At 44.0% G+C, this 72,089-nt stretch overlaps 1 protein-coding gene across 2 annotated transcripts; it reads left to right on the plus strand.

The window, feature by feature from the left end:
* Positions 1–34,363: 34,363 nt before the first annotated feature.
* Positions 34,364–36,069, plus strand: LOC123065984 (NAC domain-containing protein 90). 2 transcript variants are annotated; one of them, XM_044489161.1, is made up of 3 exons: positions 34,364–34,865; positions 34,948–35,294; positions 35,595–36,069. In XM_044489161.1, exons 1-3 carry the CDS (start codon positions 34,709–34,711, stop codon positions 35,853–35,855), a joined length of 765 nt encoding a protein of 254 aa, XP_044345096.1. In that variant the 5' UTR covers positions 34,364–34,708; the 3' UTR covers positions 35,856–36,069. The 2 variants fall into 2 exon arrangements, with proteins under 2 accessions (XP_044345096.1, XP_044345095.1); XM_044489160.1 differs by having other exon boundaries at positions 34,364–35,294.
* The last annotated feature ends 36,020 nt before the right edge of the window (positions 36,070–72,089 follow it).

Below are 72,089 nucleotides of genomic sequence, written 5' to 3' on the forward strand. Positions count from 1 at the left end.
ATGTTGTTCTAAAAGACTCTCAAAATAATATAAGTTAAGCATGAGAGATCAACAATTTCTTCAAAATTAAGCCACCGCCGTGCTCTAAAAGATATAAGTGAAGCACTAGAGCAAAAACTATCTAGCTCAATAGATATAAGTGAAGCACATAGAGTATTCTAATAAATTTTAATCAAGTGGGATTCTCCCAAAAGGTGTGTACAGCAAGGATGATTGTGGTAAACTAAAAGGCAAAGACAAATATCATACAAGACGCTCCAAGCAAAACACATATCATGTGGCGAATAAAAATATAGCTCCAAGTAAAGTTACTGATAAACGTAGACGAAAGAGGGGATGCCTTCAGGGGCATCCCCAAGCTTAGGCTTTTGGCTATTCTTGAATATCTTGGGGTGCCATGGGCATCCCCAATCTTAGGCTCTTGCCACTCCTTATTCCATAGTCCATCAAATCTTTACCCAAAACATGAAAACTTCACAACACAAAACTCAATAGGAAATCTCATAAGCTCCGTTAGTGAAAGAAAGAAAAACCACCACATAAGGTACTCTAATGAACTCATTCTTTTTTATATTTGTGTTAAACCTACTGTATTCCAAGTTCTTTATGGTTCATACCCTTACATACTAGCCATAGATGCATCAAAATAAGCAAACAACACACGAAAAGCAGAATCTGTCAAAAACAGAACAGTCTGTAGCAATCTGTAACTTTAGAATACTTATGGAACTCTAAAAATCCTACAAAAATAGGACGTCTTAGGAAATTTGTCTATTGATCTACAGCAAAAAGAATCAACGCAAAATCACGTTTCTGTGATTTATTGAATTGTTTCTCGTGAGCGCAAAGTTTCGGTTTTTCAGCAGAATCAAATTAACTATCACCATTGGTTATCCTATAGATTCTACTTGGCACAAACACTAAATAAAACATGGAGACACGTCTAAACAGAAGGTAGATGCAAAATTTATTACTGAACAGAAACAAAAACAAAAAACACAAGGAAAATTGGGTTTCCTCCCAACTAGCGCTATCATTTCACGCCCCTAGCTAGGCATAAAAGCGAGGATGGATCTAAGTTGTGCAATATTTGGCACTTGATTCTTCAATAGAGCACCCATAATTTTTAGGAGTTTCTTTCTTTTTAGTAATGATTAGGCTCCTAGGCAAGAAATCAAGACATTCATTTGAAGCAAAATGTTCCTTTATGATAGTGGAAAAATTAGGATGAACACTTATGGATTTGAGATCCGCATTTTACTTACTAGAAGATTCACCCTTATTTTTAGGGACATACATTAATTTGCCAAATTTAATAGGAGGAGTTGAACTATTTTTCATAGATGAAAAGGTAGACCCTAAGTTAGTAATTATATCCTCAAGTTTACCAATTCTTGTAGAATCTTGTTCTATTATTTCATTAACTATAGGTTCCTTTTCTTTAAGAATTTTCAGAGTAGTCCCAACCTTAGATCCATATTGGGTAATTTGGTTGTGGATCTTTTTATCCAAATTTTCAATTAACTCAACAGTGGCAATTTTATTTTCAATAATTTCAAGCCTTTGCATCGAATGTTCTAAAGTTAAAATAGTTCCATTAACCAAAATAGGAGGTGGACCAAACAAATCTAACATAGCATTATAAGCATCAAAAGTATGACTATCCAAGAAATTCCCTCCGGTAATGGTATCAAGGATGCATCTATTCCAAGGGGTAATGCCCACATAAAAATTGCGAAGAAGAACGGAAGTAGAAGGCTTCCTAGTAGATCTATTTTGGGCGTTGCAAATTCTATGCCAAGCATCTTTTAGATTTTCTCCCTCCCTTTGCTTAAAATTAAGAATTTCATGGTCGGGAGTAATAACAGAGATAGGAGGACTAGCCATAGCAACAAGCACAAGCAAACAGATAGGCAAGCAAAAGAGAGAGGAGATTGGGAAAGATAGGGCGAATAAAACGGCAAGGGTGAAGTGGGGGAGAGGAAAACAAGAGGCAAATGGCAAATAATGTAAATGCGAGGGAGATGAGTTTGTGATGGGTACTTGGTTGTCTTGACTTGAGCGAAGACCTACCCGACAACGGCACCAGAAATCCTTCTTGCTACATCTTGAGCTTGCGTTGGTTTTCCTTGAAGAGGAAAGGGTGATGCAGCAATAGTAGCATAAGTATTTCCCTCGGTTTTTGAGAACCAAGGTATCAATCCAGTAGGAGACTCCTCACAAGTCCCATGCACCTACATAAACAAACAAGAACTCGCAACCAACGCAATAAAGGGGTTGTCAATCCCTTCACGGCCACTTGCGAAAGTGAGATCTGATAGAGATAATATGATAAGATAAATATATTTTTGGTATTTTATAATATAGATTGGAAAAGTAAAGATGCAAATAAAAGTAAATAGCAAGCTTATATGATAAGAGATAGACCCGGGGGCCATAGGTTTCACTAGTGCTTTCTCTCAAGATAGCATAATTATTACGGTGGGTGAACAAATTACTGTCGAGAAATTGATAGAAAAGCGAATAATTATGAGATTATCTAGGCATGATCATGTATATAGGCATCACGTCCGTGACAAGTAGACCGACTCCTACCTGCATCTACTACTATTACTCCACACATCGACCGCTATCCAGCATGCATTTAGAGTATTAAGTTCATAAAGAACAGAGTAACGCATTAAGAAAGATGACATGATATAGAGGGATAAACTCATGCAATATGATATAAACTCCATCTTTTTATCCTCGATGGCAACAATACAATACGTGCCTTGCTGCCCCTGCTGTCACTGGGAAAGGACACCGCAAGATTGAACCCAAAGCTAAGCACTTCTCCCATTGCAAGAAAGATCAATCTAGTAGGCCAAACCAAACTGATAGTTCGAAGAGACTTGAAAAGATAACTTAATCACATATAAAAGAATTCAGAGGAGATTCAAATATTTCTCATAGATAAACTTAATCATAAACCCACAATTCATCGGATCTCGACAAACACACCGCAAAAAGAGTTACGTCAAATAGATCTCCAAGAAGATCAAGGAGAACATGGTATTGAGATCCAAAGAGAGAGAAGAAGACATCTAGCTAATAACTATGGACCCGAAGGTGTGTGGTAAACTACTCACAACTCATCGGAGAGGCTATGGTGTTGATGTAGAAGCCCTCCATGGTCGATCCCCCCTCCGGCGGAGCACTGACGAAGGCTCCAAGATGGGATCTCATGGATACAGAAGGTTACGGTGGTGGAAATAGTTTTTCGTGGTCGCCTCTGATGTTTTTGGGGTACGTGGGTATATATAGGAGGAAGAAGTTCGTCGGTGGACGCCCGAGGGGCCACAAGACAAAGGGGCGCGCCCTCCACCATCGTGGCCTCCTTGATTGCTTCTTGACTTACACTCCAAGTCCTCTGGATTGCGTTTGTTCCAAAAAGATCGCTCCCGAAGGTTTCATTCCGTTTGGACTCCGTTTGATATTCCTTTTCTTTGAAATACTGAAATAGGCAAAAAAAACAGCAATACAGGCTGGGCCTCCGGTTAGTAGGTTGGTCCCAAAAATGATATAAAAGTGTAAAGTAAAGCCCATAAATATCCAAAACAGGTAATATAATAGCATGGAACAATAAAAAATTATAGATACGTTGGAGGCGTATCACTCTCTACGGCGACAACGGTGGAGGAGAATCCATTGACGGCGGCGGAGACCAACGGCATGGGGTTGCTGGCGACGGAGGTAACGATCTAGAGACCTCGAGTCGGCAGAGCTGGACAACGCGGACGAAGTGTTTCGGAGAAATTTCCAATATTTCGACCCATCGGTATATATATCCAGACCCTGTCGGTGTGACCGAGTGGAACAACTCGGTGGCACCGAGATGCAGAATCGCAAGCGGTTACTGCAACTCGGTGAGACCAAAGTGTTCAAATCGGTTGCGCCGAGATTGAAACCTAGATCAACTTTAAGAACTCGGTATGACAGAAACTAATGAATCGATCAGACCAAAATACATCAAGAGGTTTTGGAAGTTTAAGTCTAGGACAAACAGGTGGCTCCGAGTGCTCCACACCCAAAGGGTTTGAATCTGACTTGATCAAACTTTATGATGTAGCATGAATAGAGTTTGAGATGAGAAAAGCATAGATAGCAAGAGGGAGTACTTAGGCATTCTTGTCCATCCATTTGGCAAAAGAAAAAGACCAAACTATCAAAGCATCAAATGGAGGTCCTTGAATGGAGAAAATTATGCAACCAACATGCTCACACAATAAGATAGCAAATGAAATATGTGGCAAAGCTTGCACAAACTCACTAGCATCTATCAAGCAATTGGCGATGACTAGATCATCTATATATGAGTAGATCGACTTAGGAGTCAAACGAGAACATTTCATCATAGGTCATACTAATCATTTAAGCACAAGTGGGGTTACCTCTTTTACATAAAGCATTGTTGTATTCACATCATTCGAGTTGCTTTAGTTCAATTCTTAGAGCAAAGCTCCCCCTAGATGTGATATCCCCTTTTAGAGGGATGAACTAACCTTGGGTTTTGTCGATGATGACTTCATGTAGATGTTGAAGATGTGGATGCTCAATGTTGATGTAGATCATTTGGAGCCATCCATTGGAGTGATTTGCACTTTCAATACCTCCATGGGTTAGTCCCACAAGGAACGCACAAGGATATCCATAAACATAGAGTGAAGTACACACAAGATGATGTCTATGACAACAATAGGTTACCTTGTCCCTTGACTTACTATCAAGAGGGTTTGTGACTCCTTGAACTAGTGCAAGATGTGGAAGTTGCTTGCACTTGTTCTTGCCAATATGAATATGAGTGAAGTATGTTGGCGGAGTCACCCTCAAGAACTCTCTAGTTCTTATTCTTAGGGATCCACATCATCTTGATGGGAATCCTTGGGATTGTAGATGTACTTGATGAAGTAGAACTGGAGGTAGACTTGGCAACCCACTTGACCAAGGCCTTTGGAGCTTCTTTAAATGCATCAATATCTTGTTGAATCTTGTCCTTGCCTTTTAGCTTGTGGTCTAGTGGTGGAAGATAATCTTGAGCTTGTGTCCCCTTGAAGGAAGTAGGATCATACTTCTCTTGTTGAGGAACAAACTTTGTCTTGGGGTATTGATCTTCTTCCCCCTCAACTCCATTGGCATTGAACATTCGTTCATAACCAACACCTTGATTCTTCCGGTGCCTTCCTTACTTGCGTACAATTTCCTCAAATTTCTTACTTCCGGCAAGGCTCTTGTAAACACCTTTCTCTATAATTACCTTCAATAAGCTATTTTCTTGCTCAAGTGTAACTTGGCTAAGAGAATCATTAATGGAATCAAGAGAACTACTAGAAGTAATAGTATTGGATTTAGCATGATTATTGTTACTACTAGAAGAAGAATCTTTCTTACTCTTGTTGCTAGATTTTACTTGTGGCATGTAAGTAGACAAGAGTAAACGCTTGTCAATGTAAAAAAAACAAGTAACTCTTCATCACCTAGCAAATCATCTTCATCACTATTGAAATCAATATACTCAGGGTGTGATACCTTGGGGCCTTTATCCATGAAGCATCTTACAATTCCTTCATTTGGTGAGTCAAATATGTCATTGGAGTTGGTTGACACAAGTGCAATACCGGCAGCACCTTCATCTTGAGTATATTCGGAGTCGGAGTGATAACTTCTCTTGGAGTAGTGGTCGGAGTCAGAACCGGATACCCATTCGCCAACATGAGCTTGATGTCTTCGTTTTGTGTATCTCTTTGATGACTTGTCCTTCCTTTCTGAATCATTGCTTTTGCGAGAGGTTCTTCGTTCGTAACGATCATCTCTACTCCTTCTCTCTCTTGGAGGTGATTCTTCTCTTCTACTTCTTCTTTTAGGTGAGTCTTCTCTTCTTTTGTAGGGAGCCGTACACTCATTGGAGTAGTGCTTGGGTCTTCCACAATTGTAGCAATTTCTCTCACACTAGAAGATCTTTTGTCATGGTAGGATCTTGACTTGGAGCTTCTCTCTTTGTTTCTACTCTTGTAGAATTTGTTGAAGTTCTTCACCATTAAGCTCAATTCCTCATTGAAGACTTTTTTTTCACTTGATATGGCAGGAGCATCACATGAGGCTTTATAAGCACCACTAGACTGGCCATGAAGCTCTTCTTTATCCTTGAGTGACATCTCATGAGCAACAATTCTTCCAATGACTTCTGTTGGCTTGAGATCTTTGTAATTGGACATCATTGGGATCAATGTGCACACGGTATCATATTTTACATCCAAGGCTCTTAGGATCTTCTTGATGATGAATCTGTCAGTCATCTCTTCACTTCCTAAGCCGGCAATCTCATTTGTGATGAGAGCAAGCCTAGAGTATATTTCAGCGACACCTTCACCATCCTTCATTTTTAACTTGTCAAGTTGACTTTGAAGCACATCCAACTTGGACTCCTTGACAGACTCGGTACCTTTGTGCATATCAATCAAAGTATCCCAAATTTCCTTTGCATTCTCATGACGGCTGATTTTGTTGAATTCTTTGGGGCACAATCCATTGAAGAGGATATCGCAAGCTTGTATTGCAACATCTTCAACTCTTCCGCAGTTGCTTCACGATTTGGTTCTCTCCTATCGAAGAATTCACCTTGCAAGCCAATATACACAATAGCCCAAACGGCGGGGTTATGTCCAAGAATATGCATTTTCATCTTATGCTTCCAACTAGCAAAATTAGTACCATCAAAGTAAGGACCTCTACGGTGGTAATTTCCCTCGCTAGACGCCATACTCTTCTAGGTTGTGAAACCAAGGCTATGATCACCAAAGCTATGGAAATCAAGGCAAATGGAGACGGAAGCTCTCATACCACTTGTAGGATCAAAAGTATGTATAGAGGGGGGTGATTAGACTACTTGACCACATAAAAATCTAGCATTTTCCCATTTTTATATCTTGGTAGATTTTAGCAACTTAGCACTAGTCAAGCAATCAACCTACACATGCAATTCTAAGAGTATAGCAGCGGAAAGTAAATCATCGCATATGAAGGTAAAGGGGAGGAGTTTGGAGGGAGCAAACGCAATGTGCACATGGAGATTTTGGCATGGTTCCGATAGGTGGTTCTATCGTACATCCACGAAGGGTCCATGAAGAAGCAACCTTGTCTATCCAACCATGGCCATCGCCCACGACGGACTTGCCTCACTTGGGTAGATCTTCACGAAGTAGGCGATCTCCTTGCCCTTACAAACTCCTTGGTTCAACTCCACAATCTTGACGGAGGCTCCCAAGTTACACCTAACCAATCTAGGAGACACCACTCTCCAAAAGGTAATAGATGGTGTGATGATGATGAACTCCTTGCTCTTGTGCTTCAAATGATAGTCTCCCCAACATTGAACTCTCTCTCACAGATTTGGCTATGGTGGGAAGATGATTCGAGGGGAAAGCAACTTGGGGAAGGCTAGAGATCAAGATGCTTGTGGTTGGATTGGAATGTCCTGGTCTCAACACATGAGTAGGTGGTTCTCTCTCAGAAAATGAGTAGTGGAAGTGTAGGCACGTTCTGATGGCTCTATCTCAAATGGAGAAGGGGGTGGAGGGGTATATATAGCCTCCACACAAAATCTAACCGTTACACATATTTTACCAAACTCGGTGGGACTGAATAGTGAAACTTGGTGAGACCGACCTAGTTCAAAATGTGAATGTTAGGCTTTTCGGTGGGACCGACAACATCAACTCGGTGAGACCGATGCGCTAGGGTTAGGCCAAAACCTCATCTCGGTGAGACCGATCACGTGAACTCGGTGAGACCGACTTCTGTAATATGGAAATAGAGACTTGGTCAAGCAAACTCGGTGGGACCGATCGCTCATCTCGGTTAGAACGAAACGTTACAAAAGGAAAGAGAGAGTTTGCACTGTGAACTCGGTGGGACCGATCGCTCATCTTGGTTAGATCAAAATGTTACGAAGGGAAACAAAGAGTTTGCAATCCCATCTCGGTGAGACCGAGATCCCTATCGGTAAGACCAAACTGATTAGGGTTTATGGATATGGCTATGTCAAGTGAACTCGGTGGCGCCGGATAGATCAAATCGGAGGGACCGAGTTTGACTTTAGGTTTAGGACATATGTGGAAATGAGAAAGTGGTTGAGGGTTTTTGGAGCATATCACTAAGCATTTTGAGCAAGCAAGCCATTTAAGCAACACTTCATCCCCTTTTAATAGTATTGGCTTTTCCTATGGACTCAATGTGATCTTGGATCACTAAAATGAAAATGGAGAGTCAGGAATCTTAGGCTTCAACTTCCTAAGAAATTGCCCTTCCTCTTCTTCTTCCACTTTAGGCACTGGGGCTTGTTCTTCATAGCTGCTCGAATGTTCCTGGTGGATCTCTTGGGGGCTTGAGCAGCAGCCTTGGGGGCAGTCTTGGCCTTTGATGGAGCAGCCCCTAATCTGATTGCATCCCCCATCAACTTCTGAGATTTTGCAGGAGGTGCATCTTGCTCTTCTTCCTCATCTGCGTCTCTGATCATAGAAGATTTCCCAATAACTCTGGCCATGGTCTTTTTGACCCTCTCCTTCCTCTTCTTGCCCTCACCAGCCTCTTTTGGTTCAGGTGTGAACTCCATGGTTTCTTGGGTTGAGGCTCTGGCTTTGGACATAGGAACTCTTCTAGCAGGAGCTTTCTTCTTCATCCCTGGCTTGGTGTTAGCAACAGTTCCAAGCTCTTTCTTATCTCCTTTCCTTTTGGAAGAGACTTCCTCAGCAATCTTGAAATCTTCATCCTTAGAATTTGATGTCTTCTTCTTCCTCTGCCTAGTTGCAACTTTTGGCATGTTGCTGGGAGTGCTTCTGCTCCCATCATCATAACTGCTCTTAGAGGGACTAGTGCCCTCACTCATCTGAACCTGTTCCTCAGACTGATTCTGGCTGTCACTGGTGTCAGACATTGCTCAAAGCTGAAGGCTGACCCTGTGAATAGATATAGATGAGACAGAGTGGATGAGCATCACAAAGTGTAGAGAATTTGCAAAACAAATGAGCCAAAAACTTAGTTTTAGTTTTATACAGAAGGCATTTACGAGCTACCATTTGTTGAACTTGGTGACACCAAAGGAATGTTCAGAGTCTAAACTGGTGACATCGGTCAGACCGAGACACAGTTCGGTGACTCCGAGACCGCTAGGGTTTCACAGAGATCTGAACTCGATCACACAGATTTGCAAGATTCGGTCAGACCAAAACTCACAAGTTCTATGGCTTGGGCAAAATTGGTGAGACCGATTTCTACAACTAGGTCGGTCCGAGATGAATTTGGCGGAAACCTAACCCTAAGTTTTGGAATCAAAACTAATCTAATGAGGTTTTTTATTGGATACAAGTGTTTCAAACTTTGTAAGATTCAAGGCATTGACCTAAGTGCAGGAATCAGATGAAAATATTGCACATAGGGTTGAACTCATACCCTAACTTGGCGGAGATGTGCGGCAGGGGGTTGTTGGCGACGGAGGCGACAATCTAGAGACCTCGAGTCGACAGAGCTGGACAACACGGGCGAAGTGTTTCGGAGAAGTTTCCAAAAAATCGACCCGTCGGTATATATATCTAGACCCTGTTGCTGTGACCGCGTGGAACAACTCGGTGGCACCGAGATGCAGAATCGCAAGCGGTTACTTCAACTCGGTGAGACCGAAGTGTTCAAATCGGTTGCGCTGAGATTGAAACCTAGATCTACTTAAAGAACTCGGTATGACCAAAAGTAATGAATTGGTCAGACCAAAATACATCAAGAGGTTTTCGAAGTTTAAGTCTATGACGAATCGGTGGCTCCAAGTGCTCCTCACCCAAATGGTTTGAATCTGACTTGATCAAACTTTGTGATGTAGCATGAATAGAGTTTGAGACGAGAAAAGCATAGATAGCTAGAGGGAGTACCTAGGCATTCTTGTCCATCCATTTGGCAAAAGAAAAAGACCAAACAATCAAAGCATCAAATGGAGGTCCTCGAATGGAGAAAATTATGCAACCAACATGCTCACACAATAAGATAGCAAATGAAATATGTGGCAAACTCTCTAGCATCTATCAAGCAATTGGCGATGACTAGGTCATCTATATATGAGTATATTGACTTAGGAGTCAAACGAGAACATTTCATCATAGGTCATACTAATCGTTTAAGCACAAGTGGGGTTACCACTTTTACATAAAGAATTGTTGTGTTCACATCATTAGAGTTGCTTTAGCTCAATTCTTAGAGGAAAGCTGCCCCTAGATGTGATATCCCCTTTTAGAGGGATGAACTAACCTTAGTTTTGTCGATGATGACTTCATGCAGATGTTGAAGATGTGGATGTTCAATGTTGATGTAGATTATTTGAAGCCATCCATTGGAGTGAGTTGCAATTTCAATACCTACATGGGTTAGTCCGACAAGGAACACACAAGGATATCCATAAACACAGAGTGAAGTACACAAGAGATGATGTCTATGACAACAATAGGTTACCTTGTCCCTTGACTTACTATCAAGAGGGTTTGTGACTCCTTGAACTAGTGCAAGATGTGGAAGTTGATTGCACTTGTTCTTGCCAATATGAATATGAGTGAAGTATGTTGGCGGAGTCACCCTCAAGAACTCTCTAGTTCTTATTCTTAGGGATCCACATCATCTTGATGGGAATCCTTGGGATTGTAGATGTACTTGATGAAGTAGAACTGGAGGTAGACTTGGCAACCCACTTGACCAAGGCCTTTGGAGCTTCTTTAAATGCATCAATATCTTGTTGAATCTTGTCCTTGCCTTTTAGCTTGTGGTCTAGTGGTGGAAGATAATCTTGAGCTTGTGTCCCCATGAAGGATGTAGGATCATACTTTTCTTATTGAGGAACAAACTTCGTCTTGGGGTATTGATATTCTTCCCACTCAACTCCATTGGCAATGAACGTTCGTTCATAACCAACACTTGATTCTTCTGGTGCCTTCCTTGCTTGCGTACAATTTCCTCAAATTTCTTACTTCCGGCAAGGCTCTTGTAATCACCTTTCTCTATAATTACCTTCAATAAGCTATTTTCTTGCTCAAGTGTAACTTGGCTAAGAGAATCATTAGTGGAATCAAGAGAACTACTAGAAGCAACAATATTGGATTTAGCATGATTATTGTTACTACTAGAAGAAGAATCTTTCTTACTCTTGTTGCTAGATTTTACTTGTGGCATGTAAGTAGACAAGAGTAAACGCTTGTCAATGTAAGAAGAACTTTTCTTCCGAAGATCATCATTGATGGCTTTTAAGAACCCATGTTCTTGCTATAGGTTGAGATTCTCGAAGCGTAGCTTCTCATGAGTTTTTAAAAGTTCTCGATGATCTTCTAAAGTAGTTTCATGAGCTAACTTAAGAGTGTTTAGTTCTTTAATTAGACGCTCAATCTCCTTCTTATCGTTGTCATTAGTTTCATCTTGATTAGCATGAATAATAACAGTTTCATCATAGTTTTCATCACTAGCATTGTCAACTTGAATTGAGTAAGGCGAGCATATTGACATACGGAGTTCAGGGAGATGGCTCTCCACCCACCCACCCACCCCTCCCACCTCTGGCCTAGGTTTTCCGGCGATCTACTCTTCTAGCCAGTGATTTGTGATTCCCCTCCGCCCATCTGCTCCGGCGGCTCCTGATCTATACGGCTATACCCATTTCATATGGGTTCTTCTGGTGGATCAACGTTGGACTTGGATTTCTCGGCGGGTGCCATCTTTGCGGACAAGGTTTTCAATCATTGTGGGAGATCTATTCATTATACGGATGACACGGGCCATTTCATTATGGTGGTGTCTTTCAGCCGACATATATTCTGTCTTAATGATGATTCTGTGGCGGCTGCCTTGGAATCAGCGATTGGGGGTTTGGCGATTGAATTTTCGGTACAAATCATTCGAGACAAGGTATTCTCCTTTTTTGTCTCTTGCAAGCAAGTTGGCCTCTGGATTCTCCAGTTGAGATCATTTGCGTGTCCACAATTCAAGTGTTATTTTCATCTTTGGGGGAATGGTGGCCCTAACTGGATCCGTGAGTTTAAGATCTGGAAAAAGAGTGCGACGCTGAGTGGATCCTAGTGAGTCCTTCTAAGAAGCGTTCCACTTTGGGGTTGCTAGCCATGCATAAACCCCCGGCTAAATCTTCGTTTAGATCAAGTTCATCTTTCAGGAAGAAACTTTCTTTTGCCACGTTCCAGCAATATCCTGTATGCAAGGGTTATAGATACCATGCTTCTCAGTCATGTGTTGATACGGTTTCGGAGGCCGGCTACGTCGTGCATCCACGTGAAAAATTGATCTTTCCCTCACTGCCGACGACTGATCTCCGATGGACGGTGGCGATGCCATCCATATCTTTCGGGACGATCAACATCCCGGCCAGGAACACCGCCGTCAGTTCCGGATCTGCACCCACCAAGTTGTTTCAATTTGAGCATGCACCACATGGTTCTGTCACACATGATTGTGTTGCACCGGATTCTCCAGCCCAACATGGTTGCATGGCTCAGTTGGGGCCCCAAGCCCATCATGGCTCCATTGCCCACAATGGTTCTCCAGCCTTGGTCGAATCTGCCACGGCCCAGCCTGTTATGGCCCAACCGTCTCAGGATCTTTTGGATTTTTCCGTTGCCACAGTTGGAATTTCTCCCACGGCTGTTATGGATGACCATCTTCCGAATATTTCTGAGGAGGCTACTCAATTTAATGATCTCATTGATGATATTGTGTTCAAGGTTTGGAAATGTCAGAATTGTTTATCGATGCTACACTACACCAATTCGTGCACCAATCCAATTCGATGTCGTAGATGCTTTCACCTGGGCCATCGTGCAAGACGATGCTTCGACGCTGTGCATTCCCCGACTTACAAGTGGGTCCCGAGGGTCAATCCAAATTCCCCGGACCGGTCAGCTGAGATTTCCTCGCCTGACGCCTCGGTTTCCCTCGCTGCTAGCCAAGCTGGGTCTCTGCCAAGTCCCATCGCGCCTGCAACACCAACATCGCCTCCGCCATTGCCTGCCGAGCCACCACCCATCACACCACCACCACCTACATCGCCACCATTGACCTGCTTAGCCTCGTCATTATCCGACGCGGCTCCGACACTTCCAGCTTCTTCGCAGCACTCAGCTATGGCTACCTTCGCCCTCGACCCCACGCCTCTCATCCCGACGGGGTTCGAGATCATCGATGGTGGGCCGCGGCGGCTTCCGCGCACCTTCTTCTCTCCTGCTGTGGCTCCGGATTGTCAACATGAGGAATACGCCATTGCCATCGTTGAACCAGCTCCTATGCCTGAAGAAGTTGCTATCTTCATAAATATGGTCAGTGATTATATTGTTAACAATCTTGGCCGCGCTGTTCTTGATGCTCAGCCCTGGATCCAAGGAGTAGGGTTGTTCCGTTTCCGTAGTCCTATTGCTAGGCAGGCTCTGGTAGATCACCCCCCATTTGAGCTGGATATTGATAGATTTGTCAGATTCGTGCCGCATGATGAAGGAATCAATTTCAGAGCTATCCAGGGTTTTCGTAGGGGTTGGGTTATGATTGTTGGAATTCCCCTGGATTATAGGTGTATGCAGTATATTGCTGATGCAATCAGTACCTTTGGCCGCTTCCATCATTGGCATCAGGATGACCCATTACTTGTTTGTACCCTGGCGTACGTTTCTTTTCCGGCAACGACATTAGTGTCGCATGATGTGGTCTATCGGGAGTTTGCAGATTTTGGAAGTTCTCGTATTTCTTGGACTGCTCCAATATACATCTTCTCTCCTAATTTTGCTGACATCTTGCCGTCGGACGAGGATCCGATGCCCTTCAATGGCAATCCTCATCCGCTCCCTGGGCATCTGCAGTTTAATAACCACAATTGGGTTATGCCTGAATTTCCTGAGATCGGCTGGGATGAACTGCCACCTCCTTCGCAGGAGAATGAGCCACATCATTAGGAGGCCAATCAAGATAATTTGAATATGCAGCAGGAGATGGTGGAGGAAAACCAGGTGGATGTGAATCAGTCCCAGGAATCTATCATTCTCCAGGTGTCGGATGATTCTGTTAATGCTCAGCCTGTTAATCACTTGGTGATATTGCAGCAACCTGCTATTCCGATGCAACCGCCTCTCCATGTTGGTCAAGTCATCACGGTTTTTGGCCCTGTCCTACCACCAGAGATGTAGTGGCAGCGCACTTTCAGCAAGTTTTTGCCAGCTATTTTCTCTGCTGATATTCCAAAGTGTGTGTTCATGACTGATCTTGGTTCTCTGCTGTCCAAGAGCTCTTGGGATATCTGCCTCAATGGGAATGATGTCAGCTTCTCTTTGCTGCCTGCACCAGATCCAACACCCTACTTTTCACGCCAGGTTGCTCCAGTTAAAAGTCCTGTTGCTCGGGCATTATGCTTTGATGATCTCTCTAAACCTGTCAGTGAGTCATTTTAATTCTCTGCGATACCTGAAGTTAACACCAAACGTGGCCGGAAGCCAAAATCTGCTAAGGTGGTGGGTTACTCTGAGGTGCGTCGTAGTGCACGCCTAAGTGCACTACGGGATGGCTATCATAAATCTCCAAACAGAGGCCACAAGCAGGGCAAGACTCAGTGTTCTTTCAAGAAGCGTCGAACTAGCTCAGCTCAGCCGGAGGAGAATAAATCAGTGCCTCCACCAACGCCAGTTCCTGAGCTTCAGCGTATTGGAGCACGTCTGCGCATTGCTCCAGAAAAGATCACCAAGGACAAGCTTTAGGCTGCTCCTTCTACCTCCACCAGCAGCAAGGATTCTGATGTTTAGTTGCACTGGACGGCTTTATGGTTTATGGCGTACCTATTTAAACACCATCTATCTGTTCTTCTGTTTTCTGTTTGGACTATATCCCTCATGTTTAGTTGGTAAGTGTAGGTTATTACATGATCTACTTTTGCTGCTGCTTTTTATTTTGGTTTGTAATGAATCAGACAGGGTTTAGAGATTGGAAGGTTTTGTGTTGGAACGTGCGTGGTCTTAATTCTGAAGCACGGCAATTAGCGATTAAGAAAAAGATTGATGAAAGTGGTTGTCCAGTTGTCTGTCTGCAAGAAACGAAATGCATGCATATTGATCATAGGTTCATTAGGAAATTTTGCCCACAATGTTTTGATAATTTTTCCTATGTGCCTTCTGTGGGTGCTTCGGCCGGTATGATCATCATTTGGAATTCTTCCTTCTTTGAAGGGAAATTAATTGAGGCAAGGCATTTTGGTATCATTATGGAATTCCAATCTAAACATACCTCTGAAATTTGGACTCTCGTATCTGTTTATGGTCCGTGCCAGGGCCCGGCCCGGGATGATTTCGTGCAATGGTTATATAATCTTGATATCAACTGTGATGATAATTGGCTATTGTTGGGAGATTTCAATTTCCCGCGGTCATTGGAAAACCGAAACCTACCTGGGGGTAATGTTAGTGATATCTTTCTGTTTAATGAAGTGATTGGACACCTGGGTCTCGTTGAGCTACCAATTAAAGGACGACAATTTACATGGTTGAACATGCAAACTAGCCCTTTACTTGAACAGATAGATTGGTTTTTTAATTCAGTTGCATGGACCACGGATCATCCTAACACGCTAGTTCTGCCTCTTGCACGCACGGCCTCTGATCATGTCCCATGCGTTGTCTCGATTGCTACTGCGATTCCTAAGGCAAAAAAATTCGCTTTGAAATTTTTTGGATTGACTTGCCTGGTTTTTAGGACTGTGTGGCACAAGTTTGGAGCAAATCAGTGGCCAGACATTCGGCTTCCCTAAATATTTCCTCTAAATTCAAACCGTTAAGGTATGCTCTCAAGAAATGGCACATGAATTTGTCCACACTTAAAGCATTAATTTCTGATTGCAACAAGGTGATCCTATTCTTTGATGGGCTGGAGGAGATTAGGTCTTTGTCAAGGCCTGAGTTTAATTTCAGGTGAATTGTGAAATTGCATTTGGAAGATATTTTACATTGGCAGTATGTTTATTGGAAGCAGCGTTGTACTATACACAGCATTAAAGTTGGCGAGGAAAACTCGAAGTTTTTTCATGCCATGGCCACGGAAAGGTATAGGAGAAACACAATTTCTTCTCTCAAGAATGCTGATGGTGATGTGGTCTCGGATCACCAACAGCTTGCGAGCATGTTTTGATCAGATTTTAATCAAAGAATGGGCAATGCAAAGGGAATTCGCATGGGTTTCGACTTCGACACATTAATTGCAAGAGTTGATGGCCTTGAAGATCTGTCCCAGCCTTTCACTGAGTCCGAGATTGATGCTGTCATTAAGAACATGCCACTGGACCGTGCCCCTGGTCCCGATGGCTTCTCTGGCCTGTTCTTAAAGAGGTGTTGGCTAATTCTAAAGGAGGATTTCATTCAACTTGTCAAGAAATTTTATGAGGGGAGGTGCAACTTAGAATGTCTTAATACCTCATTAATTACTCTGATACCTAAGAAGCTAAGCCTTGAAGTTGTCGGAGATTTTAGGCCAATCTCATTGACCAACACGTGCTTGAATTTTTTGACAAAACTACTTGCTAACCAGCTTCAGAATGTGATTCTGTGATGCATCCACCGCAATCAATATGGTTTTCTTCGGTGCCGTTCTATCCAAGATTGCTTAGCTTGGTGTTTCGAATATATACACCAATGCAAGGCCTCCAAGCGCGCCATTGTCCTACTCAAGCTAGATTTTACGAAGGCATTTGATACAATTGAGCATGATCTAATTCTCAAAATTTTGCAATCCAAGGGTTTTGATGCCAGGTGGACTGGTTGGATCAATAGTATTTTGTCATCGGGTTCTTCTTCTGTGCTTCTTAACGGTGTGCCAGGGAAACATTTTGTCTGCAGAACGGAAGTGCGTCAAGGAGACCCCCTTTCACCGTTGCTCTTTGTGACTGCAGTTGACTTACTACAATCTGTAGTAAATGAGATGTGCTCCAGGAATATCCTTTCTTTGCCAATTCCAACAAACTCCAATGATTACCCAATAGTACAATACGCTGATGACACATTAATTGTGCTGCCTGCGATTGATGAACAACTCGTTGCTTTCAAGGAGATGCTTGTCACTTTTGCTGAGTCAACTGGTTTGCGAGTTAATTTTAGTAAGTCTTCACTCATTCCTTTAAACATGTCTGATGAGGAAGGTGTCAGAGTGGCCTCTTTGCTGGGATGCGATGTTGGCATGATGCCTTTCACGTATCTGGGTTTGCCAATGGGAACTTCTAGGCCGACCATCTATGCTCTGATGCCTCTGGTGGATCATATTGAGCGCCATTTATCTGCCTCTTCATGCTTACTAAACCAAGGGAGCAGACTGCAACTTCTTCAGTCGGTGTTGTGCTCCATGCCTATATATTTTTTGTGCACTTTATCTCTCCCAAAAGGCATTATACAGCAGTTGGAGCGGATCATGAGGCAGTGCCTGTGGAGAGGTAACACGGATAACCCACGACAATCTCTGGCTACTTGGGATCTAGTCTGTCGCCCGAAGTCTTTTGGAGGTTTGGGTGTTCTTAATTTGGCCACCCAAAATGAGGCTTTGCTACTTAGGCATCTCTTCAAGTTTTTCAATAAAGTGGACGTGCCTTTGGTATCTTTAATCTGGGACACCTATTATGCATCGTGACCACCCCAAAGCACCAAGGTCTGTGGTTCATTTTGGTGGCGTGATTGTTGGGGAACGTTGCATAAAATAAAAAAAATTCCTACGTTCACCAAGATCCATCTATGAGTTCATCTAGCAACGAGAGAGAGAGATGCATCTACATACCCTTGTAGATCGCGTGCGGAAGCGTTCAAGAGAACGGGGTTGAGGTAATCGTTCTCGTCGTGATCCTATCACCGGAGATCCTAGCGCCGAACGGATGACACCTCCGCGTTCAACACACGTACGGTCAGCGTGACGTCTCCTCCGTCTTGATCCAGCAAGGGGGAAGGAGAGGTTGATGAAGATCCAGCAGCACGACGGCGTGGTGGTGGATGTAGCAGGGCTCCGGCAGGGCTTTGCCAAGCAACTACGGGAGGAGGAAGAGGTGTAGCAGAAGGAGGGAGGCGCCAAGACTCAGGGTGCGGCTGCCCTCCCTCCCCCTCCTTTATATAGGCCCCCTGGGGGGGCGGCCCTGGAGATGGGAATCTCCCAAGGGGGCGGCGGCCAAGGGGGTGGAGTGCCCCCCAAGGCAAGTGGTATCCCCCCACCCTAGGGTTTCCAACCCTAGGCGCAGGGGGGCCCATGGGGGGGCGCACCAGCCCACTAGGGGCTGGTTCCCCTCCCACTTCAGCCCACGGGGCCCTTCCGGGATAGGTGTCCCCACCCGGTGGACCCCCGGGACCCTTCCGGTGGTCCCGGTACAATACCGGTGGACCCCGACACTTTCCCGATGGCCGAAACAACACTTCCTATATATAATTCTTTACCTCCGGACCATTCCGGAACTCCTCGTGACGTCCGAGATCTCATCCGGGACTCCGAACAACTTTCGGTATGCTGCATACTCATATTCATACAACCCTAGCATCACCGAACCTTAAGTGTGTAGACCCTACGGGTTCGGGAGACATGCAGACATGACCGAGACGGCTCTCCGGTCAATAACCAACAGCGGGATCTGGATACCCATGTTGGCTCCCACATACTCCTCGATGATCTCATCAGATGAACCACGATGTCGAGGATTCAAGCAATCCCCGTATACTATTCCCTTTGTCAGACGGTATGTTACTTGCCCGAGATTCGATCGTCGGTATCCCAATACCTCGTTCAATCTTGTTGCCGGCAAGTCACTTTACTCGTACCGTAATGCATGATCCCGACCAGACACTTGGTCACTTTGAGCTCTTTATGATGATGCACTACCGAGTGGGCCCAGTGATACCTCTCCGTTATACAGAGTGACAAATCCCAGTCTCGATTCGTGTCAACCCAACAGACACTTTCGGAGATACATGTAGGGCACCTTTATAGTCACCCAGTTACGCTGTGATGTTTGGTACACCCAAAGCACTCCTACGGTATCCGGGAGTTACACGATCTCATGGTCTAAGGAAGAGATACTTGACATAGGAAAAGCTCTAGCAAAACGAACTACACGATCTTGTGCTATGCTTAGGATTGGGTCTTGTCCATCACATCATTCTCCTAATGATGTGATCCCGTTATCAACGACATCCAATGTCCATAGTCAGGAAACCATGACTATCTGTTGATCAATGAGCTAGTCAACTAGAGGCTCACTAGGGACATGTTTTGGTCTAAGTATTCACACGTGTATTACGATTTCTGGATAATACAATTATAGCATGAATAGAAGACAACTATCATGAACAAAGAAATATAATAATAATCCTTTTATTATTGCCTCTAGGGCATATTTCCAACAGTCTCCCACTTGCACTAGAGTCAATAATCTAGTTACATTGTGATGTATCGAACACCCATAGAGTTCTGGTGTTGATCATGTTTTGCTCGCGGAAGAGGTTTAGTCAACGGATCTGCGACATTCAGATCCGTATGTACTTTGCAAATATCTATGTCTCCATCTTGAACATTTTCATGGATGGAGTTGAAACGACGCTTGATGTGCCTGGTCTTCTTGTGAAACCTGTCCTCCTTGGCAAGGGCAATAGCTCCAGTGTTGTCACAGAAGAGAGTGATTGGCCCCAACGCATTGGGTATGACTCCTAGGTCGGTGATGAACTCCTTCATCCATATTGCTTCATGTGCTGCCTCCGAGGCTGCCATGTACTCCGCTTCACATGTAGATCCCGCCACGACGCTCTGCTTGCAACTGCACCAGCTTACTGCTCCACGATTCAACATATACACGTATCCGGTTTGTGACTTAGAGTCATCCAGATCTGTGTTGAAGCTAGCATCGATGTAACCCTTTACGACGAGCTCTTCGTCACCTCCATAAACGAGAAACATGTCCTTTGTCCTTTTCAGGTACTTCAGGATATTCTTGACCGCTGTCCAGTGTTCCTTGCCGGGATTACTTTGGTACCTTCCTACCAAACTTACGGCAAGGTTTACATCAGGTCTGGTACACAGCATAGCATACATAATAGATCCTATGGCTGAGGCATAGGGGATGACACTCATCTCTTCTTTATCTTTTGCCGTGGTCGGGCATTGAGTCGAGCTCAATCTCACACCTTGCAATACAGGCAAGAACCCTTTCTTGGACTGATTCATTTTGAACTTCTTCAAAATCTTATCAAGGTATGTGCTTTGTGAAAGACCTATGAGGCGTCTCGATCTATCCCTATAGATCTTGATGCCTAATATGTAAGCAGCTTCTCCAAGGTCCTTCATTGAAAAACACTTATTCAAGTAGGCCTTAATGCTGTCCAAGAATTCTATATCATTTCCCATCAAAAGTATGTCATCTACATATAATATGAGAAATGCTACAGCGCTCCCACTCACTTTCTTGTAAACACAGGCTTCTCCATAAGTCTGCATAAACCCAAACACTTTGATCATCTCATCAAAGCAAATGTTCCAACTCCGAGATGCTTGCACCAGCCCATAAATGGATCGCTAGAGCTTGCATACTTTGTTAGCATTCTTAGGATCGACAAAACCTTCCGGCTGCATCATATACAGCTCTTCCTTAAGATAACCGTTAAGGAATGTCGTTTTGACGTCCATCTGCCATATCTCATAATCATAGTATGCGGCAATTGCTAACATGATTCGGACGGACTTAAGCTTCGCTACGGGAGAGAAAGTCTCATCGTAGTCAACTCCTTGAACTTCCCGATAACCTTTAGCGACAAGTCGAGCTTTATAGATGGTGACATTACCATCCGCGTCCGTCTTCTTCTTAAAGATCCATTTGTTTTCTATCGCCCGCCGATCATCGAGCAAGTCTGTCAAAGTCCATACTTTGTTTTCATACATGGATTCTATCTCGGATTGCATGGCTTCAAGCCATTTGTTGGAATCTAGTCCTGCCATCGCTTCTTCATAGTTCGAAGGTTCACCATTGTCTAACAACATGATTTCCAGGACAGGGTTACCATACCACTCTGGTGTGGAACGTGTCCTTGTGGACCTACAAAGTTCAGTAGCAACTTGATCCGAAGTACCTTGATCATCATCATTAATTTCCTCTCCAGTCGGTGTGGGCACCACAGGAACATTTTCTTGAGCTGCACTACTTTCCGGTTCAAGAGGTAGTACTTCATCGAGTTCTACTTTCCTCCCACTTACTCCTTTCGAGAGAAACTCTTTTTCCAGAAAGGATCCGTTCTTGGCAACAAAGATCTTGCCTTCGGATATAAGGTAGAAGGTATACCCAATGGTTTCCTTAGGGTATCCTATGAAGACGCATTTTTCTGACTTGGATTCGAGCTTTTCAGGTTGAAGTTTCTTGACATAAGCATCGCATCCCCAAACTTTTAGAAACGACAGCTTAGGTTTCTTCACAAACCATAATTCATACGGTGTCATCTCAACGGATTTAGACGGTGCCCTATTTAAAGTGAATGTAGCTGTCTCTAGAGTGTATCCCCAAAATGATAGCGGTAAATCAGTAAGAGACATCATAGATCGCACCATATCCAATAGAGTGCGATTACGATGTTCGGACACACCGTTACGCTGAGGTGTTCCAGGCGGCGTGAGTTGTGAAACGATTCCACATTTCCTTAAGTGCGTACCAAATTCATGACTTAAATATTCTCCTCCACGATCCGATCGTAAGAATTTTATCTTTCGGTCACGTTGATTCTCTACTTCATTCTAAAATTCCTTGAACTTTTCAAAGGTCTCAGACTTGTGTTTCATCAAGTAGACGTACCCATATCTACTTAAGTCATCAGTGAGAGTGAGAACATAACGATATCCTCCGCGAGCCTCAACGCTCATCGGACCACACACATCAGTATGTATGATTTCCAATAAGTTGGTTGCTCGCTCCATTGTTCCGGAGAATGGAGTCTTGGTCATTTTGCCCATGAGGCATGGTTCGCATGTGTCAAATGATTCATAATCGCGAGACTCTAAAAGTCCATCAGCATGGAGCTTCTTCATGCGCTTGACACCAATGTGACCAAGGCGGCAGTGCCACAGGTATGTGGGACTATCGTTATCAACTTTACATCTTTTGGTATTCACACTATGAATATGTGTAACATTACGTTCGAGATTCATTAAGAATAAACCATTGACCATCGGGGCATGACCATAAAACATATCTCTGATATAAATAGAACAACCATTATTCTCGGATTTAAATGAGTAGCCATCTCGTATTAAACGAGATCCAGATACAATGTTCATGCTCAAACTTGGCACTAAATAACAATTATTGAGGTTCATAACTAATCACGTGGGTAAATGTAGAGGTAGCGTGCTGACGGCGATCACATCGACCTTGGAACCATTCCCGACGCGCATCGTCACCTCGTCCTTCGCTAGTCTCCGCTTATTCCGCAGCTCCTGATGTGAGTTACAAATGTGAGCAACGGCACCGGTATCAAATACCCAGGAGTTACTACGAGTACTGGTAAGGTACACATCAATTACATGTATATCACATATACCTTTAGTGTTGCCGGCCTTCTTGTCCGCTAAGTATTTGGGGCAGTTCCGCTTCCAGTGACCCTTCCCTTTGCAATAAAAGCACTCAGTCTCAGGCTTGGGTCCATTCTTTGACTTCTTCCCGGCAACTGGCTTACCGGGCGCGGCAACGTCTTTGCCGTCCTTCTTGAAGTTCTTCTTACCCTTGCCCTTCTTGAACTTAGTGGTCTTATTGACCATCAACACTTGATGTTCTTTCTTGATTTCAACCTCTGCTGACTTCAGCATTGAAAATACTTCAGGAATGGTCTTTACCATCCCCTGCATATTGTAGTTCATCACGAAGCTCTTGTAGCTCGGAGGGAGCGACTGAAGGATTCTGTCAATGACCGCCTCGTCCGGGAGGTTAATGTCCAGCTGGGACATGCGGTTGTGTAACCCAGACATTTTGAGTATGTGTTCACTGACAGAACTGTTTTCCTCCATCTTACAACTATAGAACTTGTCGGAGACTTCATATCTCTCGACCCAGGCATGAGCTCGAGAAACCATTTTCAGCTCCTCGAACATCTCATATGCTCCGTGTTGCTCAAAACGCCTTTGGAGCCCCGGTTCTAAGCTGTAAAGCATGCCGCACTGAACGAGGGAGTATTCATCAGCACGTGACTGCCAAGCGTTCATAACGTCTTGGTTCTCTGGGATGGGTGCTTCACCTACCGGTCCTTCTAGGACATATGCTTTCTTGGCTGCTATGAGGATGATCCTCAGGTTCTGGACCCAGTCCGAATAGTTGCTGCCATCATCTTTCAGCTTGGTTTTCTCTAGGAACGCGTTGAAGTTCATGTTGACATGAGCGTTGGCCATTTGATCTACAAGACATATCTTGCAAAGATTTTAGACTAAGTTCATGATAATTAAGTTCATCTAATCAAATTATTTAATGAACTCCCACTCAGATTGACATCCCTCTAGTTATCTAAGTGTTACACGATCCGAGTCTTCTAGGCCGTGTCCGATCATCACGTGAGACGGACTAGTCATCATGTGTGAACATCTCCATGTTGATCATATCTTCCATACGACTCATGTTCGACCTTTCGGTCTCTTGTGTTCCGAGGCCATGTCTGTACATGCTAGGCTCGTCAAGTTAACCCTAAGTGTTTTGCATGTGTAAAACTGTCTTACACCCGTTGTATGTGAACGTAAGGATCTATCACACCCGATCATCACGTGGTGCTTCGAAACGACGAACTTTAGCAATGGTGCACAGTTAGGGGGAACACTTTCTTGAAATTATTATAAGGGATCATCTTATTTACTACCGCGGTTCTAAGTAAACAAGATGCATAAAACATAATAAACATCACATGCAATTATATAAAGTAGTGACATGATATGGCCAATATCATATAGCTCCTTCGATCTCCATCTTCGGGGCTCCATGATCATCTTCATCACCCGGCATGACACCATGATCTCCATCATCGTGCCTCCATGAAGTTACTCGCCAACTATTACTTATACTATTATAGCTAACGGTTTAGCAATAAAGTAAAGTAATTAGATGGCATTAAATCATTGACACGCAGGTCATACAATAATTAAGACAACTCCTATGGCTCCTGCCGGTTGTCATACTCATCGACATGCAAGTCGTGATTCCTATTACAAGAACATGATCTCATACATCACAATATATCATTCATCATTCATCACAACTTCTGGCCATATCACATCACATGACATTTGCTGCAAAAACAAGTTAGACGTCCTCTAATTGTTGTTGCATATTTTACGTGGCTGCAATTGGGTTCTAGCAAGAACGTTTTCTTACCTACGAATAACCACAACATGATTTTGTCAACTTCTATTTACCCTTCATAAGGACCCTTTTCATCGAATCCGCTCCAACTAAAGTAGGAGAGACAGACACCCGCTAGCCACCTTATGCAACTAGTGCATGTCAGTCGGTGGAACCTGTCTCACGTAAGCATACGTGTAAGGTCGGTCCGGGCCGCTTCATCCCAAAATACCGCTGAAGCAAGAAAAGACTAGTAGTGGCAAGCAAGTTGACAAGATCTACGCCCACAACAGATTTGTGTTCTACTCGTGCAATAGAGAACTACGCATAGACCTAGCTCATGATGCCACTGTTGGGGAACGTTGCATAAAATAAAAAAAATCCTACGTTCACCAAGATCCATCTATGAGTTCATCTAGCAACGAGAGAGAGAGATGCATCTACATACCCTTGTAGATCGCGTGCGGAAGCGTTCAAGAGAACGGGGTTGAGGTAATCGTTCTCGTTGTGATCCTATCACCGGAGATCCTAGCGCCGAACGGACGGCACCTCCGCGTTCAGCACACGTACGGTCAGCGTGACGTCTCCTCCGTATTTATCCAGCAAGGGGGAAGGAGAGGTTGATGAAGATCCAGCAGCACGACGGCGTGGTGGTGGATGCAGCAGGGCTCCGGCAGGGCTTCGCCAAGCAACTACGGGAGGAGGAAGAGGTGTAGCAGGGGGAGGGAGGCGCCAAGACTCAGGGTGCCGCCGCCCTCCCTCCCCCCTCCTTTATATAGGCCCCCTGGGGGGGCGCCGTCCCTGGAGATGGGAATCTCCTAAGGGGGCGGCGGCCAGGGGGGTGGAGTGCCCCCCAAGGCAAGTGGTGCGCCCCCCCACCCTAGGGTTTCCAACCCTAGGCGCAGGGGGGCAAGGGAGGGGCGCACCATCCCACTAGGGGCTGGTTCCCCTCCCACTTCAGCCCACGGGGCCCTTCCGGGATAGGTGGCCCCACCCGGTGGACCCCTGGGACCCTTCCGGTGGTCCCGGTACAATACCGGTGGACCCCGAAACTTTCCCGATGGCCGAAACAGCACTTCCTATATATAATTCTTTACCTCCGGACCATTCCGGAACTCCTCGTGACATCCGGGATCTCATCCGGGACTCCGAACAACTTTCAGTATGCTGCATACTCATATTCATACAACCCTAGCGTCACCGAACCTTAAGTGTGTAGACCCTACGGGTTCGGGAGACATGCAGACATGACCGAGACGGCTCTCCGGTCAATAACCAACAGCGGGATCTGGATACCCATGTTGGCTCCCACATACTCCTCGATGATCTCATTGGATGAACCACGATGTCGAGGATTCAAGCAACCCTGTATACTATTCCCTTTGTCAGACGGTATGTTACTTGCCCGAGATTCGATCATCGGTATCCCAATACCTCGTTCAATCTCGTTGCCGGCAAGTCACTTTACTCGTACCGTAATGCATGATCCCATGACCAGACACTTGGTCACTTTGAGCTCTTTACGATGATGCATTACCGAGTGGGCCCAGTGATACCTCTCCATTATACGGAGTGACAAATCCCAGTCTCGATCCGTGTCAACCCAACAGACACTTTCGGAGATACCTGTAGTGCACCTTTATAGTCACCCAGTTACGTTGTGACGTTTGGTACACCCAAAGCACTCCTACGGTATCCGGGAGTTACACGATCTCATGGTCTAAGGAAGAGATACTTGACATAAGAAAAGCTCTAGCAAAACGAACTACACAATCTTGAGCTATGCTTAGGATTGGGTCTTGTCCATCACATCATTCTCCTAATGATGTGATCCCGTTATCAACGACATCCAATGTCCATAGTCAGGAAACCATGACTATCTGTTGATCAACGAGCTAGTCAACTAGAGACTCACTAAGGACATGTTTTGGTCTAAGTATTCACACGTGTATTACAATTTCCGGATAATAAAATTATAGCATGAATAAAAGACAACTATCATGAACAAAGAAATATAATAATAATCCTTTTATTATTGCCTCTAGGGCATATTTCCAACAGTGATATCATGCGTTTATACCCAAAGTTCTGCACTCTGGCGGTTCCACAAGCTCATGCTGGTGACACGATACTCTTTTGGCTCGACCGTTGGCAGTTGGGAAATCATGATGTTTTGTTGCACAACTGTTTTCTGAGGCTTCATTCTTTTGTTGTGGATGATGCAATCACAGTTAAGGATTTTATTGAGCAGGCTGATATCTTGGATCATTTCCATCTACCACTATCTCAGGAGGCTTTCTCTGAATTCACATAATTACAGTCCCTCCTACCTTTCATCAGTTTGAATGGTGAGAGCAAGGACATTTGGACGTGGCCTTCTAAGTCTGGCGCCTATATGGCAGAGATATATTATGACTCTTGCTTCTCACACCTGGTGGTGGACCCCTTACTCAAGTGGATTTGGAAGTGTGCATGCACGCTAAAGATGAAAGTTTTTGGTTGGCTCCTGTTAATGGATCGTTTGAACACCAGGGATATGATGCAACGTAGGCAATGGATCATCCAGGATGCTACTTGTGTTCTTTGCAATCTTGCACAACATGAGGATCGGGCTCACCTTTTCTTTGCTTGCAATTTTAGCCAAAGGGTTTGGAACTATCTTGGGATTTCTTGGACTGTTCAACCAAACCAAACCACATATGATATGGCACAAGCAGCTAGGAAGGATTTTGGTCACCCTTTCTTCTCCAAGGTTGTTTTCACTGCTACTTGGAATATTTGGATACAAACGAATGGGAAGATCTTCAGAAATGAACAACCTTCATTTAGAGCTTGGAGAAGAAACTTTATTCATGACATCTCTCTTCTGTCTCACAGGATTAGATGTAAATTTAAAGATAGTTTTCTAGCTTGGATAGCTAACCTTACTTAGTCTTTCTTTTGTAAGTATCTCTTAGCTTCTTTGTACATTTGTAAAGTTGTAACTTATCTTCTTTTAATTAATAAAGGACTGTGAGGCTGTTGCCTTGCAGTACATAGTCAAAAAAACAAGTAACTCTTCATCACCTAGCAAATCATCTTCATCACTATTGAAATCAATATACTCAGGGTGTGATACCTTAGGGCCTTTATCCATGAAGCATCTTCCAATTCCTTCATTTGGTGAGTCAAATATGTCATTGGAGTTGGTTGACACAAGTGCAATACCGGTAGCACCTTCATCTTGAGTATATTCGGAGTCGGAGTGATAACTTCTCTCGAAGTAGTGGTCGGAGTCAGAACCGGATACCCATTCACCAACATGAGCTTGATGTCTTCATTTTGTGTAGCTCTTTGATGACTTGTCCTTCCTTTCTGAATCCTTGCTTCTGCAAGAGGTTCTTCGTTCGTAACAATCATCTCTACTCCTTCTCTCTCTTGGAGGTGATTCTTCTCTTCTACTTCTTCTTTTAGGTGAGTCTTCTCTTCTTTTGTAGGGAGCCGTGCACTCATTGGAGTAGTGTGTGGTTCTTCCACAATTGTAGCAATTTCTCTCGCACTAGAAGATCTTTTGTCATGGTAGGATCTTGACTTGGAGCTTCTCTCTTTGTTTCTACTCTTGTAGAATTTGTTGAAGTTCTTCACCATTAAGCTCAATTCCTCATTGAAGACTTGTTTTTCACTTGATGTGGCAGGAGCATCACATGAGGCTTTATAAGCACCACTAGACTGGTCATGAAGCTCTTCTTTATCCTTGAGTGACATCTCATGAGCAACAATTCTTCCAATGACTTCTGTTGGCTTGAGATCTTTGTAATTGGGCATCATTGGGATCAGTGTGCACACGGTATCATATTTTACATCCAAGGCTCTTAGGATCTTCTTGATGATGAATCTGTCAGTCATCTCTTCACTTCCTAAGCTGGCAATCTCATTTGTGATGAGAGCAAGCCTAGAGTACATTTCAGCGACACCTTCACCATCCTTCATTTTTAACTTGTCAAGTTGACTTTGAAGCACATCCAACTTGGACTCCTTGACAGACTCAGTACCTTTGTGCATATCAATCAAAGTATCCCAAATTTCCTTTGCATTCTCATGACGGCTGATTTTGTTGAATTCTTTGGGGCACAATCCATTGAAGAGGATATCGCAAGCTTGTATTGCAGCATCTTCAACTCTTCCGCAGTTGCTTCACGATTTGGTTCTCTCCTATCGAAGAATTCACCTTGCAAGCCAATACACACAATAGCCCAAACGGCGGGGTTGTGTCCAAGAATATGCATTTTCATCTTATGCTTCCAACTAGCAAAATTAGTACCATCAAAGTAAGGACCTCTACGGTGGTAATTTCCCTCGCTAGACGCCATACTCTTCTAGGTTGTGAAACCAAGGCTATGATCACCAAAGCTATGGAAATCAAGGCAAATAGAGACCGAAGTTCTCATAACACTTGTAGGATCAAAAGTATGTATAGAGGGGGTGATTAGACTACTTGACCACATAAAAATCTAGCATTTTCCCATTTTTAAGTCTTGGCAGATTTTAGCAACTTAGCACTAGTCAAGCAATCAACCTACACATGCAATTCTAAGAGTATAGCAGCGGAAAGTAAATCATCGCATATGAAGGTAAAGGGGAGGAGTTTGGAGGGAGCAAACGCAATGTGCACATGGAGATTTTTGGCGTGGTTCTGATAGGTGGTGGTATCGTACATCCACGAAGGGTCCACAAAGAAGCAACCTTGTCTATCCAACCATGGCCATCACCCACGACGGACTTGCCTCACTTGGGTAGATCTTCATGAAGTAGGCGATCTCCTTGCCCTTACAAACTCCTTGGTTCAACTCCACAATCTTGACGGAGGCTCCCAAGTGACACCTAACCAATCTAGGAGACACCACTCTCCAAAAGGTAATAGATGGTGTGATGATGATGAACTCCTTGCTCTTGTGCTTCGAATGGTAGTCTCCCCAACATTCAACTCTCTCTCATAGATTTGGCTATGGTGGAAAGATGATTTGAGTGGAAAGCAACTTGGGGAAGGCTAGAGATCAAGATGCTTGTGGTTGGATTGGAATGTCTTGGTCTCAACACATGAGTAGGTGGTTCTCTCTCAGAAAATGAGTAGTGGAAATGTAGGCACGTTCTGATGGCTCTATCTCAAATGGAGAAGGGGTGGAGGGGTATATATAGCCTCCACACAAAATCTAACCGTTACACGTAATTTACCAAACTTGGTGGGACTGAATAGTGAAACTTGGTGAGACTGACCTAGTTCAAAATGTGAATGTTAGGCTTTTCAGTGGGACCGACAACATCAACTCGGTCAGACTAATGCGCTAGGGTTAGGCCAAAACCTCATCTCGGTGAGACCAATCACATGAACTCGGTGAGACCGATTTCAGTAATAAGCAAATGGAGACTTGGTCAGGCAAACTCGGTGGGACCAATCGCTCATCTCGGTTAGACTGAAACATTACGAAAAGAAAACAGAGAGTTTGCACTGCGAACTCGGCGGGACCGATCGCTCATATCGGTTAGACCGAAACGTTACGAAGGGAAACAGAGAGTTTGCAAACCCATCTTGGTAAGATCGAGATCCCTATCGGTAAGACCGAACTGATTATGGTTTGTGGATATGGCTATGTCAAGTGAACTCGGTAGCGCCAAATAGATCAAATCGGTGAGGCCGAGTTTGACTTTAGGTTTAGAACATATGTGGAAATGAGAAAGTGGTTGAGGGTTTTTGGAGCATATCACTAAGCATTTTGAGCAAGCAAGCCATTTAAGCAACACCTCATCCCCTTTTAATAGTATTGGCTTTCCTATGGACTCAATGTGATCTTGGATGACTAAAATGAAAATGTAGAGTCTTGAGCTTTTGTCAATATGTGTCCTTAGCATTTTGAGGGGTCCACATCTCTAGTCCATGCCATACCAACCATTGAACTTTCTGAAACATTGATCTTGAAAGAATATTAGTTCAATGAGCTATATGTTGTTATGAATTACCAAAACCACCCGGGGATTAGTTGCACTTTCAGATAGCTTGGCATTGCGAGCTCGAGCAGTGCGCTGAGTGCCGGCAGAACGATAAAGGATGTTGGCTAGGGAAGGAGTTACACGATTTAAAAATTGATACAAGATCCAAAGGTCTAGAGAATTTGTACGGCAAAACTACCTCATAGGCGACTCCGAAGTAAGAACAATTCCTCGTGTGCATTGGCTCAACTGTGGTTTAGCACATCATCGCTACTGAATCGTTGATGTCATCAGAGCCACTCCAGGTAGTAAACCAAGACAATTCAATGCTCAACTTACGTATTATATACTATTTATTATAAGAAATCAGTTTTTATCAACTACAAAATACAAAAGAGTTGCCAACCAATTGGTTGGCACATGGGAGAATGAAGGACACATTTATCTATGAAAGAACGAAGAAATGAGCAATCACAGCAATCCAATGTCGTCCATAGGCATCCCACACAAACTCCTATTACATAAAATCATACTTTTAAAAATCCACATGCACATATATGTTATAAGCTTATGCTCTAGAATTCTCCACTATATCTTTATAGATACTTAAATGGACACTTGCGCATTTAAAAAAACACATACACTAGCATGTACTAATACATGAGATAATACGACTTTGGTTTTATTATTTTACTTACATGTAATAAAGACTAAATTGGATGATATATTTTAGCAATCTCTGGAGTAAAATGAAAAATAATAGAGTAAAATAGCTTTTCTTGTAAAATATCGTGGACACTATATTGCAACAATAAAGGTAAAATATGTCACATGAAACAATTGTACATTAAAATTTAGTAGTATAGCATGCTTGATCGTGCTAATTGTAATAGATAAATACAATATTTATGTTTGTATATTAACAAATTTGTTACAAAGAAGTGAAAGAAATTGGTATAAATATGTATAATTTGTTATTTTGACTCACCTCGGTGACTCAAGTCTGCTGCTGGAAGGTACTAGTGAGGGAAACCTTATGTTACAAATCATCTCTATATCTTCTTAACTAGCAACTAACTGAGATATTATTGATCAATGCAGTGTTCTTTTGTTACTTGATTTAGTGACCATAGTAGTAATGTCAGGTATAAATGATAAAATGAGTGTTAGAACTCTTACATGGGATATTATATGTAACTAATAACTTGGATGAGACAATGAAGATCAAAATATTATTAATAAAAGTGAGATTTCTACCTACCCTAGTATTGCTTGTTATTTTTGAAACACATAACATGGTAAATTAATAATGTATCCTAATAATGCAAAAAACATTTAAATCACATAAATATATTTAAGCGCATACAATATGAAAGGTGATAAGAGCCTCATATCTTTATGTAGTAAAACAATTATGATTTGTAGTTTCTAGGACACAAGGGATATTCCAATTGGCGTCTTACTGTTGAGAAATACAATAACAAATGAAGGCAATATTAGATTCTTAATATGCATGACAAGAATGAGTACACAAAACTTCAGTTGTATGACACAAATAAAAATTCACAGAGAAATGGAATGATAACTAAGTAGTTGAAATCCTGTCATGTTAAGGTAGAGAGCAAAACAAACGAAAATGAATATTGTCCTACACTATTTACGAAAGGAACGATGGGTGTTTCTCCATTTCTTTTTAGTGGTGCATTCTTCTTCATTTTAGTATTACGAGCTTCTTCCACGAACCACAAAATTTTAAGCTAGAGAACGAAAATGTCAAGTATTTATCTTGAAAACAAAAAAAACTTCCATCGAAAGTGTCAAGAAAATCTTTTTTTAACCAAATCCGAAAGGAACCCCTCTAAAATGCAGGAAAAAAAAAGAAAAACAAGCAAATCTAATTTATTATGGGAATGCAACATTTAGTCATAGCGCACATGCAATAATTGGTATGTCAACTGTAATTTAAAAATGTGATCATGCATGATAAATTTTAGTTCACGGGAAGTACAAAACTACCGACACAAAGTCCATTTACCGACATTTTGATCTCCATGTCCACATGATTGTGAGGGGAGGTAAAAACTTGAGAAAGGTGAGTAATGAGTTAAGAGGTAGGCCGACATCAAGAAGGAGGTGAAAAACTAGTAATCGAGGCATATAGGGGCAACAAATACAAGTGAGAAACGAACAACAAATAGTGAGATGAAGCCGAGGCACATGGCGAGTGCGTGAATAGAAGCGTGAGTTATATGTCAATATGAAAAAAGAGATGGAAGCGGGTTAGCATAAAAATAGATGGTAGCAGTCAATCACGGTGCCAAGAGTCGAGTTTTGTGTGGTCAATTCAAATCCATGAAGTCAAATATATGTCTTTGCGTGAATTTTGTAAGTTTTTTGCATGATTTTGAACTCATATATGAGATATTTTTTTGCCAAGAAAAATGAGTAGTCAAGTGACTATACAACCAGCACATTGCTTCGCCATGGGTAACAGTAGAGAAGGGGCTTGGTAGACGAGTCTCAAGGTAGATGATTTAGAGCGATCATCGGAGAAAAATGCCACGCCACACACTCCAAACTAGTAAGATAAACTCTAGCAGAGTTGTAATAGCAGCTCGAATGCCATAATAAGTACTTGTATGGTGATTTTGGCTTAAAGAGCCGGTCAAGCGGGCACTCCAAATCCAATCCACCTGACTCCATGTTCGGAGGTTTCGATGATTTTGGAGCCCTTCATTCCAAAAATGGCTTGGCACGAGAGACATTTCCCCTCCACTCCTCTTTCCGCTCACAAACCCCATCGGTGATGCCATTGAATCTGCCCTAACCCTTGCGCACCATTCCGGCGTCTGGCGTGGGGCACCAAAAAATATGGAGGTCATAGACCTCTTCCTCTCTGGAGTTGGATGGCGGCAAGGAAGATGATGGTGGAGAGTAGAAGAGTACAAGAAGTCCCACTTTGCCATCAAGTATGGGGTGGTCCAATGGGAGGAAGAAATCGAAGGAGGTGGGGCCGATGAAAGACAAAATCGATGAGTGATGAAGTCAAGGAAGGAGTTGCGGAGAAGAGGAAATAGTACATGTTGGAGTTGGAGGAGAGGAGGTTATAAGAGAAGAACGCGGGGTGGAAGGCTATGCATGGAAGTAAAAGAACCAAGGAAGCGATGGAGACCCTTATGCTTAAATTTGAGAGAGAAAGTGGTTAATGCAAGAGAATATAGCCAAGATGAACCAATTGATATTGTTAGATCCAAATGCCATGGATATAATATTAAGGTCATTGTGGGAGATGAAGCGGAGATCGTGTGTTCTAGGATGTAATGAAGCCGCCAATACATCAAAGTAGGCCACGGTGCACACAAGCGGGTCAGGGACTCGTGATTTGTACATGTCGGTTGAATGTGTGCATGATGCTTCATCTTTTGTTGATGCAATTTTCTTATTTTCATTAAGAAATCAGAGCATGACAGATTTTCAAATGAAATGTTGTCCATCAAAGTGTGTGATGTCCAAGGATGAAATAAGGAAAGCACAATTTTTTTTAATACAGTACAATCGAAGTCACACACATACCCGAACATACAGTCACCGCTATGAATACACATGCATACCCTATCCATATGAGTACCTCTTAGAAAGAATTCAGATATGACGACCCTGTGTTTGCACATTATCTCCACAGCCTTCAAAAATTATGGAAGGTGCTCCAAAACGATTTTGGAGGCTACGGACTTACGGACTCGCTAGGGTTGCTCTAAGAATAGGTCTCGGCCAACAGTGTTCCACCACGTCATGAGCAGTGACTGGGTGACGCCATCTGCAGGAGCAAACCGAGTTAAATCCCGTGTCCACCATGATTAAAGGTGCACTAATGGTACTGAAAGAAGGAAGATGTGAAGGGCAAACTCGCGACTTTCCTGACCAAGTCCTCCCCACCACTAAACTAACCAGCCCGGCCACGTCCCCGCCTTCTCTCTCCTGGTTCCGGCGCCCCCACTCCCACCACACCACGCCAGCCATGAGAAATTTCGCCGCCCCAGCAAGCAGCTCAGCGTCGTCGCCCGGTGTCAACCATGACATGATCCACCTCCCGCGCGTGCGTCCCCATATATACATGCGAGAGCGCACGCGCTCACACCTCCCCTCACCAACCCACAAATCCCGAGTCCCAACTCAACTAGTTTGGCGATCAGCTCCCAGTCGATCAAGCAGCTGTCTAGGGATCTCACCGGCGGCTTTAGTCGTTATTAGGGCCTTCTTCGTAAACTTACCCGCCGACAAGGCCGAGACTGGCCGTGGCCGGCCGGCTACATATATACGCCGGAGACTGTCATGGCTGACGGGCTGCCTCCGGGGTACCGTTTCTACCCGACGGAGGAGGAGCTTATATGCTTCTACCTGCGCAACAAGCTCGACGGCAGCCGCGGCGACATCGAGCGCGTCATCCCCGTCGTCGACGTCTACTCCGTCGACCCCTTGCAGCTCTCAGGTAGAACCATCGATCATATACGGATTCCTACGTACGTACAGTGCGTTGCGTCATCCTGCCTCTCACCTGCGCACATACGCAGAGATCCACGAGAGGCTGTGCGGCGGCGAGGGGGAGCCGTGGTTCTACTTCTGCGCGCGGCAGGAGCGGGAGGCGCGGGGCGGGCGGCCCAGCCGCACCACGCCGTCGGGGTACTGGAAGGCGGCGGGCACGCCCGGGGTCGTCTACTCCGCCGACCGCCGGCCCATCGGGCTGAGGAAGACCATGGTGTTCTACCGCGGCCGCGCGCCGTCCGGGACCAAGACCAAGTGGAAAATGAACGAGTACAGGGCATTCCAGCACGAGCACCACGACGACGGCGCCGGCGCACCCACGGCAACCGGGGGTCCCCACGCCGCTGCGCCACCGGTACCGAACCTCCCTCCGCAGGTAATACTCGATGCCACTCATATGTGATATGTCCATCTCCATATGAATCAGACAGACATGGCTGTCACTTTGGCGCCGGATAAGTGCCGATCGAAAAGCAGCTCGCAACTAGCAATTCATCTAGGCATAGGTTTCAGATTGTGTGTGTGATGTGCTTAGATAGTGCCATCAACTGGGATGCTCATCATGACAGCCCCACCTTGTTATTGCACCTTGTTAATACGCTATTCATGCATATATTTCAGAAACTTAATTATTTTACGAATCTGTAGTCTGATGTGAACTTGTATTGTTTTGTAGCTGAGAAGCGAGTTCAGCTTGTGTCGACTTTACACCAAATCGGGGACACTGCGGCAGTTCGATCGACGGCCGGTTGCAGCTGCTGCACGCGGTGACATTCCTGGGCCATCCACGGCAGCCACTGCGTCGCCCGGCGACGGTGACGGCTCCGGTGGATCCATGCAGCCGCTTGAGGAGGAGCTGATGGAGGGAGCTGACGGTGATCCATACGGAGACGATATTGCCACATTGGCTGCTCTTCTCTACTCGCCTACGGACTAGATTATGCATTCGTTTCGCAGATCGAATCTTGAGTAGTTTCGTCTCCATTGATAGATTATGCTCTATCTAAATCTGTAAAACATAAAATTCTGGACAAAAAATGGTCTATGAATTTGAGCACTAGCTAGTTTGTACTGTGAAACTGTAACAGGGAAAAGGGGGAGAAGGGAAGTGACTATTTCTTAGTCGATTTATTTGAAATAACCATTTACCAATGGACATGCATATCCATTTGATGAATACCTCTCCCTATGCACTTGCACGCAGTGGTTACATCCGATGGTTCTTAGCATCAACTTCGAAATACTCTACCTTTGATCTTAGTTGCCTCGGGAAACCAACATGTGACTCGATGGTTAGGAAGACAGTGATATCCCCATCCCACCAGCGTTCAACTCCTAAATTTGACATTGGTGCTTGCATTTTCTTGAATTTATTTCAGGCCTTCGGCGATGTGCGTTCAGCGGGAGGAGATGTTCCCATTGACTATGAATGCGTGTATGACTACTTCGTGAATATCAAGATAATATGTTAGCTCAATCTCTCGGAGATGCTCATAGGGGTGAGACGTGTGTACCTTCATAGGAATGAGTGTATGTGCGTATGTATGAACTATTAAAAGAAATTCCAGTTGCCTCAAGGAACAACAAAAGTGAAAAAAAATCTACATTTAATCTGAAAACAATTTCCAAGTTTAATTTTGATCTTTAAATTCTGAAATCAGAGAAGTTTGACTTTTGGCTTCCAAAACAGTTTAGATATGGCCCCTTATCTAGCTCTGGTTTCACATGTTCGGAAAACTAGTAAAATTAAGGGGGGAAAGTAAACACTATAATACAAAAGAGGTATTCGCATACACGTACCAGCCCGTGCATGCACATCATGGACTGCCCAAGTGCCTTGCTTTTCTGAAAGAGGAGGCTGGGGGGGGGGGGGGGGGGGGCAGTAATGCTACACTTACGGGATGAACATGCATGCAATGGCGGACGACAATTTCGAAGCAAATGAGTCAAGTCTTCCAACTGTATGAAGCCACGTCGCGTCCGTAAGTAAAGTGTGTAGCTATTTCCTGTAAGTGTAGCATTATTGGGGGCCAATAATGCTACACTTACGGGATGAACCCTAAGGATACAGCCTACTTGTTGCATGCATGCTTTTGTCACCGGTTGCATGCTCCACCCACCCTATTTGTCATGTTTTCTCATTTGACTTTCAATTTTGAATTTATTATATCTTTTGAATTGGAAGTATAATTTATGTTTTGTTTGCATATTTGTGTTCCTTGCAACGAGGATTGTAGAACAAGATCACTTTACCGAGTATAAAATCTTGATAAGAACGAATATTAAAGATAAATCAATAATATTAAGTTTCTACAAAGTTTTATCAAATTCCCTATAAACTAGCTCATATCAAGTTTGAAACTTGATGAATTTCTTTCTTGTTCTTATCAAATTGTAATACTTGAAACTTGGTAAAAATTTAAAACTTCTTAAACTGTATTCAAGAATGGTCTTGTTTCAAAGTCCTCGTCACAAGGAACACGAATATGCAAACAAAACATAAATTGTACTTTCAGTTCAAAATGATATAATAGGTTCGAAATTGGAACTCGAATGAATAAGAACGAGAAGTGAGCGTGGGTGGAGCATGCAATATGTGACAAAAGGATGCATGCATGGGACCCCAGTAATGAAAGGCTCAGTGTTTCACATCCTCTCTCTAAGATAGGAAAATATCTTAGATAAGTTTTTTTAGGGGAAGGCCTTCATGGCTGCTTTATTAACTTATAATAAACTTACATCGTTTTCTAAAGCATTCAGAATGAAAAAGGGGGGAGTATCCGACCACACCGTCGGTGGATTACCCCTCCCATAGCTAGCTAGCTCATGAGCAACCATGTTCGACTCTCTACTACAATGTTCGATAATGACCTTCCCAAAATCTGCAAGTAACTTACGGCAATCCTCAAGAATTGGCGCTGCCACCAAAGCATGCCCTTCATTGAGCCTCAATGCTTCCACGACGATCAAGCTATCAGATTGAATCACAATGCTATCACACCCAAAGTGTGTATGAACATGATACCCTGGTACATAGCCTCGGCCTCAGCTGCCACTGCATTCGCAACATGAGCCATCTGAGTTACTGATGCTGCTATAAATCCACCGGTATGGTCTCTCACCACCATTCCGCAAGATCCCGTGTCGGTGTCAAAACCGGCGGATCTCGGGTAGGGGGTCCCGAACTGTGCGTCTAGGCGGATGGTAATAGGAGACAAGGGACACGATGTTTTACCCAGGTTCGGGCCCTCTTGATGGAGGTAAAACCCTACGTCCTGCTTGATTAATATTGATGATGTGTGTTACAAGAGTAGATCTACCACGAGATCAAGGAGGCTAAACCCTAGAAGCTAGCCTATGGTATGATTGTTGTTCGTCCTACGGACTAAAGCCATCCGGTTTATATAGACACCGGAGAGGACTATGGTTACACAGAGTCGGTTACAATGGTAGGATATCTACATATCCGTATCGCCAAGCTTGCCTTCCACGCCAAGGAAAGTCCCATCCGGACACGGGACGAAGTCTTCAATCTTGTATCTTCATAGTCTTGGAGTCCGGCCGATGATGATAGTTCGGCTATCCGGACACCCCCTAGTCCAGGACTCCCTTAGTAGCCCCTGAACCAGGCTTCAATGACGACGAGTCCGGCGCGCATATTGTCTTCGGCATTGCAAGGCGGGTTCCTCCTCCGAATAATTTATAGAAGATTATGAACACCAGGATAGTGTCCGGCTCTGCAAAATAAATTCCACATACCACCGTAGAGAGAATAACATTTACACAAGTTCAATCTGCTGACGTATTTCGTGGCGTGACGTCACACCACTACCAAGCGTTTACTCGAATTGTTTTTATTGTACCACCTCAGCGCGTTTAGCGAAGCGGTTTCCTTGGCACGCCTTGTCGAAGCAGAGATCGTGTTCCCCTTATTTCGGGATTCCCATCAATACGAACGTGGGTAACCAAACGCGCCATTGATTGCGGCGCTTGGGGGATAAGCGAGTTTTATCAGGCCGGTGGGGACGCATGTTTCCATCCGCCCATATAAGGGGATAAAGATCCAACCCTTTTACCTGCGCCTTCTTCCTCCTTGGCTTATCCATCTCTGCGAACTCGAGCTCCAGCGCCCAAGTCCGCACATCTCACCTCAACCTTCTCCAACTATGTCCGGAGCGGGAGGCAAGTGGATGGCCTCCTCCGTCACGGAGGGGCACATCCAGAAGCTGCGCAGCGCCGGATATTTATCCAGCAACATCGCGCATCGGCTCCCCGACGAGGGAGAGCTTATCCCCACCCCTAGGCCCCATGAGAGGGTAGTATTTCTTACCCATTTCCTCCGCGGACTGGGCTTCCCACTCCATCCCTTTGTCCGGGGGCTCATGTTCTATTACAGCCTGGATTTCCATGATCTGGCCCCGAATTTCATTCTCAACATCTCGGCGTTTATCGTTGTGTGTGAGGCCTTCCTCTGCATCCAGCCCCACTTCGGCTTGTGGCTCAAGACCTTCACTGTCAAGCCGAAGGTTGTGAAGGGCAGCCAAGCGGAGTGCGGAGGCACCATGGTGGGCAGAATGTCCAACGTTACTTGGCTTGAGGGCACTTCCGTGGAAACCATTAAGGGGTGGTAATCGGGGTGGTTCTACATCACCGAGCCGCGTGACCCCGAATGGGCAGCGGCCCCCGAATTCAGATCTGGCATCCCCACACGGCTCACCTCCTGGAAAGAGAGCGGCCGGACATGGGGTGATTCGGAGGAGCTAACCGGACTCCAAGCCTGCGTCCAAAAGCTAGTGGACAAGAAGCTCAAGCTTGTCAACATAGTCCAGGTCATGCTCATCCGCCGGATCCTCCCGTGCCAACGACGGGGCTTCAACATGTGGGTGTTTGATCCGGGGCAGCACCAGACTTTGAGCGGGCTCTTCGACACTACGTACGAAGATGTCTGGAAGGTGCTATTCAAGGGCGCCGAGGCTCCCGCATCCGCTACCGAAGATCGCGGATTCAGGTCGCAGCGTCCGGCTGACGAGGTAAGCGATTTTGTCCTTTACGGGACGCTTGTTTTCCATAGTTTGACTCTATGCGGGATCTAAACTCCCTTTCCTTTGACAGTACTGGCTGACGAAGGCCGAACAGACTATCTGTCTGGCCCCATTGCCAGAGGACCCAGCGGACGCCCGCTTAACGGGGCTGCTGGCTCCGGCACCCCACGTAGTGTCGGAGAAGAAGGCCAAGAAGAAGGCCACGGGCACTCGGAAGAGTTCCCGTTTTCATGTGCTATCGGATGATGACTCCGAGGCAGACTCCTCTCACAAAGGTGAGAAGGAGAAGAAGAAAGCCTCTCCCCCAGCGGGGGGAGGGAGGAAAAGGAAGGCCTCCCCAACGAGGGAGGCCGAAGGGTCCAAGAAGGGAAAAACTCTTTCCCCGGACTGCTCTGCCAACGCCAGTGACGACGACGAGGACTGGCCTCCAAGGGCCAAGCCCCTGGCGAGATCGTAAGCATCCGGACTCCCAAATAACTTCATGGTTTTTCTTTTTTGCCACGCAATGTCTTTCTAATGCCGCATACAACCCTGCAGTCCGCCCAAGGATGATCTTCCCGCTTCGTCGAGCGGGTCCTTAGGTGCGTCGGATATGGATTCTCTTCCGACCGCCTCCACCCCCCGTGATGCGGACGATGCCGAGGTGGGATCCCGGGAAGGGACCCACCAGGAGGAGGAGGCCCCGGAGGTGTCGCAGGACAACCTCCCGGACTTTGCACCGGACTCGGCCCCGGAACCCATAGTGGCTCCGGAGTCCGGCGGGCGGCCCCTTCGTAAGAAGAGCAAGACCGTGATGCCGGCAGCCTCCGTCCAACCGGAGGCGCCAGATAGCTTGCTGGAGGCGCTCAATGGCGCCTCCATCGAAGAGGAACACCGCACTGTTATGAGTGCGGTGATTCAGAAGGTTCAGCTTGCCAAGAGCGGGCTGACCGAAGCCTGCAGCAGCCTTCTAACAGGCTTTGAGGTAAGAATTTTGATATATGTAAAATAGTACCGCATAGACAGTAGCCCCTGATGCTCGGTTCGGTGTTCGGAAAGAAAAGCCGGACTGAGGATCTAAAAAGATATACGCAGGAGTCATAAAAAATATGTCAATATGGGATTGCAGGCTGCGCTGCTGACCTCTGCCGCACTGACTGCGGAGGTCAATACTTTGAAGCAAAGCCTCGGGCGGTCCAAGAACGAGCTCGGTCGTGCCAAGAAGCAGCTCGAGGACAAGGAAGGTGAGTAACACCTTAGTAAAATTGTACCTTACAGAAAAGGATTTTGGTTGCAAGAAGAATGACAAGGATAACGTGGGTATTGCAGGGGCCACTAACAAGGCGGCTACCCTGAAGGAGGCGGTGGCCGCGGCTGAACGTAATGCGGCCGCGGAGTGCACCGAGCGAGAGAATCAGGAGGCGCGGGTGGCAGAGGTACAGCAAGAGCTTCAGGATCTCGTGAAAAAACATGAGAGCCTGGAGCGTGACTCGAAGACTCGAGAGTCTGAGCTTGCAACGGCTCTTGAGAGTGCCAAAGCCGCTAAGACCGAAGCCTACAAGGCCCTCCAAGAAATCGAGGCATTGAAGAAAATAGCAGCGGGTAAGGCATTTTTCATGCAAAGTAAGCATGTGAGTGCTAATTACCTGTTGCTTACCCGAATTCGGAGCTCTCCAGGAGCGTTCACAGATCTTCCTCGCAGCGTGTCCGATGCTGTCGCGTTCTACCGGGCCGAGGAGGGGAGCTCGACGGAGAAGGTCTTCTGGCCTTAGTATGCTGAGGCCGGACATTCGGTGCCCCTTAGCGACCAGCTGAAGCAGCTGGTCGAGCTCCACAAGGCGGCCGAACAGGCCATGAAGGGCCTCATTGTTCGGCTGTGGCCGAAGGAAGCCATGCCTGGGAGCTACTTTGGCCTGGTGCGGCGGCTGGTGGATGCGTGTCCATGGGTTGAAGTCATCAAGCACTCCGCCTGTATTGAAGGTGCCCGTCGGGCCCTTGCCCGCGCAAAGGTGCACTGGGGCAAGATGGATGCTCAGAAGCTTGTGACGGACGCGCCACCGCAGGGCAAGGAGTACTCCCGAGATGTATTATAAGACTGTGTTGAAGGGTGCCCGCACTATTGCGGGTGAGTGCTCCAAAGATGTAATATTTGAGTAGACTCGCATTTTGTTATCCTGTGCGCTAAAAACTTAGTTCATATGCGCTAAGAAACGCTTGTTAATTTCAAATATTACCTTCTGTGCGGCTATTTACCAAATCTGAGAGATGGCAAGTCGTCGGCTTCAGCCCCCATGCCACGAGTGCTGGGGTGTTCGGGATAAACTTGAGCACTCTTGTTCCCATTTTTGGGTCCATCTAGGGAGGCGCTCAACACAGCGAACAAGGCAACCGGACTTATAATGCTTGAACACTCTCACTTAGCCATAGAATTCTATAATTTTAAATTTCGGCGAAGCCCCTAGTCTTCGGAAGGCTGAATTTGGGGCGCTATCCACGCCTGGGCCGGACAAAGCTGGCTCCTTGCTCTAAGCGGCATAAGTCTTTAAGGACTCGCAAAAAACCTCTCGAACAGCGACCAGCTCTCGTCTCATCATGACGGTCAGTTTTAGCTTTCTCCACTGAGGCGCTCGCCCAGCTCAACTGGGGCGCAATCGCAGTGGTTCTCCCAGCTCTACCTTAGCCGATACAATGGAACGTAAGGTACCAAAACATGGGAGCCGGGCAAACCCAACTATTGACCCAAGACATGATTCGGAGCCGATGCATATAATGTTATAAGTTCGGGGTGCCACACTTGTGAAAGTGTTCAGACTTATCACACCATGATGCGGGAAACATAAGCCCCTGGTGTATTTAGCCGTACCAAAATGTACGGATGCAACATGTCATAAATGAACATATGTATAAGAAAGAAATCCAATTGGAAGCAAAAAGGTGCTGCATTACTTATTCAAGAAAAACTGCTGTAAGTGCAGAACGATACAAATGGTGCGATAGGCAAGGGATGGGACTGTTAAACATGTCCCCCTCCAGGGGTAGGCTACGGAATGGTGCATAAAACAGATTTAATGTTCGTAATGGAGACCACCTGGATATTCGTTGTAGCCTTTCTCCTTCCCTGGCTATTGCATCGTGAGTTCAGCAAGTCTGCTGCCGGACAGGGCCTCTGACGATCGGAGTCCTGTGGGTAAAAGTAAAAATAAAAAGGAAAAAGAAGAAAAAAAAAGAACGACACACTTGAGAGCCCCTGGTGTGGTTGAGCCGCATTCTGGGCCTATCGTGGTCGAGCCCCTCTCCCCATGCCCATGGTATCTTCAGAGCGTAATGGTGTACGCGAAGGACCTATCTTAACGTTTTGCAGGGGCTGGGGTTGGGGCCGCACTGCTATGCATGCTCGGAACGTGCCAGGTGGTCTTGTTGTATGTTACTCCGGGCGCGTTTAGCCGTGTCCGGTCGCTTAACGGCCGGACTCGAGAATTGCCTTAAGAGGCTGCACTGTACTTCTGCCGCGAGAGCCGCTGTATGTTCCTCCATTCGGAGAGAGCGTTCAGTGTTTCCGTTGACCGTGATGACTCCTCGAGGGCCTGGCATCTTGATCTTGAGGTATGCTTAGTGTGGCACTCCGTTAAACTTTGCGAACGCGGTACGTCCGAGCAGAGCATGATAGCCGCTGCGGAACGGAACTATGTCGAAGATTAACTCCTCACTTCGGAAGTTATCCGGGGATCCGAAGACCACTTCCAGTGTAATTGAGCCTGTACAATTGGCTTCTACACCTGGTATGACGCCTTTAAAGGTCGTCTTGGTAGGTTTAATCCTTGAGGGGTCTATGCCCATTTTGCGCACTATATCCTGATAAAGCAGATTCAGGCTGCTACCGCCGTCCATCAGGACTCTGGTGAGGTGAAATCCATCGACGATTGGGTCTTAAACCAATGCGGTGAATCTGCCGTGGCGGATGCTGGTGGGGTGGTCCCTTCGGTCAAAAGTGATCGGGCAGGAGGACCATGGATTGAACTTCGGGGCAACTCGCTCCATCGCGTATACATCCCTGAGTGCATGCTTCCGCTCCCTTTTGGGTATGTGCGTTGCGTATATCATGTTCACCGTTCGCACCTGTGGGGGGAAACCCTTCTGTCCTCTATTGTTCGGCGGTCGGGTCTCTTCCTCGTCATTGCTATGCATCCCCTTGTCATTGTTTTCAGTAATTAACTTGCCTGCCTGCTTGAATACCCAACAGTCCCTGTTGGTGTGGTTGGCTGGCTTTTCGGGGGTGCCGTGTATCTGGCACGAGCGGTCGAGTATTCGGTCCAAATTGGATGGACCCGGAGTAGTTCTTTTGAAAGGCTTTTTCCGCTGACCGGGTTTAGAGCCTCTGAATCCGGCATTGACTGTCGTATCTTCACTATTATCGCCGTTAATGCGGCGTTTGTTTTTGTTGCGACGCGACCTGCCATTACGGTCCTTGATATTCGAACTGCCAGAATTTTTGCTGAGGTTGTTGCTGCGTGCTAGCCAGCTGTCCTCACCCGCGCAGAAGCGGGTCATGAGTGATGTGAGGGCAGCCATGGATTTCGGCTTTTCCTGTCCCAGGTGCCGGGCAAGCCACTCGTCATGGATGTTATGTTTGAAGGCCGCGAGGGCCTCCGCATCCGGACAGTCGACGATTTGGTTTTTCTTGGTTAAGAACCGTGTCCAGAATTGTCTGGTCGATTCGTCTGGCTGCTGAATTATATGGCTTAGGTCGTCAGCGTCTGGTGGTCGCACATATGTGCCTTGGAAGTTATCGAGGAATGCGGCTTCCAGGTCTTCCCAACTCCCAATTGACTCTGCTGGCAAGCTGTTAAGCCAATGCCGGGCTGGTCCTTTAAGCTTGAGGGGGAGATATTTGATGGCGTGAATATCATCACCGCGGGCCATGTGGATGTGAAGGACATAGTCTTCGATCCAAACCGCGGGGTCTGTTGTGCCATCGTAAGATTCAATATTCACGGGTTTAAACCCTTCGGGGATTTGATGATCCATTACTTCATCTGTGAAGCATAGTGGGTGTGCGGCGCCTCTGTACTGGGCGATATCACGACGGAGCTCAAAAGAGCTTTGTCTATTTTGTTCGGCCTGGCCGGACTTATTGTGTCCGGCGCGACGGTTGTCGTCACGTATCATGGGGCGCCCACGCGATCCATAGATCGATCTTGATTGTCTTGCCTTATCCTCCAATATATCTCGCAAGTCCGGAGCGTTCCCATGTGGCCTTGTGCTTTTCGAGCGATGCCGGGGTACGGTTCTAGTGAAGGGCCTAGGGGCCTCTCTGTCGCGACCACGGGGTGGTCGGTCAGCCGTATTGTCTGCTGGTGATGCAGGTTCATACGCCTCCTCCTCTAATCGGGGGAGCATCTTGCGTTTAGGATAGCTTTTGGAGGGGCGTTCGAGCTCATGCTCTTCGGCCGCGAGGACTTCAGTCCATCTGTCGGCTAGCAGATCTTGATCAGCTCTAAGTTGTTGCTGCTTTTTCTTGAGGTTGTTTGCCGTGGCCATAAGCCTGCGTTTAAAACGCTCTTGTTCGACGGGATCCTCAGGCACGACGAATTCGTCATCGTCGAGGCTTGCCTCGTCTCCGGAGGGAGGCATGTAATCCTCTACCTCTTCTTCTGCCGCTCTCTCATGAGGGATGGCGTCTCCGTCCTCCTGTGCTGAATCTTGCTGGAGTGGGTTGTCTTTGGCACTGTCTGGGGTGTTGTTATCTCCGGTGCCGGAATCTTCATTCTTGCTATGGCGGGATTTAGAGTGGCGCCGCTGACGCCGGCGCATGGGCTGTTTCTTGGAGGGGTCATCCTCCGCTGTTCCTTCGTCATTCCCGTCCTTTGGGATATCCACCATGTATATGTCATATGATGAGGTGGCTTTCTAGTGCCCGGTAGGCGCTGGTTCTTGGTTGTCTCCGGCATCGTCGTCCATACCATCGATGTCTTCGGAGTCGTAGTCTAGCATGTCGGTTAGATCGTCGATAGTGGCTACCAAGTGGGTGGTGGGTGGGTTTTGAATTTCTTCGTCGTCCGCATCCCAACCATCCTGACCGTAGTCCGGCTAGGGCTCTCCTGATAATGAGAGATACTTTAGCGAAGTCAAGATGTCGCCGAAAGGTGAGTGTTGAAAGATGTCCGCGGCGGTGAACTCCATGATCGGCGCCCAACCGGATTCGATTGGAGGGGGCGCGGGACGCTTGGAGTCCGGCGAGGAGTCCGGCACCTCGGAGTCACGGGCTTCATGAGGGACAAGATCAGTGTTCGGCTCTATCGCCGTAGAGGTTGCAGCCCCCGAGGCGGTGTCTAGCCATCCGTCCTCGATCTGCGCAGCTGGCTCTGAATTGAAGATCGGAGCGGGCTCGAGTGCAGCCTCCAAGGTACTGTCCGACTGCAGAGCTAGATCATGCCCGTCGTGACAATGCGGCGCGCTTGGCTGTGGCTCGAATCCATCGAAGATCAAGTCCCCGCGGATGTCAGCCGTGAAGTTCAAACTTCCAAATCTGACCTGACGGCCAGGGGCGTAGCTTTCGATCTGCTCCAGATGGCCAAGCGAATTGGCCGGCAGTGCAAAGCCGCCGAATACGAAGATCTATCCGGGGAGGAAGGTCTCACCCTGGACTGCGTCGTTGATGATGATCGAAGAAGCCATCGAGCCTATCGGTGACGACATAGAGGAACTCTCAATGAAAGCACCAATGTCGGTGTCAAAACCGGCGGATCTCGGGTAGGGGGTCCCGAACTGTGCGTCTAGGCGGATGGTAACAGGAGACAAGGGACACAATATTTTACCCAGGTTCGGGCCCTCTTGATGGAGGTAAAACCCTACGTCATGCTTGATTAATATTGATGATGTGTGTTACAAGAGTAGATCTACCACGAGATCAAGGAGGCTAAACCCTAGAAGCTAGCCTATGGTATGATTGTTGTTCGTCCTAGGGACTAAAGCCATCCGGTTTATATAGACACCGGAGAGGGCTAGGGTTACACAGAGTCGGTTACAATGGTAGAAGATCTACATATCCGTATCGCCAAGCTTGCCTTCCACGCCAAGGAAAGTCCCATCCAGACACGGGACGAAGTCTTCAATCTTGTATCTTCATAGTCTTAGAGTCCGGCCGATGATGATAGTTCGGCTATCCGGACACCCCCTAGTCCAGGACTCCCTCATCCCGTGTGATCATCTTCCATAAATGAAGCATCTACCTTCAGTACCTGCATCCCTTACAGTGGCTTCTTCCAAGCATTCTGACAAGGTAATGGATTCGGTTTCCCAGCCACTCGGACGAAGTTCAGAGACAAGGCCTGGATGGCCATAGCCGTGCGGACTGGGTTCTGAACTTGTTCACCTCTTGCCAGCTCCCTTTGCTGCCACCAAAGGTACGAGCTGGTAGAAGCTATTATTTCGGGTATATCAATTACCTCCATATACTTTTGCTCAAACCTGTCATCACATAAGAGAGACTCCAGTACTCTCGCACCTGATCTGTCGATTGGGATCACCTCATCTATCACAGTTTTCAGGCCCAGCTCAGACCAAATCGACCTAACCCGGGCGCACGTGAAGAGCGCATGTTTAACGTCCTCCGCCCCTTGCTGACAAACTGGACACTGCCCACTTGTAGGTATGTGTCTGTTGGCTAGTGTACACTTAAAGGGGATGGTGTTATGCAGGCACCGCCAGACGAAGATTTTTACTTTCCCTGGTAGCTTTAAATTCCAAAGTCTCTTCCAAACCGGATGATTAGGTGTGCTCGACTGTCCAGCCTCGTCGCCAATTTTCATACCAAACTGGTCTTCCCATCCTCTGTAATAGCCAGATCGAACGTTGTATACTCCATTTTTTGTGAAGTGCCATGCAACAGCGTCATCCAAGACATGATGGGATAAGGGAATCTGTAGTATGTGATCTGCATCTATTCCCCATAAGTTGTCCCTGATAATCTACTCGTCCCAAACACCTGATATAGGGTCTATCAGGTCGCTCACATGTGTTAATAGGCAATTGCCTCGTCGTGTCAAGACCTTTCTTGTTGGGCTGTTTGGTATCCAACTGTCTTCCCAGATATCAATCTTTGTGCCGTCCCCAACTCTCCAAATGCTATCTTAGATAAGTTAGTACCATGAAAAGGACATGTTAGAAATGGATCTGAAAGAAAAACCAAAAATAATGACCTAGCTTTCATATTTGGTTCTTTCTATTAATGATCCCAAAAATGTTGTTCCATTATCTAATTTTTGGATTTTCTAATATTCACTGTCAAACTTATGTATTTTACAAATTTATCATGATTTAAAAATACTTGAATATTTTAGTAGTTTTCTTCATTGTTCTTGATTTTTTTGTTATAATATCCCCTTTCTCAATTAGAGTCTCACCTGCATGAAAAATAGTGCCATGCATGACTTCTATCAATATTACTTAGGTGAGGGACAAAATATATAAAGGTTTAGAATGTTGAGTGCCTATTTAGATTGATTATTGTACATGGACCACAAGTACATTTTACCACATTTAAACATTCTTTTCTCAATAATACTACATCATTTCCTTTTTATGAGGTCTGCAGGTATCCCTTAGATTGACTTAATCAAGATAATAGAAATAATATAACCCAAAAATTATACCACTACAAAATAGACCATTTAAAGTTTCTCATGATATATCTTTTGTGATATATAAATTATACAACGTCGATCAAATTCTTAAACTAGGGATACGCGCAGACCTAATTAACCAGAGAAGGTAGTATGCTTCTAGAAACATGACATTATATGAGGAAAGCCACCATACCAACAATGCAAAGATTTACCGGCCAAATGATAAGTGACACACGTGTGGTACGAAGCACTCCGGCTCTGATCTTTTTTATAACTAAAACTGCCATCCGAAAAGATAAAACAAAAAAAACCTGAAACTTGCCATCTGAAAAGAATTTGTAATGCTTGACAACTAAATTAAGTTCCCATCCTCGCGTCACTAAACTTACCCTAAGAAACGTTCGGAGTTGCCATGTGTTCGCGTCACACGTGTGCCACTTATCAAGGTCGGCTCCGTATAATGTTCAACTAAGTCGGTGACTATTTTGATGTTTCGAATCATGTACGGCAAGACTTGAGATTGGAATGAGCGCATATATAATGTATCATATATTTATAGCTGTGAGTATTCAGAAGACAGACGCAGTCAAACATCCGAAAGTTTCACTTCTACATATACGACAAGTTTTTGAGAACTAGATGCGTATATTGATTTTTGTGATAAAGGAACTATATTAATACTCTCTTCTTTTATGCAAGTATTGATAATTATATATTGATGTTCCTCTTTTTTTTTGTAAGATTCTCTGTTTAGAAAAGAAATGTACAATTGCATGACTCGATATAGAGGGTAATATATCCGCCTCATTTATCTAAATTTCTATCGGATTTTGATAGAATGCTATCCAAAGTCTCAGGTCTTCGGGGTTTGAGTTCACCGAACAAAGACCTGGTTTCCGCCAAAATTAGTTTGGTCGGCAAGACCGCGACAGCATCTTGTTGCATGCATTGCATGAAACCAACGTGCACAAAAGAGAAGCCATCAATGGTAGGCACTCTCCTCATCCATTGACAAATCGAGCCACTGAATGTTCCAGGGAGAAGATAGAGAAGGTTGGTTGGACCGGAGTGGCTTCACCATCTGCCATCTCGTTCACATCAGTCTTGTCTGCTTCCCGTCACGTGTACAAAATGCTCAAGATCCACACAGTAAGTTCCATGCATCGGCCGCGGCCGGTCTCTCTAATTTGAAACGTGCCTAGATAAGTTGCGGCCAGACTCTGGTAGCGGCAGGTCAAGTCCATGTATATTGTTAGTAACAGTTCTACAACAAAAACTTCTAAGTCTTTCCGGAAGTCTTTTTAGTGGATGATCCTTGATCGTATTCGCTGCCGCGACTCCGGTATGCGTGCAAATTTGGAACCTTGAAGGTACCATCCAACCTTCTTGAGTTCAACTTCTTCTTTTTTTTTTAATCCACTTCATTTTTGAGCTTTAATTCATTTGGTGAACTATGTAGTGTCTAAGGTTTCCCTAATGGTTCCAAATTTGCATCGCTAGACCCCTGGATTCTTCAGGAAATTCGATGAGCGCATGAGGCACATGTCTGTAAAACACCCGCGCCTTTTATTGAAAAAAGGATTGTCCAAAAAGAAATATGCTCATTAGGAATAGATAAATACTTTGGGATATTTGGATCTTACAAAATTACCTTTTTAGGATTGTAGTGTTCTCAATACCATGGTATATTTTACGACTACTAATTAAATAAGTTTCAACGTTTTCTAAATAGAGAAATGATCACTTATTCATTCCAGACCTTGCTGAGGGATTTGGTTGGGTTGGCTTTTCTAACTAGATGATGCACCGTGCGTTGCCACGGGAACCGTGTTAAAACAATGCATAAATAGGTGCTTAAAATCAACTAAAACTAATGGAAAAAAAATATAAGAGTGATATTGTTTTACATTTAAAAACAAAAAACCTTAGAAACATGTGACAAAATGACGTAAAAAAAAGAGAAAAAAAGACGTGACTAACCTTATGAGGTGCCATGGCTTGAATTGATATATCAATGCAAAAATGTAAATGACTACATGCGTAACTTGTTAAAAAAGACATGCATAACTTGATGAGGTGACATGATTTGCATGTATAATTAATGCAAAAGGTAACTTACGAGCACATGGATGACTTGTCGATGCCATACAATTCTGATCAGCCGGTTGTCAATAATTAAGGTGATGTGGAAGCATGCGTGTGCAGTGAAATCTTGTGGGGACTAGCTATTTAGACGATGCAAAATTGTAAATGAATACATGCATAACTTGGGGGAAAAGACATGCATGGCTTAATGAGGTGGCATGGTTTGCATGAATAAATTTATGCAAAAAAGGTAACTTATGAACACATGCATAACTTGATGCCACATAATTTCTATGAGACAATTGTCAGTAATTGAGGTGATGCGGAAACACACAGCTGAAGAAAAATCTAGTGGTGAAAGTTAGCTATTTAAATATAGAAGTGCCATGATGATGATTATATGTTCTCCCTTTTGCTTACAAATTCAAATAAGCTAACGATCAATAGAGTACCCTCAAAAAGGGATAAAATAGTATATGTGGAATGTGATAAAGCTGTTTCATTTAAAAAAAGCTCAAACAGTTAAGATAATAGAAAGGCAGTGGCCCACAAAAAAAATGAAAAGACCAAAAGGAAACATCTTCTCCACAACGTCGACACACTCTTCTATTTTGCTTCCTTTGTCGTTGTTAGGTCGCTGCCAGAACAGATGATCTTTTGCGGTCAAGGGCTTGCCTCGTTGCAACCGCACGGCTAAAAACGTCGCATAGGCCATGCACCACACGACGGGATCTAGAAGTGAAGGGTATGTCTTGTAGCTTGGGGAGCTTCCCACATAACCCGACACTCCGACGATCACCACCAGCATGGATAAGGGAGCTCAACATAGAAAAACAACACCAATGAGAGGAAGATGAGGAGTCTGCTCTTGCCGAGCCCTGCTTGCATGTGATGCCATACCCTGTAGAAGAGGCCACCAACACCTGAGCACACCAACGCATAGATCACGAGATCCCCTAAATGATCGACAAAACCCCAAAGGACCACGAGCACCCAGCTCCACGGGAACTCCATCACCAGAGAGTCTTATTCATTGTCGGTGTTGCCGAAGCTATTGGGGAACATAGCATGCAATTTCAAAAAAATTCCTACGATCATATGCAAGATCTATCTACGAGATGCATAGAAACAAGAGGACGAGAGTGTGTCCACGTACCCTCGTAGACCGAAAGCGGAAGCGTTAGTTAACACGGTTGATGTAGTCAAACGTCTTCATGATCCAACTGATCCAAGTACCGAACGTACGGCACCTTCGTGTTTAGCACACCTTTAGCTCGATGACGTCCCTCGAACTCTTGATCCAGTAGAGGGTCGAGGAGGAGTTCCGTCAGCACGACGTCGTGGTGACGGTGTTGATGATGTGATCTGCGTAGCGCATCGCCTAAGCACTACGACGGTATGACCGGAGGAGTAAACTGTGCAGGGGGCACCGCACACGGCTAAGACAATTGATCTTGTGTGTTCTAGGGTGCCCCCTTGCCTCTGGATATAAGGAGGAGAGGGGGAGGCCGGTCGGCCCCTGTAGGGTGCGCCAAGAGAGAAGAGTCCCACTAGGACTCCAAGTCTTAGTAGGATTCCCTTTGGTGGAAGGGGGAAGAAGGAAGGGAGAGGGAGAGGGAGAGGGAAAGGGGGCCGCGCCCCCTCCCCTAGTATTATTCGGACCCCCATGGGGGGACACCACCCCTTGTGGGATGTCCTCTCTCTCCCCTATGGCCCATGATGGCCCATTGCTTCCCCGGGGGGTTCCGGTAACCCCTCCGGCACTACGTTTTTACCCGGTACCTCTCGGAACTCTTCCGGTGTCCGAATAACATCATTCAATATATCATTCTTTATGTCTCGACCATTTCGAGACTCCTCGTCATGTCCGTGATCTCATCCGGGACTCCTAACAAACTTCGGTCATCAAAAACACATAACTCATAATACAAATCGTCATCGAACGTTAAGCGTGCGGACCCTGCGGGTTCGAGAACTATGTAGACATGATCGAGACACATCTCCAATCAATAACCAATAGCAGAATCTGGATGCTCATATTGGCTCCTACATATTCTACGAAGATCTTTATCGGTTAAACTGCATAACAACATACATTGTTCCCTTTGTCATCGGTATGTTACTTGCCCGAGATTCAATCATCAGTATAATCATACCTAGTTCAATATCATTACCGGCAAGTCTCTTTACTCGTTCCGTAATGCATCATCCCGTAACTAACTAATTAATCACATTGCTTGCAAGGCTTATAGTGATGAGCATTACCGAGAGGGCCCAGAAATACCTCTCCGATACACGGAGTGACAAATCCTAATCTCGATCTATGCCAACCCAACAAACACCTTCAAAGACACCTTTAGAGCATCTTTATAATCACCCAGTTACGTTGTGACGCTTGATAGAACACAAGGTGTTCCTCCGGTATTCGGGATTTGCATAATCTCATAGTCAGAGGAACATGTATAAGTCATGAAGAAAGCAATAGCAATAAAACTTAATGATCATTATGTTAAGCTAACGGATGGGTCTTGTCTATCACATCATTCTCTAATGATGTGATCTCGTTCATCAAATGACAACACATGTCTATGGTCAGGAAACTTAATCACCTTTGATTAACGAGCTAGTCAAGTAGAGGCATACTAGGCACACTATGTTTTATCTATGTATTCACACATGTACTAAGTTTCCGGTTAATACAATTCTACCATGAATAATAAACATTTATGATTTTATAAAGAAATATAAATAACAACTTTATTATTGCCTCTAGGGCATATTTCCTTCAGTCTACCACTTGCACTAGAGTCAATAATCGAGATTACATAGTAATGATTCTAACACACATGGAGTCTTGCTGCTGATCATGTTTTGCTCGTGGAAGAGGCTTAGTCAATGGGTCTGCAACATTCAGATCCGTATGTATCTTGCAAATCTCTATGTCCCCCTCCTTGACTTGATCGCGGATGTAATTGAAGCATCTCTTGATGTTTTTGGCTCCCTTATGAAATCTAGATTCCTTTGCCAAGGCAATTGCTCCAGTATTGTCACAAAAAAATTCATTGGACCCGATGCACTAGGTATTACACCTAGATTAGATACGAAGTCCTTCATCCAGACTCCTTCATTTACTGCTTACGAAGCAGCTATGTACTCCGCTTCACACGTAGATCCTGCCATGACGCTCTGCTTGGAACTGCACCAACTAATAGCTCCATCATTCAATATAAATACGTATTCGGTTTGCGACTTAGAGTCATCCGGATTAGTGTTAAATCTTGAATCGACGTACCCATTTACGACAAGCTCTTTGTCACCTGCGTAAACGAGAAACATATCCTTAGTCCTTTTCAGGTATTTCAGGATGTTCTTGACTGCTGTCCAGTGATCCACTCCTAGATTACTTTGGTACCTGATACGTCTCCAACGTATCTATAATTTTTGATTGTTCCATGCTATTATATTACCTGTTTCGGATGTTTATGGGCTTTACTATACACTTTTATATCATTTTTGGGACTAACCTACTAACCGGAGGCCCAGCCCAAATTGTTGTTTTTTTGCCTATTTCAGTGTTTCAAAGAAAAGGAATATCAAACGGAGTCCAAACGGAATGAAACCTTCGGGAGCGATCTTTTTGGAACAAATGCAATCTAGGAGACTTGGAGTGGACATCAAGAAGCAGCCGAGGCGGCCACGAGGGTGGACGGCGCGTCCTAGGGGAGGGTGCCCCCTACCTCATGGCCCCCTCGTGGCTCCCCTGACCGACTTCCTTCGCCTATATATATCTACGTACCCCGAAAACATCCGGGAGCACCACGAAACACTATTTCCACCGCCGCAACCTTATGTACTTGTGAGATCCCATCGTGGAGCCTTTTCCGGCGCTCCGCCAAAGGGGGGATCGATCACGGAGGGCTTCTACATCATCGCCAAGGCCTCTCCGATGAGTTGTGAGTAGTTTACCACAGACCTTCGGGTCCATAGTTATTAGCTAGATGGCTTCTTCTCTCTCTTTTGAATCTCAATACAAAGTTCTCCTCGATCTTCTTGGAGATCTATTTGATATAACTCTTTTTGTGGTGTGTTTGTCGAGATCCGATGAATTGTGGGTTTATGATCAAGTTTATCTATGAGAAATATTTGAATCTCCTCTGAATTCTTTTATGTATGATTGGTTATCTTTGCAAGTCTCTTCGAATTATCAGTTTGGTCTGGCCTACTAGATTGATATTTCTTGCAATGGGAGAAGTGCTTAGCTTTGGGTTCAATCTTGCGGTCTCCTTTCCCAGTGACAGCAGGGGCAGCAAGGAACATATTGTATTGTTGCCATTGAGGATAAAAAGATGGGGTTTATACCATATTGCTTGAGTTTATCCCTCTACATCATGTCATCTTGCTTAATGCGTTACTCTGTTCTTATGAACTTAATACTCTAGATGCATGCTGGATAGCGGCCGATGTGTGGAGTAATAGTAGTAGATGCAGGCAGGAGTCGATCTACTTGTTGCGAACGTGATGCCTATATACATGATCATGCCTAGATATTCTCATAACTATGCACTTTTCTATCAATTGCTCGACAGTAATTTGTTCACCCACCATAATACTTATGCTATCTTGAGAGAAGCCACTAGTGAAACCTATGCCCCCCGGGTCTATTTTCCATCATATAAGTTTCCAGTCTACTTTATTTTGCATTCTTTACTTTTCAATCTATATCATAAAAATACCAAAAATATTTATCTTATCATATTATCTCTATCAGATCTCACTTTCGCAAGTGGCCGCGAAGGGATTGACAAACCCTTTATCGCGTTGGTTGTGAGGTTCTTGTTTGTTTGTGTAGGTACGAGGAACTTGCGTGGAGCCTCCTACTGGAATGATACCTTGGTTCTCAAAAACTGAGGGAAATACTTACGTTACTTTGCTGCATCACCCTTTCCTCTTCAAGGAAAAAACCAACGCATGCTCAAGAGGTAGCAAGAAGGATTTCTGGCGCTGTTGCCGGGGAGGTCTTCGCTCAAGTCAAGACATACCAAGTACCCATCACAAACTCATCTCCCTTGCATTACATTATTTGCCATTTGCCTCTCATTTTCCTCTCCCCCACTTCACCCTTGCTGTTTTATTCGCCCTCTCTTTTCTGTTCGCCTCTTTTCGCTTGTCTCTTGTGTGCTCGTGTGTTAGATCATTTATTTCGTCATCATGGCTAGTCCTTTATCTGCTCCTTTGTCTCCCGAGTTTGAAGTTCTTCACTTCAAGCAAAGACAAGGAGAAAACTTAAAAGATGCTTAGTATATGATGATGGAATCCTATCGTAACTGCACCTTAGATGTTAATTTTAGAATTTTACTTTGCAATTTTTATGTTGGATTAAATATGTCCCATAAACAACTCTTGGATTGCGTTGCCAAAGGAAATTTTATCAAAATTGATCCCAGTATTGCGCATGAAATTATAGAGGGAGTAATGGGAACACTATCTCAAAAAGGGGGGCCACATCATACCCAGGAAGAGACACAAGTTTTTGAAAAAGATTTGCGAAGTAACAAAAATCTTACAAAAGTCTCTTGAACCTCTCAAGAGTGTTAGCGGAAATCTTCACCGCATGAATATGTTGATTACTCTTTGCAATAAGCGGTTGGATTCTTTAGATCTAAAAATTTCCGAGTTTGAAGGGAAACATAAAGAACCCCCCAGATTCAAGCATGACTCCGCTAAAAAATTAAAAACCAAAATGGCAATACTTAAATCTATCCTCGCTTTTATGCCTAGCTAGGGGCATTAAACGATAGCGCTTGTTGGGAGGCAACCCAATTTTATTTTTGTTCCTTGCTTTTGTTCCTGTTTAGTAATAAATAATTCATCTAGCCTCTGTTTATATGTGGTTTTATGTTTTAATTAGTGTTTGTGCCAATTATAACCTATAGGATCATCTTGGGTGAAAGTTAACTTGATCTTGCTGAAAAACAGAAACTTTTGCGCTCACGAGAAAAATTCTAATCAATCACAGAAACGTTCTTTTGAGTTGATTCTTTTTGAAGATCAATAGACAAATTTCCTAGGACGTCCTATTTTGGTAGGACTTTTAGAGTTTTAGAAGTATTCGAAAGTTACAGATTTCTAAAGACTGTTCTATTTTTGACAGATTCTTTTTTCATGTGTTGTTTGCTTATTTTGATGAATCTATGGCTAGTATCGGGGGCTATGAACCATAGAGAAGTTGGAATAAAGTAGTTTTAACACAAATATAAATAAAGAATGAGTTCATTACATTACCTTAAGTGGTGGTTTTTCTTTCTTGCACTAATGGAGCTAATGAGATTTCCTGTTGAGTTTTGTGTTGTGAAGTTTTCAAGTTTTGGGTAAAGATTTGATGGATTATGGAATAAGGAGTGGCAAGAGCCTAAGCTTTGGGATGCCCATGGAAGCCCAAGATATTCAAGGACAACCAAAAGCCTAAACTTGGGGATGCCCCGGAAGGCATCCCGTCTTTCGTCTTCGTCTACCGGTAACTTTACTTGGAGCTATATTTTTATTCACCACATGATGTGTGTTTTGCTTGGAATGTCTTGTATGATATGAGTCTTTGCTTTTTAGTTTACCACAATCATCCTTGCTGTACACACCTTTTGGGAGATACACACATGATTCGGAATTTATTAGAATACTCTATGTGCTTCACTTATATATTTTGAGCTAGATAATTTTGCTCTACGTGCTTCACTTATATCTTTTAGAGCACGACGGTGGTTTTATTTTGTAGAAATTATTGATCTCTCATGCTTCACTTATATTATTTTGAGAGTCTTTTAGAACAGCATGGTATTTGCTATGTTATAATATTTTTCCTAATATGATGAGCATCCAAGTTGGGTATAATAAAAACTATCATAGGAAGTGAATTGAATACTATGATCAATTTGATGCTTGATAATTGTTTTGAGATATAAAGGTGGTAATGTTAGAGTCATGCTAGTTGTGTAATTATGCAATTGAGAAATACTTGTATTAAAGTTGGCAAGTCCTGTAGCATGCATGTATGGTAAAAGTTGTGTAACAAGATTGTTGCATGGGGTGCTCCTTTGATTGCCTTCCTTATGTGTGGAGGTCGGGATCGCGCGATGGTTAACTCCTACCAACCCTTCCCCTAGGAGCATGCGTAGCAGTACTTTGCTTCGAGGGCTAATAAAACTTTTGCAATAAGTATATGAGTTCTTTATGACTAATGTGAGTCCATGGATTATACGCACTCTTACCCTTCCATCATTGCTAGCCTCTACGTTACCGCACATTGCCCTTTCTCACCTTGAGAGTTGGTGCAAACTTTGCTGGTGCATCCAAACCCCGTGATACGATACGCTCTATCACACATAAACCTCCTTATATTTCCTCAAAACAGCCACCGTACGTACCTATTATGGCATTTCCATAGCCATTCCGAGATATATTGCCATGCAACTTTCCACCATTCTGTTTATCATGACACGCTCCATCATTGTCATATTTCTTTTGCATGATCATGTAGTTGACATCGTATTTGTGGCAAAGCCACCATGCATAATTTTTCATACATGTCACTCTTGACTCATTGCATATCCCGGTATACCGCCGGAGGCATTCATATAGTCATATCTTGTTCTAGTATCGAGTTGTAATCCATGAGTTGTAAATAAATAGAAGTGTGGTGATCATCATTATTAGAGCATTGTCCCTTATAAAAAAATAAAGGCCAAAGAAAAAAAGGCCAAATAAAAAAAAGGCCAAAAAAAAAGGCCCCAAAAAAGGGGGGGGACAATGTTACTATCCTTTTCCACACTTGTGCTTCAAAGTAGCACCATGATCTTTATGATAGAGAGTCTCTTATTTTGTCACTTTCATATACTAAGTGGGAATTTTTCATTATAGAACTTGGCTTGTATATTCCAACGATGGGCTTCCTCAAAATGCCCTAAGTCTTCGTGAGCAAGCAAGTTGGATGCACACCCACTTAGTTTCTTTTGTTGAGCTTTCATACATTTATAGCTCTACTGCATCCGTTGCATGGCAATCCCTACTCCTCATGTTGACATCAATTGATGGGCATCTCCATAGCCCGTTGATTAGCCTCGTCAATGTGATACTTTCTCCTTTTTTTGGCTTCTCCACACAACCTCCATCATTATATTCTATTCCACCATAGTGCTATATCCATGGCTCACGCTCATGTATTGCGTGAGAGTTGAAAAAGCTTAAGCACGTTAAAAAGTATGAACCAATTGCTTGGCTGAAACCGGGATTGTGCATGATGGGAGTATTTTGTGTGATGAAAATGAAACATAGCCTAACTATATGATTTTGTAGGGATAAACTTTCTTTAGCCAAGTTATTTTGAGAAGACATGATTACTTGTTAGTATGCTTGAAGTATTACTATTCTTATGTCAATATGAACTTTTATTTTGAATCATTTGGATCTGAACATTCATGCCACAATAAAGAAAATTGCATAGAGAAATATGCTAGGTAGCATTCCACATCAAAAATTCTGTTTTTATCATTTACCTACTCGAGGATGAGCAGGAATTAAGCTTGGGGATGCTTGATACGTCTCCAGCATATCTATAATTTTTTATTGTTCCATTCTATTATATTACCCGTTTTGGATGTTTATGGGCTTTACTATACACTTTTATATCATTTTTGGGACTAACCTACTAACCGGAGGCCCAGCCCAAATTGCTGTTTTTTGCCTATTTCAGTGTTTCAAAGAAAAGGAATATCAAACGGAGTCCAAACGGAATTAAACCTTCTGGAGCGATCTTTTAGGAACAAACACAATCCAGGAGACTTGGAGTGGACATCAGGAAGCAGGCAAGGCGGCCACGAGGGTGGACGACGCGCCTTCGGGGGGGGCGCCCCCTGCCTCGTGGGCCCCTCGTGGCTCCCCTGACAGACTTCCTTCGCCTATATATATCTACGTACCCCGAAAACATTCGACAGCACCACGAAACACTATTTCCACCGCCGCAACCTTCTGTACCCGTGAGTGGAGCCTTTTTCGACGCTCTGCTGGAGGGGGAATCGATCACGGAGGGCTTCTACATCATCGCCAAGGCCTCTCCAATGAGTTGTCAGTAGTTTACTACAGACCTTCGGGTCCATAGTTATTAGCTAGATGGCTTCTTCTCTCTCTTTGAATCTCAATACAAAGTTCTCATCGATCTTCTTGGAGATCTATTCGATGTAACTCTTTTTGCGGTGTGTTTGTCGACATCGGATGAATTGTGGGTTTATGATCAAGTTTATCTATGAGAAATATTTGAATCTCCTCTGAATTCTTTTATGTATGATTGGTTATCTTTGCAAATCTCATCGAATTATCAGTTTGGTTTGGCCTACTAGATTGATCTTTCTTGCAATTGGAGAAGTGCTTAGCTTTGGGTTCAATCTTGCGGTGTCCTTTCCCTGTGACAGCAGGGGCAGCAAGGCACGTATTATATTGTTGCCATCGAGGATAAAAAGATGGGGTTTATATCATATTGCTTGAGTTTATCCCTCTACATCATGTCATCTTGCTTAATGTGTTACTCTGTTCTTATGAACTTAATACTCTAGATGCATGCTGGATAGCGGTCGATGTGTGGAGTAATAGTAGTAGATGTAGGCAGGAGTCGATCTACTTGTTGCGGACGTGATGCATATATACATGATCATGCCTAGATATTCTCATAACTATGCACTTTTCTATCAATTGCTCGACAGTAATTTGTTCACCCACCGTAATACTTATGCTATCTTGAGAGAAGCCACTAGTGAAACCTATGGCCCCCGAGTCTATTTTCCATCATGTAAGTTTCCAATCTACTTTATTTTGCATTCTTTACTTTTCAATCTATATCATAAAAATACCAAAAATATTTATCCTATCATATTATCTCTATCATATCTCACTTTTGCAAGTGGTCGTGAAGGGATTGACAACCCCTTTATCGCGTTGGTTGTGAGGTTCTTGTTTGTTTGTGTATTTACGAGGGACTTGCGTGGAGCCTCCTACTGGATTGATACCTTGGTTGTCAAAAACTGTGGGAAATACTTGCGCTACTTTTTTGCATCATCCTTTCCTCTTCAAGGGAAAAACCAACGCATGCTCAAGAGGTAACAGTACCTCCCTGCTAAACTAATAGCAAGGCACACATCAAGTCTGGTACACAGCATTGCATACATGATAAAACCTATGGCTGAGGCATAGGGAATGACTTCCATTTTATCTCTATCTTTTGCAGTGGTCGGGCATTGAGTCTGACTCAACTTCACACCTTGTAACACAGGCAAGAACCCTTTCTTTGACTGATCCATTTTGAACTTCTTCAAAACTTTATCAAGGTATGTGCTTTGTGAAAGTCCAATTAAGTGTCTTAACCTATCTCTATAGATCTTGATGCCCAATATATAAGTAGCTTCACCGAGGTCTTTCATTGAAAAATTCTTATTCAAGTGTCCTTTTATGCTATTCAGAAATTATGTATTATTTCCAATCAACAATATGTCATCCACATATAATATTAGAAATGCTACAGAGCTCCCACTCACTTTTTTGTAAATACAGGCTTCTCCAAAAGTCTGTATAAAACCATATGCTTTGATCACATTATCAAAGCGTATATTCCAACTCCGAGAGGCTTGCACCAGTCTATAAATGGATCGCTGGAGCTTGCACACTTTGTTAGCACCTTTTGGATCGACAAAACCTTCTGGTTGCATCATATACAACTCTTATTTAAGAAATCCATTAAGGAATGCAATTTTGACATCCATTTGCCAAATTTCATAATCATAAAATGCGGCAATTGCTAACATGATTCGGACAGACTTAAGCATCGCTACGGGTGAGAAGGTCTCATCATAGTCAACTCCTTGAACTTGTCAAAAACCTTTCATAATAAGTCAAACTTTGTAGACAGTAACATTACCGTCAGCGTCAGTATTCTTCTTGAAGATCCATTTATTTTCTATGGCTTGCCGATCATCGGGCAAGTCCACGAAAGTCCACACTTTGTTCTCATACATGGATCCCATCTCAGGTTTCATGGCCTCAATCTATTTCACGGAATCTGGCTCATCATCACTTCCTCATAGTTCGTAGGTTCATCATGGTCTAGTAACATGATTTATAGAAAAGGATTACCTTACCACTCTGGTGCGGACCGTACTCTAGTTGACCTACGAGGTTCGGTAGTAACTTGATCTGAAGTTTCATGATCATCATCATTAGCTTCCTCACTAATTGGTATAGGAATCATTGGAACTGATTTCTGTGATGAACTACTTTCTAATTCGGGAGAAGGTACAATTACCTCATCAAGTTCTACTTTCCTCCCACTCACCTCTTTCGAGAGAAACTCCTTCTCTAGAAAGGATCCATTCCTAGCAACGAATATCTTGCCTTCGGATCTGTGATAGAAGGTGTACCCAACAGTTTCCTTTGAGTATCCTATGAAGACGCATTTCTCCGATTTGGGTTCAAGCTTATCAAGTTGAAGCTTTTTTACATAAGCATTGCAGCCCCAAACTTTATGAAACAACAACTTGGGTTTCTTGCCAAACCACAGTTCATATGGTGTCATCTCAACGGATTTCGATGGTGCCCTATTTAACGTGAATGCAGCCGTCTCTAAAGCATAACCCCAAAATGATAGCGTTAATCAGTAAGAGACATCATAGATCGCACCATATCCAATAAAGTATGGTTACGACGTTTGGACACACCATTACGATGTGGTGTTCCAGGTGGCGTGAGTTGCGAAACTATTCCACATTGTTTCAAATGAATACCAAACTCGTAGCTCAAATATTCACCTCCCCGATCAAATCGTAGAAACTTTATTTTCTTGGTACAATGTTTTTCCACTTCACTTCGAAATGCTTTGAACTTCTCAAATGTTTCAGACTTATGTTTCATTAAGTAGATATACCCATATCTACTCAAATCATCTATGAAGGTCAGAAAATAAGGATACCCGCCATGATCCTCCACACTCATCGGACCGCATACATCGGTATGTATTATTTCCAATAAGTCAGTAGCTCTTTCCATTGTTCCGGAGAACGGGGTCTTAGTCATCCTGCCCATGAGGCATGGTTCGCAAGCACCAAATGATTCATAATAAAGTGATTCCAAAAGCACATCAGCATGGAGTTTCTTCATGCGCTTTACACCAATATGACCTAAACGGCGGTGCCACAAATAAGTTGCACTATCATTACTAACTTTGCATATTTTGGCTTCAATATTATGAACATGTGTATCACCACGATCGAGATTCAACAAAAATAGACCACTCAACAAGGGTGCATGACCATAAAAGATATTACTCATATAAATAGAACAACCATTATTCTCTGATTTAAATGAATAACCGTCTCGCATCAATCAAGATCCAGATATAATGTTCATGCTCAACGCTGGCACCAAATAACAATTATTCAGGTCTAAAACTAATCCCGAAGGTAGATGTAGAGGTAGCGTGCCAACGGCGATGACATCGACCTTGGAACCATTTCCGACGTGCATCGTCATCTCGTCCTTAGCCAATCTTCATTTAATTCGTAGCTCCTATTTCGAGTTGCAAATATGAGCAACAAAACCAGTATCAAATACCCCGGTGCTACTACGAACATTAGTAAGGTACACATCAATAACATGTATATCAAATATACCTTTCACTTTGCCATCCTTCTTATCCGCCAAATACTTGGGGTAGTTCCGCTTTCAGTGACCAGTCCCTTTGCAGTAGAAGCACTCTGTTTCAGGCTTAGGTCCAGACTTGGGTTTCTTATCTTGAGCAGCAACTTTCCTGCCGTTCTTCTTGAAGTTCCCCTTCTTCCCTTTGCCCTTTTTCTTGAAACTAGTGGTCTTGTTGACCATCAACACTTGATGCTCCTTCTTGATTTCTACCTCTGCAGCCTTTAGCATCGCGAAGAGCTCGGGAATAGTCTTGTTCATCCCTTTCATATTATAGTTCATCACGAAGCCTTTATAGCTTGGTGGTAGTGATTGAAGAACTCTGTCAATGACACTATCATCAGGAAGATTAACTCCTAGCTGAGTCAAGTGTTTATGGTACCCAGACATTCTGAGTATGTGTTCACTGACAGAACTATTCTCCTCCATTTTGCAGCTGTAGAACTTGTTGGGGCCTTCATATCTCTCAACTCGGGAATTTGCTTGAAATATTAACTTCAATTCTTGGAACATCTCATATGCTCCATGACGTTCAAAACATCTTTGAAGTCCAGATTCTAAGCCGTAAAGCATGGCACACTGAACTATCGAGTAGTCATCAGATTGAGTCTGCCAGACGTTCATAATATCAGCATGTGCTCTTGCAGCAGGCATTGCACCTAGCGGTGCTTCCAGGATGTAATTCTTCTGTGCAGTAATGAGGATAATCCCGAAGTTACGGACCCAGTCCGTGTAATTGCTACCATCATCTTTAAACTTAACTTTCTCTAGGAACACATTAAAATTCAAAGGAACTGTAGCACGAGCCATTGATCTACAACAACATAGATATGCAAAAAACTATCAGGACTAAGTTCATGATAAATTAAAGTTCAATTAATCATATTACTAAAGAACTCTCACTTAGATAGACATCCCTCTAGTCATCTAAATGATCACGTGATCCATATCAACTAAACCATGTCCGATCATCACGTGAGATGTAGTTTTCAATGGTGAACATCTCTATGTTGATCATATCTACTATATGATTCACGTTCGACCTTTCGGTCTTAGTGTTCCGAGGCCATATCTCATATGCTAGGCTCGTCAAGTTAAACCTGAGTATTCTGCACGTGCAAAACTGGCTTGCACCCGTTGTATGTGAACGTAGAGCTTATCACACCCGATCATCACGTGGTGTCTCGGCACAACAAACTGCAGCAACGGTGCATACTTAGGGAGAACACTTATACCTTGATATTTAGTGAGGGATCATCTTATAATGCTACCACCGTACTAAGAAAAATAAGATTCATAAAAGATAAGCATCACATGCAATCAAAATATATGACATGATATGGCCATCATCATCTTGTTGTGCCTTTGATCACCATCTCCAAAGCACCGTCAGATATCCATTCTCACCGGCTTGACACCTTGATCTCCATCGTAGTATCATTGTCGTCTCGCCAACTATTGCTTCTACGACTATCGCTACCGCTTAGTGATAAAGTAAAGCAATTACATGGCGATTGCATTTCATACAATAAAGAGACAACCATATGGCTCCTGCACTAGTAGAGAAGGGGGCAAAGGTCCAGGCCGGGTTAGCCCATTAGTCCCGGTTCAGTCCAGAACTGGGACCCATGGTGGCATTGGACCCGGTTCGTGAGCCCCGGGGGCCGGCCGGTCCACGTGGGCCATTGGTCCCGGTTCGTCTGGACCTTTTGGCCCCGGTTGGTGGGACGAACTGGGACCAATGGGCCTCGCTCCTGGCCCACTACCATTGGTCCCGGTTGGTGGGACGAACCGGGAGCAATGGGTCTAACCTTTAGTACCGGTTCATGCCATGAACCGGTACTAATGGGGTTTGAGGCATTAGTACCGGTTCGTGGCACGAACCGGTACTAAATGTCCCATTTTCAAACTCTACCCCCCTTAGTGGATCGCCTTTCAGTTTTCTAAAAAGCAAAAGAAAATGATAAAAACTTCAAAAATTAAAATCCTTCAAGACGTACTTATGTTACTACATCTACTAGTTAGAAAAATTTAAAAACTTAAATTTGGACATGTTTTGCAAAAAGTATAGGGAAAATGCAAAACGGCTATAACTTTTGCATACTATGTCAGAAAAAACGTATAATATATCAAAATGTTCAGAACGAAAATCAGCATCCGATTTCGATGGCCTACGGCTTGTTTGCAAATTTTTAGAATCCTCAAATTCTAAAAGGAAAAAAAGTTATGCTCAAATTTCAGTTTTTTTAATTTTTTTATTTTTTGTTAAATCTGGTCAAACTACTTATTCAAGAAGTATTAGTGTCACTAAATAATTATTCAAGAATATTAGTGTTACTAAATAATTATTTCGGTTTTTTGAATTTTGGTCAAATCTGGTCAAACTGTGGACAAACTATGGTCAAACTGTGGTCAAACAATGGTCAAACTACTTATTCAATAAATATTAGTGTTACTAAATAATTGTTTTAGTTTTATTGAATTTTGGTCAAATCTGGTCAAAGTGTGGTCAAACTATGGTCAAACTATGGTCAAACTGTGGTCAAACTACTTATTCAAGAAATATTAGTGTTACTAAATAATTATTGTTTTTTAGAACAATAGTTTCAAACTCAAACAGTGAAATGTGTGACTTCATGCCCAAGCAAAATTCCTGAGGGTTAATAGGATTGACATCTTACTATTGTCAGGGAAACAACAAGTGCAGACTTGGAAACGAGGGAGAATAGAACCTGGAAGTTAAGCGTGCTCAGGCTGGAGTAGTGAGAGGATGGGTGACCGTCCGGGAAGTTAGATGATTTGGAATGATGAGGGGTGATTAGAGATTAGAGGTTAAATTGAGCAGCGATGAGGGAGAGGTGATTAGAGATTAGAGGTTAAAAAAATTCAGAAATTTGAAAATCAAGAAAAAAATTCAAAAAAATTCAAAAAAAAAATCTAAAAAAAATCATAAAATTTCCTTTAGTATCGGTTGGTGTTACCAACCGGGACTAAAGGTGGACCTCCAGGCAGCGGCCGCGTGGACAACCTTTACCCCCGGTTCGTGTAAGAACCGGGACTAAAGGGGGAGGCTTTAGTAACGACCCTTTAGTCCCGGTTCCAGAACCGGGACTAAAGGCCCTTATGAACCGAAACTAAAGGCCCTTTTTCTACTAGTGCTGCCAGTTGCCGATAACTCGGTTACAAAACATGATCATCTCACACAACAATTTATATCACATCACAACAAGCCCTGCAAAAGCAAGTTAGACGTCCTCTACTTTGTTGTTGCAAGTTTTACGTGGCTGTTACGGGCTTCTAGAATGAACCGTTCTTACCTACGCTTCAAAACCACAATAATTTTTTTGTCAAGTGTGTTGTTTTAACCTTCAACAAGGACCGGTCGTAGTCAAACTCGATTCAACTAAAGTTGGAGAAACGGACACCCGCCAGCCACCTGTGTGCAAAGCACGTCGGCAGAACTAGTCCCTTGAACGCGGTCATATAATGTCGGTCCGGGTCGCTTCATCCAAAAATACCGTCGAATCAAAGTAAGACGTTGGTGGTAAGCAGTATGACTATTATCGCCCACAACTCTTTGTGTTCTACTCGTGCATATCATCTACACATAGACCTAGCTCAAATGCCACTGTTGGGGAATGTAGCATGCAATTTCAAAAAAATTCCTATGACCACGCAAGATCTATCTTGGAGATGCATAGCCACGAGAGGGGTGAGTGTGTCCACGTATCCTTGTAGACCGAAAGCGGAAGCGTTAGATAACACGGTTGATGTAGTCGAACGTCTTCACGATCCAACCGATCCAAGTACCGAACGTACGGCACCTCCGTGTTCAGTACATGTTCAGCTCAATGACGTCCCTCGAACTCTTGATCCAGTAGAGGGTCGAGGGAGAGTTCCGTCAGCACGATGACGTGGTGACGGTGTTGATGATGTGATCCGCGTAGGGCTTTGCCTAAGCACTACGATGCTATTACCGGAGGAGTAAACTGTGGAGGAGGGCACCGCACACGGCTAAGACAATTGATCTTCTGTGTTCTAGGGTGCCCCCCTTGCCTCCGTATATAAAGGAGGAGAGGGGGAGGCGGGCCGGCCCCTGTAGGGCGCACCAAGAGAGAGGAGTCCTACTAGGACTCCAAGTCCTAGTAGGATTCCCTTTGGTGGAAGGGGGAAGAAGGAAGGGAGAGGGAGAGGGAGAGGGAAAGGGGGCCGCATCCCCTCCCCTAGTCTTATTCGGACTCCCCATGGGGGGGCGTGCCACCCCCTTGTGGGCTGTCCTATCTCTCCCCTATGGCCCATGATGGCCCATTGCTTCCCAGGGGGTTCCGGTAACCCCTCCGAAACTCCGTTTTTACACGGTACCTCTCGGAACTCTTCTGGTGTTCGAATAATATCGAACAATGTATCATTCTTTATGTCTTGACCATTTCGAGACTCCTCGTCATGTCTGTGATCTCATCCGGGACTCCGAACAAACTTCGGACATCAAAAACACATAACTCATAATACAAATTGTCATCAATCGTTAAGCGTGCGGACCCTACGGGTTCGAGAACTATGTAGACATGATCGAGACACATCTCCGATCAATAATTAATAGTGGAACATGGATGCTCATATTGGCTCCTACATATTCTACGAAGATCTTTATCGGTCAAACCGCACAGCAACATACGTTGTTCATTTTGTCATCGGTATGTTACTTGCCCGAGATTCGATCATCGGTATCATCAGACCTAGTTCAATCTCATTACCATCAAGTCTCTTTACTCATTCCGTAATGCATCGTCCCGTAACTAACTCATTAGTCACATTGCTTGCAAGGCTTATAGTGATGAACATTAGCGAGAGGGCCCAGAAATACCTCTCTGATACACGGAGTGACAAATCCTAATCTCGATCTATGCCAACCCAAAAAATACCTTCGGAGACACCTGTAGAGCATCTTTATAATCACCCAGTTGTGTTGTGACGTTTGATAGCACACAAGGTGTTCCTCAGGTATTCGGGAATTGCATAATCTCATAGTCAGAGGAACATGTATAAGTCATGAAGAAAGCAATAACAATAAAACTTAGCGATCATTATGCTAAGCTATCGGATGGGTCTTGTCCATCACATCAGTCTCTAATGACGTGATCCCGTTCATCAAATGACAACATATGTCTATCATCAGGAAACTTAACCATCTTTGATTAACGAGCTAGTCTAGTAGAGGCATACTAGGGACACTATGTTTTGTCTATGTATTCACACATGTACTAAGTTTTCGGTTAATACAATTCTAGCATGAATAATAAACATTTATCATGATATACGGAAATATAAATAACAACTATGTTATTGCCTCTAGGGCATATTTCCTTCACAAGCCACACCAACTTGAAACCAAGATGAAACTATAACAAGCCTACCATAACTACACCACTTAGCCATAGATCAGAGCTCGGTCCACCCTTTAACTACTAGATCTACCACCAGTGGCGTGAGGGGTTGATGGGGGATTTGATGTTTGCTCTTTCCTAAGAGTGGTTGGGTAATCCCCAAGTATAAGGGTGAAGTAACCTAGCAATAAGTATTTCCTTCAGTAGAGAACCAATGTTCTTCCAGCAAATAAAGTCACTGTTACCTAAACACAAAATACAAATTAAACTTGTCCCCAGCATGTCAAGAAGGTTGCCAAGCTTCTTGTCCTAGTAGTTACAAGATTAAATTGCACGGTATGGTAGAAATTAATAGCTAGATAAAATAAATAAAATGGTACATCAAAGAAATAATAAATTTTGGCAATGTTTTTGGTAAATGAAAATAGACCTCAGGGTCAAAGTTTCACTAGTGGCATCGCTCCAAGCATACAAGTGTGGTATGGCGAACAAATTACAGTTGGGCAGCGATAAAATTGTAATATTTATATTTATGACTATGATCATTCATGGTATAATCTCATATGGGCATTATGTCTGTGATATGTATACCGTTATCCAACTACATCTACAACTAATATTTCATCCCAATACCACTATGCAACATGCATCTCAAAGTATTAAGTTTACGACAAACAGACCATTGAAATAAGCATGATGACATAATGTAGACAGTAAAATAATACGTCCATATTTCATCATGTTTCACTACTATTATTTATATTATTTGAAGTTACATTCCATATTATGATGCAATTCTAATATGGTTTCTCTCTTAAAATGCAAGATACACCAAAAGAGGGAGATTGTCAAAAGCTGGAATTCTAATCAGAAAATGATGTGAAAATATATGGAGAATTATTTTGGAATATATGCAAAATACTGGAAGAAAGAAGTACGGAAGAGGACCCAAAAAAACACTCTTATATTATGAGATGGAGGGGGTATCTTATGGCACTTGCAGAAAATACCTTGCTGAAAACTTCTTATCGATTCCTTTTGCTCCTCGTTGGGTTCGACACTCTTACTTATCAAAAATAGTACGATTGATCCCTTATACTTATGGGTCATCATAAAACTATCGTCCAAGTGTCATAAAGAAACCATCGTTTTACCGCAGTGAGGAAAACAATATAAATTGCTATAAAAATACTCAAAAGTGATATTTTAATAGCATGAAACAATAAAAAATTATAAATACATTAGAGATGTATCATTTGCTCTCCTAGTCAAATATGTCACTGGGTCGGTGAGGTGGGGAGTGGGACTAGGACAAACCCTTGGCCATGAATGGAGGTCACGACATTGATGGTGCCATTGGCATGACGTCAGCTCTCTTCTCAAAGGCCTTGTTGAGGGCCCCTCCCTCCTTCCTTCTTGCCTCTCGCTTTGGAGAAAGATCTAGTTCCCCTTGCAGTCGGCAGAGACATGTAGGTGTCGTCCGGTGCATGCAGAGGAAAGGTTGGCATCTTCCTACTTGGGCGGAGGTGGATGGGGTGGCTTCTTGTGCTACGACCTACTTCTTCTCCGTCGTTCTTTGTCATGTAGTGGCGTTCTTCAGCTTGCGTTTGGATGTGTGGTTGACCATGGTTGGCCGTGAGGTCGCGGGAGCCTTGCTGTTGTGGTTCGCACTCTGGTCCCTTATGTCTGGGAGCTTTGTTGGCATTGTTCATGCGGCTATAGGGCGAGCAATCTTCCTTCCGACAGTACAACGCCCTTCCAGACAGGGTGAGAGGATTATGGTCCTCTTTGAAGGTAGAATCGGATGGCTTGTTGGCAAGTTCGATGGGAGTAGGCAAAGAGGTGTTGGCTACCGAAGCTGGTGTTGCTTACTGATTTCACCTATGTGGTGGTGTGGCTGTTGTTCTAGGCATTTGGCCTCGGTGGATTAGGTTGGGCTCCTTTATTCTATATTTTGTTTGCTTGCTCAGCCAAGGCCTTTCCTCTAAAAGAAGTCCAACACACTTCACAGTTTAGTTTTTTAGGAGATTCCAAATTCGGAGCAACACAAATGCACATGTTTGAGCAGCGCATGTTGGTACAGAGTACAAAGCCAATAGAGCCACATGCGAAGTTCTTGGTAGGGCGCTCGTTGTACCTTGATTTTCATAGATATTTTATTTTAAGAAACACAATATTGGCATAGATGCTCACATACATGTATATATAAGCATCCCTACAAACGAACGGATGCACACTCTAGTTCTATCATCAATTCCGAGAGGCTAAGTCGATGGGTCTTGATTGACGAAGTCAGCACAGTCGCCTCGCTGTCGATGGAAACATTGTCTCCCACTACAAGAACCGATCTTTTTTACGTGTACGTACATAGTCTGAACGGTCCCTAAAAATGCATGGAAAAGTAAACCGGTATGAAAATCTACATGTCATGTGTTATTAGGCCGAACCCACCTTATTATGTTGTACTTGTACGCAAGGCATTGCGCCTCCCATGCCAATCATGTCCACCATGTCACTCGATCCAGCCCTCGCTCCAGACCTCCAGTCGAACCATAGTAACGGCTTGTCCCACACCAATCAAGGTTTGCTTTTTTTTACCCATATAACGTTGATATTACCTAAGGGAGGTCATCCGAGTGAACTATCATTCCACCAGTAAGGTAGGAACGAACAAACGTATTCTCTTGCTAAAGAAACCACTTGCAGCAAACCTCCTATGACAGATAAATTTGTCATGTTTTTGTATAACGATTTACTATGTTTAAAGTAAAAAAAAACATGTTGTATGAAAAGATTGTCCAAAAAAATTCATGCTGCAGCAGTGTGATTGTCATATATTTTTGGGTATTTGTCATGACCGTGCAATGAATAACTGCCAAGCCTAAAAAGAAAATAATGAAAATTGCCATGCTCATGATTTGTCATGCTGGCTAAAGAGGATTGCCATGCTACATCAATGGAAAAAAAGTGAAAGTTGCTTGTATATAATTTGTTGTTCCAAATGTGTTTTATCATATTGCATACTAACTGAACCATTTAATGTCGTCAGTTCACTGTTTGCTTAGTCGGGTGCATCAAAGCGAACACTTTAGAATTTCCACACGGGATCTGACGTGTCTGAGGGCGTTCGCTCGCAATGGCTAAAAACCTGACGTCAGATTGTTAGCATTTATGTTTTTTAGGGGGATTCAAGAGAGGAGTTAAGGATTCTGCATCAAATTGTCCCCCGAATCGCACACATGTCTCGTGATCTGGGCCGGCCGGTTGGCATCCACAATTGTAGCGACTCACGCGAGCCTTATGGCGAGTAATTTCCCTCCTGTTGTAGTGG

The sequence above is a fragment of the Triticum aestivum genome, chromosome 3B (assembly GCF_018294505.1).
Source record: "Triticum aestivum cultivar Chinese Spring chromosome 3B, IWGSC CS RefSeq v2.1, whole genome shotgun sequence".
Lineage (NCBI taxonomy): Eukaryota > Viridiplantae > Streptophyta > Magnoliopsida > Poales > Poaceae > Triticum > Triticum aestivum.

Excerpts from the sequence above, each read along its gene's own strand:
- LOC123065984 (XM_044489160.1), top strand. The coding sequence starts at position 34,395 with ATGAGAAATTTCGCCGCCCCAGCAAGCAGCTCAGCGTCGTCGCCCGGT. Across the intron at positions 35,295-35,594 it reads TACCGAACCTCCCTCCGCAG|CTGAGAAGCGAGTTCAGCTT; the intron begins GTAATACTCGAT and ends ATTGTTTTGTAG.